The 70313-nt window shown below is 34.3% G+C and overlaps 8 protein-coding genes and 1 long non-coding RNA gene across 15 annotated transcripts in view; 4 read left to right on the top strand and 5 right to left on the bottom strand.

Annotated features, from left to right (window-relative positions):
- LOC106110166 overlaps window positions 1-4542 on the top strand; it is a 7501-nt gene extending 2959 nt beyond the window's left edge. Inside the window, exons 2-3 of the long non-coding RNA XR_001226058.1 lie at window positions 3860-4064; window positions 4166-4542. This is a non-coding gene — a long non-coding RNA (uncharacterized LOC106110166). The remainder of the gene's footprint in view (window positions 1-3859; window positions 4065-4165) is intronic.
- Window positions 1-9065, bottom strand: part of LOC106110165 (fibroblast growth factor 3) — a 182001-nt gene extending 172936 nt beyond the window's left edge. Inside the window, exons 1-2 of one of the 6 annotated variants that reach the window (XM_013291889.1) lie at window positions 9021-9065; window positions 8169-8366 (exon numbers count right to left, since the gene is read on the bottom strand). The gene's annotated coding sequence lies outside the window, so the exon portion shown is untranslated. The other 5 variants (XM_013291890.1, XM_013291886.1, XM_013291887.1 and 2 more) reach the window with 5 other exon arrangements.
- Window positions 9066-13719: 4654 nt separating this feature from the next.
- LOC106110136 (UPF0160 protein) lies at window positions 13720-15982 on the top strand. Its single transcript, XM_013291849.1, has 4 exons — window positions 13720-13923; window positions 14082-14332; window positions 14843-15409; window positions 15795-15982. Exons 1-4 carry the CDS (start codon window positions 13822-13824, stop codon window positions 15952-15954), a joined length of 1080 nt encoding a protein of 359 aa, XP_013147303.1. The 5' UTR covers window positions 13720-13821; the 3' UTR covers window positions 15955-15982.
- A 1208-nt stretch (window positions 15983-17190) lies between these two features.
- On the bottom strand, window positions 17191-22330 carry LOC106110175 (tRNA pseudouridine synthase A, mitochondrial). 2 transcript variants are annotated; one of them, XM_013291904.1, is made up of 8 exons: window positions 22148-22330; window positions 21823-21888; window positions 21203-21431; window positions 20494-20660; window positions 19817-20090; window positions 19495-19594; window positions 18564-18719; window positions 17191-17903 (listed from the first exon to the last, which is right to left on the bottom strand). In XM_013291904.1, exons 1-8 carry the CDS (start codon window positions 22221-22223, stop codon window positions 17556-17558), a joined length of 1416 nt encoding a protein of 471 aa, XP_013147358.1. In that variant the 5' UTR covers window positions 22224-22330; the 3' UTR covers window positions 17191-17555. The 2 variants fall into 2 exon arrangements, with proteins under 2 accessions (XP_013147358.1, XP_013147359.1); XM_013291905.1 differs by having other exon boundaries at window positions 22226-22328.
- Window positions 22331-22515: 185 nt separating this feature from the next.
- Window positions 22516-23368, top strand: LOC106110145 (protein tipE). Its single transcript, XM_013291860.1, has one exon. It carries the CDS (start codon window positions 22624-22626, stop codon window positions 23302-23304), a length of 681 nt encoding a protein of 226 aa, XP_013147314.1. The 5' UTR covers window positions 22516-22623; the 3' UTR covers window positions 23305-23368.
- A 1623-nt stretch (window positions 23369-24991) lies between these two features.
- LOC106110164 lies at window positions 24992-33026 on the bottom strand. The gene is made up of 6 exons (XM_013291884.1): window positions 32617-33026; window positions 32231-32344; window positions 29793-29964; window positions 28860-29141; window positions 28358-28514; window positions 24992-28008 (listed from the first exon to the last, which is right to left on the bottom strand). Exons 1-6 carry the CDS (start codon window positions 32722-32724, stop codon window positions 27531-27533), a joined length of 1311 nt encoding a protein of 436 aa, XP_013147338.1. The 5' UTR covers window positions 32725-33026; the 3' UTR covers window positions 24992-27530.
- Window positions 33027-34573: 1547 nt separating this feature from the next.
- On the top strand, window positions 34574-49666 carry LOC106110171 (actin-interacting protein 1). The gene is made up of 13 exons (XM_013291900.1): window positions 34574-34730; window positions 34841-35053; window positions 39785-39932; window positions 40266-40446; window positions 40824-40943; window positions 41540-41698; window positions 42244-42451; window positions 43059-43187; window positions 44440-44546; window positions 45529-45631; window positions 46894-47066; window positions 47956-48106; window positions 48334-49666. The coding sequence occupies exons 1-13, from the start codon at window positions 34715-34717 to the stop codon at window positions 48441-48443; spliced, it is 1818 nt and encodes a 605-aa protein (XP_013147354.1). The 5' UTR covers window positions 34574-34714; the 3' UTR covers window positions 48444-49666.
- A 470-nt stretch (window positions 49667-50136) lies between these two features.
- Window positions 50137-55047, bottom strand: LOC106110125 (protein bric-a-brac 1-like). Its single transcript, XM_013291837.1, has 5 exons — window positions 54997-55047; window positions 54127-54267; window positions 52971-53147; window positions 51935-52235; window positions 50137-51113 (listed from the first exon to the last, which is right to left on the bottom strand). The coding sequence occupies exons 1-5, from the start codon at window positions 55045-55047 to the stop codon at window positions 50857-50859; spliced, it is 927 nt and encodes a 308-aa protein (XP_013147291.1). The 3' UTR covers window positions 50137-50856.
- Window positions 55048-57454: 2407 nt separating this feature from the next.
- LOC106110141 (UDP-glucuronosyltransferase 3A1-like) lies at window positions 57455-62557 on the bottom strand. The gene is made up of 9 exons (XM_013291856.1): window positions 62462-62557; window positions 62155-62380; window positions 61541-61628; window positions 60994-61183; window positions 60320-60517; window positions 59424-59643; window positions 58852-59071; window positions 58173-58392; window positions 57455-57747 (listed from the first exon to the last, which is right to left on the bottom strand). The coding sequence occupies exons 2-9, from the start codon at window positions 62314-62316 to the stop codon at window positions 57480-57482; spliced, it is 1566 nt and encodes a 521-aa protein (XP_013147310.1). The 5' UTR covers window positions 62317-62380; window positions 62462-62557; the 3' UTR covers window positions 57455-57479.
- Window positions 62558-70313: the final 7756 nt, after the last annotated feature.

Raw genomic sequence — 70313 nt, 5'->3', positions numbered from 1 at the left:
CCCCCCCCCCCCCCGTGGATGCGGCGTTGTCAAGTAAGTGTATCAACTGGTATAATTTTAATGGTAACTTACTACGTATTTCGGCGATACATTTCTTACAATAAATGACTAAGATATAAATATTTAACAGTTAAACTTGTGTCATATGAATTAAAGTATAATTTAATATTGTCCGTCCATTTAGTTTCAAACATAATAGAAACAACGTCCCATTTTCCTTGAAACTTAGATTTATGTCCAATACAAGTCCCCTTTTAGTACTTCGCAATACACGTGTGTCTTAACATCGCTACTATGTGTTTCATTTATACAAAACAATATTTTTTTTTTGTAAAAAATATTAGTAGTTTTTGTTAATTTACTAACATTTTCTTTTAACCATTCTAACTAAGCTCTCGGATTGTGCTAAGATATGGTTCACGACAGTTGAATGGCGGGATTCGAACCATCGACCGCAAGATCTGTAGTCCGTACCAATAGGCTATTGTCGCTTAATAGTTTATATATCTATTTTTTCAAACAGAATGAGCGGGACAACATTACAAGAATAACAAGCGTAAAGTTTTGTAATAAAGTCTAGTACAAAGGTAATAAAATGTTAATTTGATTTATTCATTGTATCGAAATTGTGTACCAACAGTTTTTAACAATTAGGCGCCATACATTTGTCGCATGATTTCGCAAGAGATGTGAACGACCGTAGGCTGTTTTTAGAGCGTAGTTTGAAGCGTCATTTTAGGTCTCCGCTCCCTAAATTAAGGTTAATTGACTTTTCGTCTAACGCTATTGATTTTTGTTTGTTTGTCGACGGCGAGATTTAATAGAGACTGTGAGTGTTCTCGCACTTCGAATAAACTTTCTTAAATTATTCTATGGCCCTTTTTTAACATAGATAATGGTTAACATAAATATATTTATTAATTTAAATTTATTAGCGGATTGAATTAACGCATAACTAAATGCGTTTTAGTGTATTTAAATAACGTAATGATTTTTGTTAAAAAAATTACAGAATATAAGTAACTTAGTCGAAACTTCCAGAATTTTTTTTCATTTTACGCAAACGCTACATTACATATCATTTTAACTTTATTTATTTGCTTGAAATATTTAAATATTTTTATACATTAAAGTCTCATTACGCGAACACACAATCGTATGCTAATAAAAAACTCATTTGTCCTTACAAAACCAATTATGGTGAGATTTTTTCTAAGCACTGACAACATAGCCACTAACAAGAAACGCAGATTGTAATCCATCTGGTTTGAACGCTTAAAATTCTCTCTTTGATTAAAGAAAATTCAAGCGATGACGTTTATATTATTGTAAAGGGTTCTGTACAAAGTAACTTCAAGCAATCGGCAACAGCAGGTTGAAGTAATAGGTGTACTTAATAGCATTGTCAACACAAAAAAATTAAAAACAGCCAGTGTATGGCGGCCTTAAATGGTCGTATATAGATCGTTTCAATTAGTTTGTCAGCTCAAGGTCACAGAGAATTTCGCATCACCCGCATACTATTTCTCACTCCTACAAAGAATTATGTTCTACGCAGCGATGGAGCCACCAAGATGATTGAATCAATTTATACACCAATCGTAATCACAGAGTATTATCGGACGCACAAGTGTTGTGTGATTGTAGATTATTTCGTTGCCCATTCAACTGTTTAGTTGCACAACTAAAAATAGTGTGCGCACCTCCATATTGTGCGATAGTTTAGTCAAAGCTGTGCTCGCGCATATCGTAGACACATTGAAAATATTTGAACCCTTTTAAATAAGAAATGTTATCAGTAGCACAGATTTGTCGTATAACTGTAGGAAGTATACAATGAACGATAGCGCACCGATACCTTCTGTTATCTGTTCCCGCGCCTTATCTATTCCGAAAACATAGCGGAAATATGTCTCCAACATTCTCACCTCTTAAATCTCATATCAAAACTAGTATGTGTAAACGCCATATTTCGACGTCATAACTTACTATTATCAGTAATTATTGAAACCCATTGAAGCGAAGCGTAGGTCGAAGAAGAACGTCCTGGCTCAAAAACCTACGCCAGTGGTATGGAAAGAGCACCCGTTCACTTTTCAGAGCCGCGGTGTCAAGAACGAAAGTCGCCCTAATGATCGCCGAACTTCGGAAGAAGATGGCACTTTAAGAAGAAGAAGATTGAAACCCACAGGAACCGTAATTCCGGGATAAAAAGTAGCCTATGTGTTCTTCCAGACTATGCTCTACATCTACGCCATTTCAGCGAGATCCGTTCAGTAGTTTTAGCTACAAACTCTAACATCCATCCATATAAACTTTCGCATTTATAATCTTAGTAAAATTATTGTAAACTGTATTTCGAACAAAAGTAATTTGTCTTATAATAATTATCCACATTATTTGCAGTTATTTTACGACAATTTACCGAGCAAATACGTAATAGGGTCAAGAAACAAACGCGGTATATTTCATGACGTTTTTTATCTTTACAGCATGGCACCGCTCGTGCGTTCACTCACACATAGAACTGTGTGTGTGACAATGCGTGTGCGTAGAAACGTTAATTTATGATTTTCTCAAACACCCTGTACAGATAAGAACGTACCCATTCACCGCATTATAAAGTTTGCGCAAAGAGGTCATCGGAAGGTCACACCTGTATGACCTTGGGCACTTTGTTACTTACAAACATTTTGAATCGAATAACTGATAACTGTTACTTGAATCGTAAATTTAACACCGGTTTATAAAACGATCAAACCTCTTACGACCGTAATTACATTTGTCAACCGATTGCACTGGCGAAGCATTCTTAATATACAAAACAGGGTCATCCCCAGACGATAATCTACGGGGAAAGCCGACCAAGAGGTGGGGCAGAACGATGATCAACGATGATCAAGATGGCCTGCTTGTAAAAATTTTCCAAGTCGTTTTTGTCATTTATGTAGGCCTCTAAGAAGGGAGTGAATTCCGATATGACAGCTGATAGAGACGTATGGAAGAGTAGCATATACTGTGCTGACTCTCCATAGCATGTTGACATGTGGGTCTCTATTTTCGAATCTCTTCAAGTCGGTTTTACAACAATGATGAGATATTCTAGTCAGTAAAACCCTTATATTCTTCTAAATGCTTTGGCAGTCCGGCATTTATTTTACAACTCTTGAGTCATTCAGCCTTCAATACTATACTGTCTTATTTACAGATGGAACAGCTATAAACGATTTTTACGACAAACTTTGAAAGCCAGTAAATATTCCATTCTTTATTTTAGATTACGCAAATCACAATTTTAACCGAATGTTGTTTCAATCCATATTTTCAACATAACTTGCAAATTTATAAGTAATCAAAACTTAGAATAATCGACACATTTTATGTATTCCGATCTTATTTTACTAATATTTTAAATGCGAACATTTAGTTGGATGGATGTTTGTTAGGGTTTCTAGCCTAAACATATAAATGTAAGGCATTATTTGGAGGAATACATAGGCTACTTGCTTTTATTTTTTTTAATTCCACGCAGACGGTATCTTGGGCGATATCCAGTATTTAATGTGTAAAGCAAAATTTGTAGTCAAAAAAATGGCACAGTTTATTTGCACATTTGTACCGCCTACAGATTTTCTATTGTCAAAACATTTCTCGCTTTCCTGTAGCGTGTGTTATATTTTTAGTCGCAAGATTTTCCCGCGAGGTCACGAGTGAACCGAGCCAGTGTTACGTAACGGTCATGAGATGCGGAGATGCGTACACGCAGAGCAATATCGCTTTACTTCTTCATTTGTGAATGCAAATGAAGTTGAAATCGTTTAATATGGTATCGACTAACACCAAAATCTTTTTTCTTTAGTTTTATCCATCAGTTAATTCGCCGGGAAGCGAGTAAGTGGATGTATATCCACTTCCGAGAAGAGTATTCTGTGTACTTGCAACGCATCTACAAATGCGGATGTCTATAGTGATACTTCCTATTTTGGCGAATTCCGATGGCTGCTCGCTCATTTGTCATTTGACGTATTCAATCGTCACTCATCTCTTCAATGTCGTCATATCCGGTTTGGATTTTACAAAATATTCTAAAGAACATATCTACAATTTTACTTCAATTTTTCCTGTTAATTTAAAAAATAACAACAAAAAAATATTTTTATTACAGTTAGAGAGAATTATGAAAAAATCTACACAAACATATCTATTAAAACTGTAGACGGCAAAGATTAAGAATTTACAAAGTAGAAGCGACATCTAGTATTGGAAAAAAGAAACAAGAAATCATTAACAATACGAACCGGATACTATTACTACCGAGTCTTCAGTATGTCGCGTGTCATTCAGGGTTAAACGGAAGCTCAATAAAGAAGAAAGACGTACAAAGGCATTCAAAGGAAGCTGGCGTGTGCCATTCATAGAGTATAATTGAAAAAGAAATTGCTTTAGAAAGACCCTGACCTGTGGAGGATTGCAACAATGACCTTTATTTATATAAAAAAAGTCTACTTTTGTTTTTTTTTTGTATTGTCAAGTATTTTTTTAAACGAAATATAGAATAACGTCTGTAATTTTTTTCTTTTTTATTTTTATATTAAGACTTTTTCGTTAGAACTTGACTCTAAATATAAACTCTATTTTCAACAAATATAAAAAGGAATCGACCAACAGGATGTCCGAAATCATTGCAGAATAAATATCCCTATTTTATAAATTTATGTTTTATGTTCCTGACTTTTCTTGTTAAAAAAATATGTTGGTTGAAACGTAATCTCAAAAGTTGCTTTTTTGACCGCTAGAAGAATGCAAAATGTATGAAAAAAACATCGTGGCATGAGACGTAATCTCAAAAGTTGCTTTTTTTGGCCGCTAGCGGGATGCAAAATGAATGAATATATATATTACATAGTATATACAAATGTAAAAAAAGGTATATTTAAAATAACTGTTTAATAGATTTTTAATTTACGATTAGCACATATGACCCATGTTTACAGACATTCCAGTTATCATTTGATTATACACAAACTTTGTATGCTTACGTTATTGTATTGAATTGCGATAGCCTTGTGAACGAAACGACCCGGCAACAGAATGGTATTACGTTAACCTCATCATTAGATTAAAATGTAATACAAAAATATACATTTAAATTCTTTTTTCTGTCTTTCCATTCTCGTTCAATAGAATTTGGTCTGAAATTCAATACAATTTCGTCAATAGAATATACATATAGCCCTGCAAAAACCATGTTATTTGTTTGTCCGTGCATTGTAATTTTATATAAAGTGTAAGTAAAATAACAATGTTATATAAATAAAAAAAACATAACTTGACTGTTTTCAGAATCTTTTACGTTATTTTATATCTCTAAATGTGCACAAACAAGTCTATTCTAGTTAACACGTGCGTATCTATTTCCAAAATGCAAATCCACTGAAACGAACATGTAACAAAGATATAATTTGCATATGCCGTTACTAGATGTGCCTACGTGACTTCAGTCATGAACTTACGCGATTAATTACGTGAACTAGATACGTCACTTTTAACGTTACTGGATCTAGACAACGCCAATGTTGGCTGATGTGTGTCCAACTTTGACAATGCAGTGCACCAAACTTATTAGACCCGGTGGGTGTAAGTGAAATCGCAAGCTTGTTTATATCTTCGGACAGAACTAACTATAGCTGTTAGCAGCGTGTCTCACCGGACAATATAAATAATCTAGACAACGCTAATGTTGGCTTCCAACAAAGTCAATCTTACTAATATTATAAATGCGAAAGATTAGATGGATGTTTGTTAGAGTTTACCACCCTAAACGGCTAAATAGATCTCAATGATATTTGGCATAGATGTAGAGCAAAGTGTAGAACATACAGCTTGCTTTTGTTTTTTTTAAATTCGCGGACAGTGTCGCGGACGAAAGCTAGTTAAAATACAACTGGAAGTGTCACATTAATTTGGCAAAATCGAGTACGCTACCGCTTAACGGTTATACATCAAAGAAAAAGTTAGACGTTCGAGTACGAATTATACAGTCACGAAGATCAAATAAGTAGATAACTACTTTCAGAATATTCTAATTCCTTTAAAATTTCGAAATCTTACGACAAACGACAGTGTGAAATATCTTGAATAAATATTATCAAGAATGTAAGAAACATTTAATAAGACGAGGCATTTCATTGTAAAAATGTATTTAAATGTAATCGAAATTGAAAAATAAAGTAGGGTGACCAAATATATCACATCTCTCTTACGAATGGTCGTTTATAAGCCTAAACGATTTGGCTTAATTTATCAAAATAGGGTGACCATGACAAAAAATCTACAGAAAATAGGTAACAATTTTCTTATTTCAATTTTTTTTACACATGATATTTTCTTCTTAATATTAAATTTAAAATAAATTAACCCAAAAGTGAGATCAGTGGAATAAAGTTTGAATGAGGCAATAAAATGACTAATATTTAAACAAACGTCTGATTCATATTGAGATGAGTTTTCTTTACGAGTATTTAAGCACGTATCATACGGGAACATACATATGTACAGTCAGCTTCATAAACAACTACACATTTACAAGAAAACAAGAGTAAATACCCTATGTGTTCTCCCAGAATATTCTCTACATCTGTACAAATTTCATAAAAATCCGTTTATCTGTTTAGGGTACAAACTCTAACAAACATCCATCCATCCATCGTAGTATATATGATTAACTCGCACAGTTCTCACAAAGATTAAAAAAAATCACCAAAATCCCTAATATCAAAACGGCCCAGAATTCTACATTCCAACAGTGGCGCCAAATGACGTCACAAATCAGAAGTCAATTAAGTGTAAATTATGACATCAAAACACGTGGCGCAAGGTATTCATGCATTTAGATAACTCTATACAAGATTGCTGGCCATTAGCTGCCTTACAAAGATATAAGATGAATTTATTTGCCAATTTATTTTATTCTTTTTCAAGAATGGTACGAGGCGTCTGAACAGTATTATTTTTAAACAAGACAGATAAAAACAATAGCAACACCATGATCGTATGAAAGTACATAAATAAAACATACAAACTATATGCGCCACCCATTTTATAAAAAAAACTAAGTAAATGTTTATATAGTGTTACGCCAATGCTAAATTTAGTAGAAATTGAGATTGCCGGAAACCCAAAGAATGTATTTATAAAATGGATGTAAAAGCGAGAGTGCTACAAAAGAAAATCTGTTATATCTGTCTACCTATCTAGGTTAAGGGCGTGAACTATTAAACTTATGTACAAATATGAAATTGCTGTCACAAGTAAACCAAATACCAATACATATACACCTTTAATAAAACACAGCGAAAGTTGTAAAACTAGTTTCTATATGAACGCCGATTTAACATTCTTATAACAAAAAATATAATTAAATCACCAATACTTAGATATTAACGGAAGTTTACTGAACTATACGTACTTTTTTATGTTTATTTCTTTTAAAATACCGGAAACAGTGAAATTATAAAATATCGCATATCAAGAATTAGAACAAGCATTTCCATTTTAACATAGGTTTTTACTGCTGTAATTTAAGTAAAAGAATTACGAATTTATATTTATATCAATTCTAATTTGAATTCGACACCCCGACTCTAAGTTCCAAATGGTAGAGACACTAACCACTGGGTAATCCAATTATTCCTAACCATCAACCCGCTCTATCCCAACGTGAGAATAAAAAGTTTCATCTGTCCCACCTTTTAGTCACACTATCACCAAAAAGGTGATAGATGGAATTGTTATGATATAAAATAAGTTCCAACCGTCCCCTCGTCGCTAAAGGTGGGACGAATAAAACTTTTTATTCTCATCCGTCTCTACATGGGGACATAGCGGGGTAACGGTTGGGAATAATCCGGGTAATCGTTTGAATTAGAATTAATTTAAAAAACTATGTCAATATTTATCAAATGATATCCAAAAATATATCCACGTTTAAATCTTCGTGCAATATATTTATTTAAGATATTTTCGCATAGTTCTAATATTTACTCGACGTCACGAAGCTTGTATTGTAATAGTCATAACCTCAGCAATCAGTCTTTATCGTTCAACTACCTAGCCGTGCGTAACTGCACAGATAATAAAATGTATTTATTAATGGGCCAAAAACTTACGTGTACTCTATGCACTTTCGTAACGCCGGTCGACACGATATATTTTTTTCTTTTTCGTATGTAAAACCGCGCACAGTTCACCAACACAGTTCTCACTTTCGTACCGTTTCCAGGATCGTATTCACTTGTGGTTATATTGTAACTCTAACTGAATTCTCACTCACACTTCGGTAACGGATATTAGTATTTCCAACAGACCTGAAATAATCACGCAATTTTTTAATAACACTGGCACATCACTAAAAATCACGCAAAATATCACAGTCGAAACACGGCTTGGCGTTTAATTGCTAATCTTAAATTATTACGAGAAACCCGCTTTCTTAAGCCTACGAATACTTAAATAAATAACTAAATTACACTAAACTGTAAACGAGTTTAAAGATCGCTTTATAATTATCAGATAACTGTCGTTATGGCGAAACGTAAACTTTTTCCGGCTAAAAAGTTTTTGGAAACGTTTCGTAAGAGAGCGATGGTCAAGTCGTCTGTGCACTGAAATCGGTCCAAATCCGCTACCGGCCGCACGTAACACCGCGTGGAAACGTTACACCGAAGGCAAATTTTCACTGCACTAGCACGACATTTTCCTAGCGGCCTTCGTCCGTTGCATTGTTATGCAACTGCATACCGAGCCGGCACTTTTTCGAATCGCGCGTAAAACTAGCGCGAAAAATTATAACCTCAAAAAATATATTCGCGAACGTCTAAACCGCGGCCGCCGTGTTTCCGAGTGTGATATTTTAATATATATTTTTGTTAGCACGATTCGAACACTTGATTATGTTAGCGAATGTTTTATCGGGAACGTTTTCGGGTGCGCGACTTGGTGGGGGCTCGGTGCGACATTACATGTCCGACCCGGGCGGGCTCTCGCGCGATACTGGCGTTCGCCGGCTATTCGGATATCTCGACACTCGACTCGACCACCGATACAGTGTCTTCAAAAGCTTCCACACCTCAAGTAGCGCGAACCGACTAACAAAAACCAGACGAATTACTACGGACTTCCCGAAAAATTTTTTGTGTTTACTTGCCCTTTCACTTGCTTACGCGATTGCACAAACGGACGTTTTAACGTTCAAACAAATTCGATAAGATTCATTTTGGAATTGAAAAATGTAACCCATCTGCCTTATATGTGGTTAACTTAACTAATCTAAACAATTTAATGTTCCTACTCACCCACTTTAAGTACCTTCCGTAAACACGTTCTATAACGCTCATGTATTACTTTCCTATTATAGTTCGTAATTAATTATGTAGAGCAAACTGCCTTAGATACTAACGGGTCCATTATTATCGTGATTTTTAGCAACTTTCACATCCCTTCAATGATAATAATGAGGTTTCAGACTACCCTTTCAACCATAAACAAACTCACGTAACCATTTTTTTATTCATTTTTCATCACCAGTCAAAAAATACACATGCTATGCTATTTCAGTCCCCTTCTCGTGATGTTTCATGATTTCGGTAACATTTCGTACCTCATGTAAAAGATTAACCCTAAGTAAACACCTCAAGACATAGGTAGAGCTTACTGAAGTTAGTACTTTCAAGTGAACTTTTCTGGCAGAGCTAGTCCGCTGGCCAGTGGGTTCATGCAAACCTTATGCACTGTTCACACTAGTCCAGTTGGTCAGTAGCTCTCAATGACTGGACTGTTAACGCTAGCGCTAGAGTACATACAATCTATGCCTTGTCGCAACTGGCCAAGTGTGTACCGGCAAGTTAAGAGATAAGGATTTTCTTTCGGTATTTCTGTCGCATGTAATAATATAGTTTTTTTTTTTATTTATAGCTCTTCAATTATCATTTAAATGCTGTGAACAAATCAATCGGAATTCACAAAATTGATTTTTAATCGGTTCTAAAATAAAATAATAATTTTATGCATTAATGAGGTCAAATTCCAAATAAATTCGATAACATGAGATTCGTAATATTGCGTAATAAACTATGTTACTTAAGAAAGGGCAATTATAATTACAAGTGCGCTAAACTTGACTAAACTATCGCACAACTGTTTAGTCGCGCTTTGATGCCTATGACCTTTTATGGTGCCGCACACTACTCGATTTTCATTGTGCAACTAAACAGTTGAGTTGGCTGCAAAACAATTGCAATACTGATGGTGGTGTAGTCAAAGGTGTGCGCCCGCTTTAAAAAATTCAGTGCAGGCAGTACTATAATGTAGGGTCACCATATTTACAGCACATTTAGGAATAATACTGTTTTTACACAAATTACTTGACATCGAATCTTTTATTCCAGATTCGTAAACAAAAGAGAGTAGAAATTAAAGAGAAAACATGTGTTCAAATCCGAAGGACATTTTTCTTAACTTAACACCTAACTTAAGCGGTTGAACTTAAAACGTAGCACTTCCTCTGACGTCATAAGGTCGATTATTACTTAGTCATTATAGTACAGCGAACTTTAATGGCCCGCAGATTTGTACAAAAATGTACGGTTTTTGTATACGTTCTTTATTATAATGGACATAGAGGTTTTAAGAATACATTTGTATGTTTATGCACGAATTATTATCGAAATTGTTAGAGAAAATAATCTTATTTTTATGTCATTCATTGTAATTTATGTTTCTACTTGGTAGTTAACTAGATTTTAACCGCGCTATTTTATATGAAGACGCATATAAGTCAACGATGGAATCGCGCGGTTATAAGCTCAGTGAAAACTGACACAATTTTCGCGATTATGTTATACTTAATTGCAGAAAAGAGACGTTTGGAAATTTCGGAATATAAAGAACTTCTTCCCTCTTCCCAGTTAACATCATTATTACTTCATACTTAATATTTTTCAACTTAAAGTCAACTTTGATGATGTAACATAGTGCCAACGTAACGGCAACATGTTAATAAAATGTACAAAACGGTTGAGTTTAAATAAACTCACGCGTCGCCACCGATGCCTTTCAAATCAAAGAAAATACACACGAATTCATAACCTCCTTTTAGGAAGTCATTAAAACAATTAAAAGCCAAAAACATTACAACGTGACACATTTTTATTACAAGTGTACAAGTTACTTACTATTTTGATGAAACTAGCGTTGTCTCATGATAATATTAAACATACAATGCGGTTAGGTAGAGCGTTTTCGTAGCTACTCGATATTCCAGTATGAACTTGGGGCATAGCTCGAATTTCATAAAAGCATTCGACAAAATTTGTGCAGCCTCTATCAGGCGTAAAGTACACTAACAAATCTTAATGTTATAAATGCGAAAGTTTGATGGATGTTTGTTAAAGTTTGTAGCCTAATCAACTAATGGATTATTCCCAACTGTCACCCCGCTCTGTCCCCATTGGGAACAGAGAATAAAAAGTTTTATCCGTCCCACTTTTTGCCACAACGGGACGGTTTGAACTTATTTTATTTCATAACGGTCGCATCTGTAACCTTATTGGTGATAGGACTAAAAGGTGGGACGGATGAAACTTTTTATTCTCATTGTGGACAGAGGGGGTGACGGTTGAGAATTATCCCAACAAACGGATCTCGATGAAATTTGGCATAGATGTAGAGAATAGTCTGGAAGAGCACATAGGCTGACTTTTTTTTAATTGCATGCGGATGGAGTCGTGGACGAAAGCTAGTAAGACTAAAATGTCGTTGATTTATTTTACAAATTTTCGTGCTAGGCCTCCTGTAGTGTACTAAAGATAACTTGATGAAATCTTTAGTAGTTCAATGCTATAAACAATAAAAAAGACAATGAAAATTACTCAAACTAAAATCGGTAGCGCAATTAAATGCCTGTTAATTGTTGTTCATTACTGATTTCTGCAGTAAGATGCCTTCGCCATACAGCGGCGAGCAACTCAATGATGCCCTCAGTTGCCATGCGAGGTAGGGCTGCGACACCAATGTGAGATATCGATATCGATATCGATATCGAGAAAAATTAATTTTTATTTTTGTAACCCTACTTACTGAATTAGATTTTTTAAAGTGGTAGAGTAAAGCTAACTTAAATGCCAAAAGATTTTCAATTTGACTATCGTTCTTTTATTAAACTATGAGAAAAAGTATGTTAAATACTAGCTCTACAATTCTAGCTGTAATAACAACGTAATTCGTTGCAGGATTGTAAAGTATGATATTATTGTTTAATAACTAAGACTAACAAGACTCAATATCTGTCGAACTAAAGAATTTCTGCAGTACCCTTAAATACTTTTACAATAGTAGAGAAGATGAGATTTTAAATATCTTTAGTGGATTATCGATATCGATATGTGAATTTATCGACAAACACAAACATCACTAGACATGTTTTATCGTTTTCCAAATTTGGTTTTGGAACCGAAGATGCGCCATTGGAAAACTAAGCACGTATCAATTTGTTTTTGCATCTGCAAGAAAAATATTTCGGGACTCTTGTTTTGTTAATGGTCAGTATATCTTATTAAAGGTGGGCTGTGTAGTTACATATGGATATTTTACGAGGGAACAAATGATTGCATCGATTGGAATTCTGTTCATATTAAATTACATTAATAGTGTGGAAGTACACCGGTAGAGGTAGGCGTAGAAAGAGATGGATGGATTGCGTGTAAGGTGACATAATCAAGAAGAGATTGATGACTGAGATGACGTAGTTAGAGGTCGAAAAGCTCTCCGTTTCTAGGGGAGTAGGAGAGAGAGAGGGAATAGAGAGTAGTACGGGGGGACGATATAAATACGTATACAATACAAATTGTACATTTAAATATTATAAGATCAACAAACTTATCCCTCTAGAGAGGATCGACACAGTATGTGCCCTTCCATACATCTCTATCAGTCGTCATATCTGACATCATTCCCTTTAGTATATGCTCTTTCACACAATTCGTAACGTAACGTTTCGTCAGTGAGAAATTACTGTATGTGTCGTCATAGGAATATGTTACAAAAATGTATGAAGCAATCTCGAACGATGATCGATTAACGATTTAAAAAGATATTGATAGTGGCCACATTTTTACAAGACATGTGGGTTCCCACTGACGTGAGACCTGTTTAGCAAAAATGTTCTCAATTATTTTAAAAAAATCACTGCAAGACTTATACTTTACAAAACTTAAACTCAATTAGTTATTTAAACTTTCATGCGTTATTATTATAAAATAGTTAAGGCCGGAATAAAAGTGCGAGGTATCATGTTAACGCAAACGCATGATGGATTTCTAAATACAGTTAGCTCCCTCTGTTGTAAAATTTTGGTAATTAACAGGAAAAATAATTCTCATGTTAGAGAACAATCAGCGCCATCTAGTTATATTAGTAGCACATTTCCCAGGAGGTATTTCCAAAGAGTAAATTATGCTACAGAAAAGTTAAGTTCAAAATAAAAAGTAATCAAGTACGTTAATTCAGTGCATGTTTGAAGACACAGAATTTATTATGTAATGTTGTTTGTTTTTTCATGTTTTATGAACTTCAAAAAGGCAAAGTCGTTAATTTTTTTTCTACTTTTCCGGACTTTGCATTGATACGCATTTGCTCTTAGGTTTGACATTGACATTGACACCTGACAAAATATGACAACTCAGCTCTTAACCTAATATATCCACATAGGAGTGTTTTGTCTAAAAATCGTAGTATTTACTTTCTTTTATAAAATGTTTTACCGTAATGTTTAAAAATATTGTCTATAACATTACCAGTTTTATAAATCTTTCATCAAAATCAAATAAATACCACATTATCAAACGTTTTAATTCAACAATCATGAAGGTACAGTTTAATTTAATCTAAATTATGTTTAACTGAATTAAACATCACATTTTCTTAACTTTGAATTACTCTTCACGTTATAATACTGTAATCTAACAGGTTTTTCATACTTTGAAGTCATTTTTACAATACAAATCTTTATAACTTTCTATTTGCAGATTGGCACTCACGATGGCGTGTTCCACTGCGACGAAGTCCTGGCTTGCTGCATGCTTAAACTATTACCTATCTTCAAAGACGCGGAGATAATTCGTACAAGAGATATGTCGAAGTTAGATACATGTGACATAGTGGTAGATGTTGGTGCTGTGTTTGACCACGAAAAACAACGCTATGATCATCATCAAAGAGAATTTAATGAAACATTAAGCACTGTGAGACCAGAACTAGGTGATAAGTATAAAATCAAGTAAGTTGTATCTTAGTAATATAAATGCGAAATTTTTAATGGATATTTGTTACATTTACACCAAAACGGCTCACCAAATCTTGTTTTGGCCCAGATTTAGAAAATAGTTTAAAAAGAGACTACTTATTAATTTTTAATTTCTTATTCCTATGGTTGGAGTAGCAGACAATAGCTAGTTGTAATAGAAACAATCTAAATTACGCAAACCATTGATTTTAACTTTTTTTTATAATATAAGGTGGCAAACGAGTAAGTGGCCACCTGAATCCACCGAAATGGAAAGCAACTGCTGCCCAGAAACATCTGCAATTACAGATGCGTTGCCTACCCTTAATTTACGGAGGAGGAATTAAGGGTAAGCAATGCAATTATGGTTAATGTAAGAATTAACAGAAATGTCAACAACCTGTTTGAATTACTGTTATTACATATAAATCAGCACTATTTATTATCTTGATAATCATTTTTCTCCATATTGTTGTAGTATTGTAAATAAATTTTTATTTTCAGATTAAGTTCTGCAGGTCTAGTATATGCATACTATGGAGAAAAAGTGATTCGCTCAGTCGAACCTAAAGATGCTCCTATAAGTGATGAAAACTTGAAAGTTATCTATAAAAAAGTCTATGAAAACCTTATAGAAGAAATAGACGGAATAGACAATGGTGTACCAATGACTGTAGAAGAACCGAAATATAGAATTCGTACACATTTAAGCGCTCGTGTTGGCAGATTAAATCCGGAATGGAATAGTGAACAAAAAGTTGATTTGAATGAAGTATTTAAAAAAGCAATGGACATGGTTAGAGAAGAATTTTTGTTTACAGTGAATTATTCAATATCAGTATGGTTGCCAGCTCGGAATTATGTTAAATCTTCATTAGAGAGTAGATTTGAGGTACACAAATCTGGAGCAATATTGGAATTTAAAGAAAGATTTCCATGGAAAGAACATTTGTTTGATTTGGAGACGGAAATGGGGTTGGGTCATCAAACTAAATATGTGATTTTTAATGACAAGCCCAATTCGTGGAGAGTGCAAGCGGTTTCTTTGGATCCTCTTAGCTTTTTGTTAAGGTTAGTGATGTTTGGGAACTTTGTTATTTAGCTATAGTAGTAAAATTCTTATCTACATACATGCAGGATGCATCACAATGTTTTCCTTCATCGTAACATGTAAATGTATGACATTCGAAAACGTAAACTGACTTCAAGACAAACATTTCGGACTTTACGCACACTTTTTCAACAAAAAGGCAAAAACTACTTGATAGTTTTTAATTTTGAAAAATCCGAATCGAGTAGCAGCTATTTTCTTCTCAAATGAAAAAATATAATTAAAAATTGCGGCATAATCTATGAACGTACTTGTATTGATAACCTCCTTTTTGCCATTAAAAACAGTGAAATGGTCAACACTTAGACCAAATAAAAATATAAAATATAAAATTCTTTATTCCAGAAAGCCACTACACAAAGACTGGTGGGGTGTCAGAGATGAAGTATTGAGCGATGTGTCAGGTATTGATGGCTGCATCTTCTGTCACAGTACTGGCTTCATCGGTGGCAATGTGTCAAGAGAAGGTGCTCTGAAGATGGCTATTGCCAGTTTAGAAGCTTGAATACATAATAAAATCGATTAAATACAAACTTTGTTTCTTTTCAACCATAAAATGACTATCTATACTTCTATACTATTATAATAAAGTCTAAACACACTTCTTTGTTGCCTAATATGTCAGCAACTACAGCATATTTTTGAATAACTTTTTTTTTAATAAAAAGCTCACACACCATTAAACTTAGGGGATAAATATTTTTGATAAAAACCCTAATGTGGGAAAGAGATCAAAAGTTGCTGCCAACATCAAGGAAGCAAGGTTGTCATCGTGTCGTGTCATTTTGACATTTGACAAATTTTCATAATTTCATGCGGATGAAGCCGCACGGGAACAACTAGTTTCAAATAAATGCTGAAATTATCAAATATATTTATTTGACCTAAAAGCTTTTTATGCCAGAGTTGATGCATTTTATTAATGTTTTTGTTATATTTTGAAAAACAGTAATGATTTTACAAACCGGAAACCTTTCTTCAAAATATGCAAAAGTAATTGTATAATCCTCGAATTTAAAAAATATCAAATAACAAAATCTTAACTGGAAATAAAATAAAAATTCAATATGTTTAAATATACTTTTATATTAAAATATTTATCTTATACATAAATGATAAAATAATAAAATATTCAGATTGAATATGGATGGCTACAAAGGTAGAGGAAGACCGAAGTAAGTATGGATGGAGAGAAATATGAAAGAAGCTTAAGGAAGTAAATTAAGAGAATAGAGATGTATGGAATAGTACAGTCTGCTACACAAATGTACACTTACCAAATTTTAGAAACTTGAATATTGAAGAATATGTATTAAATCTATACTAAAACAAATGTGGATATAAATTGTTAGTGGAAACTGAAATGTATTTGCCTTATGTAATTTGAAACTACACTTTTGATTACAAAAAGACACTGAAAAAATAAATTATAAACATTGCTACTGTTTTTACCCCGTAATTATGTTTATAGCTGACTGTACAACTATTATAATAAAGCGTAAACCCATACTTCTTTGTTGCCTAAGATGTCGGCAATTACAGCAAATTTTTGAATAATTCTTTCTTTAATAAAAAGCCTTACACTTACGTTAAGCTTTATATATTTTCATGCCATTAAACTTATTGGGAATATATTTTGGATAAAATCACTAATGTGGGAAAGAGACAATAAGTTGCTGCCAAGATCAAGAAAGCAAAATTGCCGTAGTAAGGTAATTGGTATTTTGACATTTGCAATTGAGAATTTGACAGATGTAAATAATAAAATAACGTTTTAAATTTTATGCGGCTGAAGCCGCGCGGGAACAGCTAGTGTAAGAATAAGATAAAACCATATACTTTAAACTGAAAGCGCATACAAGTTTCTATAGATTTGTGAACGTTTACACATTTATGTAGCTGACTGTACTTACTCTGTAGGGAAAATATTTGCTTGATGAGTTTAAACTCTCATAGTGATTGATTATTCGCTTTATCATCATTTTTCGTTTAATGAACATTTATCACCTCTTCACCTTCAGCAGTTCACCTCCTCCCGTACAACTACGCTTCGATAACTCGTGCGAAGTTCCGTTGACATATTTGAGAAATACACTTTAATCTTATCTATGTCATTGATTCATTACTTTTCTCAATTCCATTCATTTTATAATCTTTCTGTTCATCATTCATCACAACTTCATCACCATTTTCCTTATCATCTAAACCTTCATCATCTGATTCTTCATTCAATTGTCCGTTCTCTTTTTCACTGGGAACTTCTTCCGATGGCTCATAATTGTGTTTAGCAAGTTTCTCGAGCCATAATAACATTGAATTCCCTTCAATTTCACCCTTCACTATGTTAGGGTTTATTCTATCCCTTTTAAATGCTTTCACTGATTCTTCTTGTTCTTCCCAAGTGAGGCTGTCGTGGCTGTCTTTGAATTTTGCGTCATACCTTTCATAATGTACCTGAGAAGAAATCTTACTAAGTACTAATATTATAAATGCGAATTTTAGATGGATGTTAGAAGGCATCCCCGGAATGGATCAATAGATTTTGATGAAATTTGGCACAGATGTAGAACATAATCTCGAAGAAGACACTCTTTGTAAGCTAATTCTTTTTATATGAACACGTAAAAACCTTACAGGCATAAAATCCAGTAATTTCGGGGTATCATCACCAGCTTACTATAAGTCCCCACCGAGGGGCTCGGAGCCTACCCTAAGTAACGGACCATTTCGGGGTAACTGGAGAAAATTTAATAATAAAAACCTCTTTGTAATTCGGCAACATTAAAAAAGGTATTGTAATTCTTTTAAAAAATCAATCAATGGCTCCTAAGTAAACTATCATATATCTAGAAAGCTTGCAAGATAAAACATTAATATGAATTTTTACAATTTCTAACTTACATTACACACAAATTAATTTTCTTCAATATGAAAAAAAAATGATGGTGTCAATCTCAGAATTGTTACTACATAGGATTTTCGATTGTCGCTACATAGGAACCATCAAAGTCTAACAGATATATATTTGAATATCAAAACATTCTTATAAAACTATCCATCCTTTATTCTATTTGACTTGACATTAAAATGAATAAGTAAATAAAAAAGTATTACCTTATCCAGTACTAATCCGAGACCAGGTGCAGTCGGGATCATCACTTTGTCTTTGTTAAATGCTTTCTCTAACGTAGAAATATCGGTATTTCCTCGCACTATTGCTATCATCAGACCAACCATCTTCCTGATTTGATGCAGCATGAAACTTTGACCCTAAAAATTCAAATTTATTAAAAGTTGGACTGAGGTTATTAATTGTTAGGGGAAACTAACATGTATTTGCCTTATGTAATTTGAAACTACACTTTTGATTACAAAAAGACACTGAAAAAATAAATTATAAACATTGCTACTGTTTTTACCCCGTAATTATGTTTATAGCTGACTGTACATCTATACTATTATAATAAAGCGTAAACACACACTTCTTTGTTGCCTAAGTTCTCAGCAATTGCAGCATATTTTTGAATGATTCTTTTTTTAATAAAAAGCCCTACATTTACGTCAGGCTTTAGGCTATATATTTTCACACCATTAAACTTAGGGGGTAAATGTTTTGATAAAAACCCCAATGTGGGAAAGAACCATACGATACGAGCTGCCAACATCAAGAAGCAAGATTGCCATAGTAAGGTAATTAGTATTTTGAAATTTGCAAAAAAATAAGATTTTGACAAATGTAAACAATAAAAGTTTTTATAATTTTTTGTGGATGAAGCCGCGCGAGAACAGCTAGTTTATTATAACTACTACTTTCTGATTTTTTTTTTTTGAAAAAAGGTTGAGCCATAAGTCCTATTCCCTTGACCCTTGTTTTATAAGAAGGTGGGATGCATAAATGACATGCAGGGGAAAATATCCTCTTCATGTGCGCCCTTCTGTTACAGGCTATGCATCTTCAAATTCAAACATCAAGCAGCGGTTATTTCGCTATTTTGGCGAATTCCAAACTTTCGTGTTTGTCACGTTATAATACAACAAAATTTACCTTCACTAGTAACTCTGCAAACTCCCACTCGGAATCAACAAAAACTCTATCTAATGTGAACCCCATCATATATCTTGATGCGGAAGGATCTTGGTAATGTCTGAAATAAAAATTTATTAATAAATCAACAAAATAAAGGTAGAAAATTGAGGTTATCCACATTCACCCACTCCCCGCTCCACCCGAGTAAACAAAAAAAGATGTTTTGTTATTTATATCTTTATCTCACTCTAGCTTCGGGTGAAGGACGATCCTGAGTGGGCGTAAAGTGGAGCAATGCGCGATGACTTTTATTTGCACTGTTTTGTGTCTTAGAACTTACTTTTTTTCTGTAAAATTGTGATAACTTTTTGTTCCTACATAAACAGCCAGTACATCATTAACTGCTTTCAATTTGTCCTCTGTTATCCTGTATAGCTTTCTCTCTTCATCATTGACTAATTTCGGTTCCAATACAAAAGTTGGAAGAGTATAGCTATATGTTCGTGCGTTGCATTTGATTTTAGAGTTGAATTTATTTGTGACTCTTTTCACACCAAATACTTTTATGCTTTCTGGTAATCGTTTATTGATTTCCTCTATATCTATTTCTAGAGCTATAAAAAAAATTTACATTCTAATTATTATGAAACTCATACTGTTCTTATCTTACTCCTTCTAAATAAATGTGAAAGTTTGGATGGATGGATGTTCATTAGAGTTTGTAGCCTATACGGCTGAACAGATCTCTAAGAAATTTGGTGTTGGTAAAGGATACTCTGGAAGAACACATAGGCTACTTACTTTTTTTTTTTTAATTCACGCGGACGAATTAGCTAGTACTGATAAATCTAGGAAACATTTGTATATTTGTATGTTATGTAATCTCAAAAACTAATGGGCCAATTTCGAAAAATCTTTCACCATTATAAAGCTACAGATTTTATTACCATTTATTTATTCCGCACAACTACATACTGACAAACAGCTTGTACAAATATAAACTTGTTAAATACTTACGTAACTTTAGTGATACAACTTGTCGCGCTGCGGAGACTCCTTTATCAGTTCTTGAACTTCTCTGAAATTGTGCATTTTGTTGGTTATTGAAGTCTTCCTCTGTGATATACTTTGCCTCAAATAATGCCTTCAGCAGATCCTCCTCTATAGTCCTTACACCAGGATTCCTAAAAAACATTTTAATGAAAATTACTGTGTTTTCAATTTCTTTTTCTTGATAGTTGTATTTTTTTATTGTGTCACTTTGAATAAGATCTCTTGTCTTATATATACAGCTTTGGCCTGAGATTCTCTCCGCAGAATTTTAAAATAAAAAGAAGAAAGCTCATGTGTTCTTTCCAATTATAGTCTATATCTATGACAAATTTTATTGAAATCCATTGAGTCTTTTGGGTTAAACATTCTTACAAAAATCCATCCATCCATCTACACTTTGAATATTTTAATATCAATAGATTGTTCTTAGTATGTGTAACAAGGGCTTAGTTTATCATCAAGTAACAAGCAATTTTTCTAAAGATATCTTCTTATCATCTCTACTACTTTATCCCTTTTTATGGGAGTACCCATAGGGCTGGCACACCTTTCTTATATATTTTTAATGAACAGCCTCATTTAAAAAAAAAACATATAGATGAATTGAGTACCTCCTTCTTTTGGGAAGTCAGTCAAAAATAAGTTTATATTACAAACATGTTTCCATTCTTACCTTTGCATTCCATAGTAATCTACACCGCAATATCCTAACAGCATTGCCATTTTCTTCCTTTTTACTCTTTCGAAAGGAGAACTACAAGGTTTCTTTCCATCAGTCTCGCCATCTTCTTTTACATCCTTGGCATCTTCCCATTGACGCTTGTTACGATTCTTGTAACGAGTAAATTTTTTATCACTGACCAGTTTATCACTGATTTCTTTTGGTGTTGCTGTCTCCACTTCTGAAATGTGACCAATCTTAAAAATAAAACTTAAAATAATAGCCAATAGTGATTCTGAGTTAATGTGAGGTTGCTTTAGCCACTAATTAGCAAATGTTTATCAAAACATGTGTAACATTTATAATTCATTTTCAATTCATCCAAATAATATAATCTTACTAATATTATAAATGCGAAAGTTCCGATGGTTGTTTATTAATATTTCAAGATCTAAACTGCTGAATAGATTTCAATGAAATTTTGCATAGACTTAGCACATAGGGAAACACATAGACTAGTAAGTACGTTTTCTTTTAATTCTGCAAACCGAGACGCAGGTGACAACTAGTTGATGATAACAATTGGGTGCTTTAAAAATAATCTAGATCCTCCAACATTAATGATTACTTACCAATAACATTTTTAGGGTCTGCTTGAACTGCTGTCTCCATTCCTGTGACAGTCCTAATTTGTAAACCTAAAAAATGTCATGAAAATAACAAACATACAAGATGGCTTACTATGATATACACTTTATAGACTTGTTTTTGCCAACTATCCAAGATTGTGTACCGACTTTGAGGTTATGTTTTGAATGAAGCAAAAAAATAACGCGCGTAACATAAAATAACATGTTAAAATAAACTTCTTTCTACATAAATAATAATGGACAAGAATAACATACAATAAAAGAGTGAAGTTATGGACAGACACGTGTAATAATTATATTTTAATACCTGATTTTGTTATTGGATGTCGCGGCAGAGTCTGTCTTAAGGTACATACAAACGAAGTTAATAATCTGAAGGACATACCTAAAACAACATTAAAAGGCGGACACTTTATAGTTACTTTTTTCTGTACTATTTATCTTTTATTTTAATAAACTTTATTGAAAATATCTCTCCCTTGATTTACGTCAAAAAACTGTCATGTGTCAATGTGTCATTACATTATGTCAACATTAATGGGATTGCCAGTAAGTCATAATATTTTTCCTATAAAATAAAGTTAATTTCTGCAGTCCTGAAAATATGGGTATGTATTATTTACATCTTCTAAGATCGCATCTTAACATTGAAAATACTATTATTTCCCAAGTTTACTTTTTGCAAACTTCTACAATGCGCATGTGTGAATTCAGCGCATGCCTAAAGGGAAGTTAATGTAGAATGTGATATTCATTCACAATGGGTTGAGGCAGTGCATAAAAATGAGAGGTGGAAGTTCAGAAAGATTGGTGGTGCGTGCTTCTCGCAGAAGAGGAGAAACACGCGCAAAACTAACAAAGTACATAACCGTTGTGTTAGCTACTATTCTTAGTGGCGGAGGTTCCGCACTCCTGTTCTTAGTGCCATTGTACGCTGATCCAGCTTTGAGTGCCCTAGCGGCCGACTTTGACCCAGTGCCCGCGGAATGCGTGACAGAGAGGCGTGACGACCGACTTGGTCTGGATAATTGCACTTGGGCGTCTTGCAGGGAAGGTTGCACGAGCGACGCCTACAAATGTATTCAATTGCACGTGAAATATAAAGCATACAGCGAAGAATGGCGGCCCGCTGTACTCTACGTCAATATAAAGGGATGCGGGTACCCTCCGGTGGTTGATTGCGACAATTTTACTATTAATTTTGGGTATGTCGGAGCTAGATATCCTTGTTACTGGTCGCGAGCGGATAATACTGTGGTCGTACCACGCTGGTCGAGGGGAGAGCAAGTGGCCACCGTGACGAGGACCTTGGCCTTGCCGTTGTTTCTATCCGGATGCGCTGGCATCGGGCTGTGCGCCCTGCATTGCGAATGCAGGCCTCGCCGTCGCCGTCGCCCGCCGCGCCGCCCGCCCCGCCTTCCGACGCTCTCACCAGACGAAACATCGGTATATAGACTAGGTTAGTTTTGCTATAAATCTTCCAATTTTGAGTGTTTACCTACCTTACGGCACAAAGATAACTACTAGATATTCCATTGTACATTCTATAGTAAGTAAATGAGTGTAAATAATACATTGGAGTTTTATTTAGCCTTTATATACCATTACTTATGGATGCGGTAATTGAAAATAGCGTATAATTTCAATTCTACAAAATTATCATATTACTTATTAAGGTTTCCAAATACGTGTTGTCGCTGCTTATCCGAAGTCCTGTGAGGCATTTACGATCATCCGTAATTGTTCCTGTTTTTCATTCCTTCACTTCATTTTGAGTAACATGATATAATGCAAGAAAAATGAACCTCCTTTCGTTATGTTAAACTAAAATAAAAGGCAACTAAGCTTAAATACAATGAATTATGCTTGTTCGTGCTACCATGAATCACGAACAAAAAGTTCTAGCGTAAACAATTCAAACAATAGCTTTTGTTAAAATACTGGCAGGGCGGAAAACTCATCTACTTTAAAAAAATAACTTGAGATTTTTTTTATAAGCAGCCAGTGACTGATGTGAAAAGCGGTCATGGTCTTTGCTTTTAGAAAGTAAAAAAAGGTGTCATAAAATCCAACGAATAAATCGCGAAGATGTAACCTTGTAATGAAGTATCTTTAAGGCCATAAACTACTTTCATAAGAGGCTCTTAAGGTCAACATCACTTGAAAACATCGATCCGCCTCTTACAATATAGGTTAATGTTACCAGCCACTTTTCCCTTGACAAATATGTAGTTTATTGAAGATTTGCTGTTGCTTGCGACTTCGCCCGCGTGAAAAGAAAAATACAGCCTGTTGCAGATAAATTACCTTTCTAATGATTAAAGAATTTTTGAAATCGGCCCAGTAGTTTTTACGTGAATCGCACACACAAAAATCCAAAAAAATACAGATATTTTCTATTTATAATATTAGTATATATAATTAATAAAACTTCCTAAATATATCTACTATAGGACATTTTTGACCGACTTCACAAAAGATCGTACTCAGTTCGACTGTGTTCTTTTATCGCACATGGTTCGATGTAAAATTGCGATCTACTGGGATTTAAAATAAAAGAACTCCGATAAAAGTAAATAATTTTATTTCAAGGTTTATAATGCGTCTTTATAACTTTAGAGTACAAAATTATGTTTCCGTTATAGTCCAATACCATTCGTATTAGTACTTAACATTCAGTCTTCATGCGTACTTATTCACACGTCCACTTTCTATCAAGTTTAAAACAAAAATAAATACATCTGTCATTATTTAAAGTCAACTGTCAAATTTGTGTTAAAAGGCAAAGGCCATTGAAACGTAGAGCCAAAAAAATTCTGTCACATTTTTGTGATGAAGTATAAAGCTTTCGTTTTTAATTTCATTGATGGATTAAAAATGATAACTACATTGGCAGTATTTAAAATTACATAATATTACGATTACATTAATTTACCTATTCTAAGAACAATCTTTTTCGGAAGCACTGGCTAAATAGAAACAATGGATTAGTACTACATGATACTTCCTTCGAAATACATTTAAATTTAAAATACGCCTATAGATTGGATTTTTATGAAGAAAATCAGACAGTATAAATAATTTAAAAGAAAAAAAAAAACAGATTTTAATTACGGAACACTATTTAACAAATAACTAATTTATTCAAATTGCATTTAGTACGGAAATTTGATTATTATAGAAAATAAAATACATAGAAACACACTGTTTTTAAACAATAAACATTCTTGCCTACATCTCATTGTAAATGCTTTTTTAAAGGTACCAATTACTGAAGTTTCGTATATACAAATGGTTTGGTCACATACAGTCCTTTACATATTAAACCGCGATTAAAAAATCTCAAATCAGATCAATGACAAACACAAAATAAATGGTAACATTACATAAACTGAGAGTATACTTCTCATCAACATAAACGCGCATAACCTAGCCGAAATAAAAAAAAACAAGACAGTCTAATAAAAAAAAAATAAGTAAACCTGTGACACCTACACCCGTTTTTAAGTCACTAAAATAGGTGTCACAAGAAATTAATGGAATAGAATCTTTTAAGTAAAAAAAGATGAAGAAAGAAATCGGAAATTACTCGAAAAATTCCATTCCATTTTACAATTCCGCTAAAATATATACACTATGTTAAAAAAATAAATTAAAACAAACATCTTTAATCACAACCACTCCCTTATCCAAAACAGCTTGGTGGCATTAAGAAATTTTCTAAAGAAATGTCATTCCATTTGCTATTCCAGATATTATTAACTACATTGTATTAACATTAAGGTGATTGAATAAACAAAACAAAAGAAACTGGTCCAACTAAAATTCGCTGTACAATAAACAGCCCAAAAAAAAAATTACTTTGATTAAAAAGTAAAAAGATCATAGAGTAAAGATTTATAACGCATAAAATGCATGTAACCTATTGACATTATTACGATGTTGCCATCGTACAAATTTTTCCGAAACGTTGGCAGCAGAAAGTTAGGTTATAATCTTATGACATTCAATCACCAAAGAATTAAATCGCCTTAACATTGTTTTCTCAATCATCATAAATGCTAAATACAAAATTATTGTTTAGACAATAATTTCGACAATTCAACTAAGAATGAATACATAATTACTATCAAATTGAATCCTCATTATGCATATTCTTTAACATTGGATACAAAATGTACAGCACAGCCATTGCGTCATTTAAATACTTAATATTCTGGCATATTTATTTAATTCAATTTCACCATTACCCTGTTGATTCAAAGATTTTAATCTGTTAATAAAATGGCAACACTTGCAAGAAGTAGTAGGCACAGATAATAAAAAAATAAATTGTATCTACACAACATAAGATTTTCTTAAGGGATATGGTGAAAACGTAATTTATCGTTTATACCTCTATCTATTCTATGATTACATTGTCATAATCTACGCAATGTATGCAATATTTCGTTCGTATATAATACTAAAAGAAATTTCAGTCATTAAAGGCCAAGCCGTTGATATATTTTTGTTTACACCTTAATATACATGGTGTTTTTATTGCTATAATAGTAACATTACTAGAGGGAAAAATGTTGCGCGAGAAATAATTATTATTTTAATGGCAACACTGTTCCCTCTTTGTAATCCACAGATTAATTATTGCATTTACAGTGTCACACATATCATCCATAAAATATAATTATAACTCCAGTACAAATAGTGATGTGACTGTTTATGGTTTTGTGAAATAGAATCGAGTTACGATTAGAATCTGTCATCCGCAAAACTTCAACTAAACTAAAAATAACCTCTAACCGAAAATTTGTGTGTGTAGAGTATGAATTTTTATATTCAATATTAAAATTTTGTTAAAAAATGGTTCTCGATTCAAAATCGAATTAAGTCACATCACTAAAAAGAAACAATAAACACTGTGTCGTAGATTACAAACGTTTCTAAACTAAAAATAGGTGTCAACTTGTCTACGCAATAATTAATCTGTGGCAAATTATCACGTAATAACATTTTTAGCATATATTGGAATAAGGCAATGTACCCTAATACAGTTCAAAGGATTTCAATATCTTCGACGTCATTTAGTTTAGTTTTCATCGAAAAACGTCCATATTCATGAATATATCTTGAGCAATACACAAGCTCAACAATACATTTAATATTGCTTTTAACACCAATGAAACAGATTTCTTTTTTAAGATAACTCGGAATATACAGCTAAGAAAAGTTTTATTATCTGTTGAAAATCTTTTATTCTATGTCACATTAATTACTCTATGAGTAACATAACACATGAAAACTTTTTAATCTATATTCAAATTGGAATCTTTAAGAATTAGAGCCTAAAACAGTGATCGGCAAAATCGGCTTCAAGGCCACGTGTGGCTCTTAGAATCTTATTTTGCGGCTCAAACTTATTTAAACTTTTCAAGAAGATGCAAGCATAAGAAATTTAATATAATTTAGTGTAGTACTTGTTTAGTTTAACAAAATCTTACAAAACAAGCAGATTTGGCTCTCTTTATTTTTAATTGCAATGTTCATATACCTCTTTGGCTAAAAAGTTTGCCGATCACTGGCATAGTTTCAATTATTTCGGTACATAGAAATCAATTTCATTGGATACATTAACCAACTATATAGGAACATTAAATTCATGAACACGGACAAGACTATCAGTAACAAAGCGATCAAAGAACAACTTGTGACATTTGGGAGGTTAAGCGATACCGTTTCCTTTCCAACTCTATATTAGTATCTAAACCACGTTTAACAGCTACATTAGAAGGTGTCACAGTATCTAAACTGGCTTCGATCAACCTTGAAGATCTACAGAATCTATAATCTGCTGGGTTGTTTACTCTTTGACATGTCATATCTATAGCTGTCGGTAAACGATAGTAATCTTGAATATTGACATTTGGAGCTGGATTATTATCTGAAAGATCTAGAACGGAATAAGCATTATCTAACCTTCGTTCTGTGACTGGTCGTTGCCGATAGTCCATGTTGATATAACTGGATGTGCTGCAAGAACTGGTAGCCGGAGACACTTGGCAGCTCGGGGAATGACATGGTGTCAGGTTTGGCGAAGTCCTAGCGCTGCTGTAGCCCTGATCTATCTCGGAGTCACCGGTACCATCACGTGATTTCAATATTTGCATCATCCTGGAATGGAATAATTATTTTTTTAAATAAATTTTAACTATGAGATAGAATATTTTGTGGACAAAGATATCAGAATATTCGCTTCTGTGTTATAACCAATAGAAAGGATATCTACCAAAAGGGACATCAACTCTCTTATGCTTTTAGCGTCTTTTCGGCCTTTGATCATCATTAGTACTCAAGTTCAAGTTTTATTTGTTTCGTCTGGTCCTTCGAGCAGGATTTATAATAACTAATATATGAAATTAGTAAATCTTAAATAGTTAAATAACTTACAAGGTAAATCATAAATTTTTTCTGTAAAAAGTTATCTCTGTAAAAGTTATTCTTAACAAATGAATCATCTTACCTCTGCAGTAAACGTGCGATAGGAGCGACGCTGGTGGGTTTCCTGCCAGTGACGGTAGCGAGCCAGCCGGGCCATGCGCATAGTCCTAGGTCTGCGCGGGCGCACGCCACACACGCGCACCCAACGTCCACTGATTCTACCACCTTCAAACGCACATCTGGGAACAACAGTTTAAATTTAAGAGATTTTTATATCATAAGGTAAACAAGCAAGAAACATTTGCAATAGATTCATTGCTTTTAATCGACGTAAGAAGGGATATTTGTCCTTTCTATGCGTTCCAATTTCTATAAAATACAATTAGCCTTCAATACCTTTTCTTGAAACATAATGGGAGAGAAAGGCACCAGTAATTAGGGCTCTAACACGCACACTCTTTGGGCGAAACGCAAAATTCGTTGCATCGGGCGAGCCCGTTTCGTCAACAGATTGTATTTTTGCTAGCGTCACCATTGTCAAAACATTACACAGAGCAAAAAAACAACAATAAAAAACAACTCACCAGATAATGTCAAATCCAAATACGATTCAAGCAGTTTGGCACCATCGCGCTTAAAGCGCCTCACGAATTTCGGATGTCTAGTGGTCAGGTCGCTGTCTGTGATGACGTACTGCGCTAGAAGTGCTGCAAAGGTCACAGGAGTGGGTGCGAGCAGCCTCCACCGCACGTGCTGGCCAACCATCCACTCCAGTTGCCTGAACGTCTTCCCGCAGAGCTGGACCCCACTCACTTTGGATAATGTTTTCAATGTTGGCGCTCGACTTAATTTCTCTTCACTTTTAGCTGTAAACAAATACATTTAAGAATAACTGGTACTCGCGACTTCGTCCTAGTGAAATTAAAAAGTAGTTACATTGCATAGCCTATGTTACTCAGCGATAAAATAGCTTTTTAATAGTGAAAGAGTTTTTTAAATCGGCCCAGTAGTTTTTGAGTTATTTCAATACACACAAAAATTCAAATCTTTCTCTCACTATCTTTATAATATTAGTATACACTAGCATTCCCTAACTTTGTTAAGCGCAGAATTAAAATAAAAGAATGTCAATATTCAGCATTCATACATTAGCTACGAAATCGAATACCATAGAGATAGGGAAAAAACTCAATTAGTAGGCTGTATTTCCTTCCACAGTATGTACTACATTTATACCAAATCGCAGTTAACAGTTGTGGAAATACTTTTTAACATGTCTGTGTCATATTTGTTAACATTTTCTTAACTATCTTTCGCCCGCGACTTTGTCCACGCGGCATTGAAAAAATCTTAGCAAATAATCTATGTTTTCTTCCAGACTATATTTCTGCCAAATTTCATCAAGATCCATTCAATCGTTTAAGTTACAAACTCTAACAAACATCGAACATTCGCATTTATAATATTATTAAGATATAAATTTGAATTGAAAAGAGTATGTATATATGTAAACATACCTGCTAAACTGAGACAGGCTAGAGCGACATGTGTGAGTCTATCGGAGCGCAGTCTGTGCGCGTCCATGAACAAGTCCAGCTGAGCAACAGCCGAGTGCAGCGTCGCTAGCGTGAGGCTAAGCTTCTTGGTGACGTCACGCAGTTGCTGCACTAAAGCGCCACGGAATTCCAACTGAAAAATCGGAAATCGGTCAGTTTTGATGTTTATTTGTTTATAGCGGTTGCTTGCGTGAAATTAAAAATTAATAACAAGATATAATCTATGTTGCTCAGTGAAAACGTAGCTTTTTAATGGTGAAAGAATTTTCAAAATCGACCCAGAGGTTTAGTTATACAATACATACAAAAATATAAAAATACAAATAATTCCTCTTTATAGTAATAAATGTATACGGCTACATAATTACAAATCTTTCTTCTATTATTAGTACTAGCTTTCGCCCGCGAATCCATCTGTGTGGAATTACAAAAATGCCTCTTAATTATTCCACACTATCCTCTACATCTATGCCAAATTTCAAGATCTGTTCAGCAGTTCAGGTTAAAAACTCTAACAAACAAACATCCACCCATCTAAACTTTCGTATTTGTAATATTAGTGAGATTATTTTAGGTATAAGAGTTCTTTTATTGGGTAAAAGGATGAGAATGACTGCAACGGAAGCATAAACTATCTGAACTATTATCAAAATATCTTTGTAATAAGCTTAAATTATTTGCATTGCTTTATTAAAAGCATTTACATTATAGAGTAAATACTTTAAATGGGATACAAAACAATGTTGTATTTCATGCTTTGGTCTCAAATTGATTTTTCATTATTTTAACTTGTAAACAAATAAATCATGATTTTTAAAGGCCTATAGAAAATAAATTTTAACAACAAAATTATTGAGTAACTTGTAACATGCAGCATATTGCATCACATTACACAATTCACTCTCAGAGTTGCAATATGAAAGGATAATGAAATATTACATTCTGTTGCATCAATTACAATTTAAAAGTTTATTAAGATAACAGGTGCGTGGAAGGTGACAAGATCAAGAAGAGAGTGATGACTGAGATAACAGATGATAGTTATTTGGAGGATGCAAACTTGGTGCCAACCCTACAGAAGTAGGATAAGGTTCGGGGGATGATAATTTTAAGATAAAAATCTTATATAGACGAGGAAAACAGATGTAATGATAATTCATTTAAAAAAACAGCTATGAGTTTAGTTTAGCCATGTACAGTAAATCCGTAACACAAATTTCATACGCCCTCATAATGTGTAAATTACCACCAATAATAAAATCGGCCCAGTAGTTATCAAGTTGTTTCAATTCATAGGAAATACAGATATTTTCTCTTTATAATAATAGTACAGATATAGAAGGTTGACTACAATGTGATTTATGGTTCTGCAGTGTAGAAAAACTTGTTATATAGAGGATTCCTACAATTTGAACCCTCTAACTGTGTTATAGGGGGTTTACTGTACAGTTAAGGAAGATTTTCTGTTTGTTTGCTTGTTATCCCTACTGTGAGGCTCTTAGAGTGGACTAGGGCTTAGTCAACCACACTGCCTCTTAGTTTGACTAACTTATTTTCAAATTTCTTTACTAAAATGTGCAGGTTATATCACAATATTTCCCTTCTCCATAAGACATTAGATAAATGTACATATGAAAAAGATACATGGCATATTTCCAGATAGTAAAAATATAAATTTTAAAGGTGTTTATTCTATAGAAATATAATTTCTAATAGTCTCTGGCTATTAGAAATTATAGAGATGATTAGATGATCTCTGGCATGAGATTACTGGAGGCTATGTGTACCAACATTTTAGACAAATTTAACTCTTTTGATCCATTTATTATAAACTAGGTTTCGCCCGCGTCTCCGTCCGCGTGGATTTAATAAAAAAAGTGAGTAGCCTATTTGTTCTTCCAGAGTATCCTCTACATCTATGCCAAATTTCATCTAGATCTGTCCAGCTGTTTAGACTACAAACTCTAACAAACATCCATCCATCCATCTAAACTTTCGCATTTATAATATTAGTAAAATTTATATAAAAGTGTGTTTCATGGGCATCACCAGGAAATAATACAAGGGAAGAGGCAAACACCACACACTTAGAATATGGAAAAATGTAAAATAGATATAAAAACTACTTAGTATGAGACCATATTAATTGTAACTCCCTTTAGACCTACATAAATCAACTGGCGATGCCTAGGATGTGTTTACTCCTTTAAATTTTTTTTTACTTTAACAGTAGTGGCCAATATATACATTTTGTCTTGATAATGTGGCTTTATTACCATTTATATTGTACATTGTTTTTGAATTCACATTTTACTTAAAATATCTCTGTTTAGTCACTAAGAAGCTTACTTGTATTTTGATTTAATTTAATAAGTTTAAGTAATAATTATGCAACTTACCTGTGGCGACTGGAGGTGAATAATTGGCTTTTGTGCCTCTTGTTCTAGTAGATTTTTCCATATGTCGTCTCTGTACTCGCAATAAAATTCGTCGTCAGGGTCAGTGAGCAATGACTAGAATAAAAGATAATTAAGTTAATAATTGTCAAGATATTTTTATAAAAAAATTATGACAACATATGTTAGGAAAGTTACATGAAGAATATTACGGAACAAAGGACCTTTTTGGATAGAGGCGCGACTGTCACATGGTTATAAGTAAAATCCGAGAAAAGTAATGTCATAATGAAAAAAAATATTTCTGAAAGTAATACACTTAGCTTTCGTTATAAATTGTAAGAACAATGCAATATCACATATCAAAGATAAAAGTTAACACAACTTACACTTGTTTCAATCTTCACTTCTGGTTTCTCGGGTTTTATCACAGTATCATTAGAGGCTTGGCTCCTCACACTCGACAAATTAAGCTTCGACATGTTTAAGGACTCCATTGCTCAAGGAATTGCTAAGCTTTAAAAATACCCACTAAAAACTGAGCTGATATTAACACGTCGACTTTTTATATGACAGTCACCACGTGGAAACAAATGTCAAAAAACTCTCGGGATCATCTCGATTTTGGTGAATAATTAAAAAGCGTTTCTTCATGTGCTTCGATCACTTGTTTCATGCTATTCAGTCATAAAATCAGACAAGATATTGCACATGAAATTATAACGTTCGACTACATCATGATGCAATTCCCGCAGCATTTTGACATTGACACAGAGAGAATTCAATTGACTGACGGCTCTGCTGCCAAAGAGTAAAATGACGCCGTCGTTTTTCTAAAAAGGAAACACTGTAAATTAATTAGAAAGCTTGCAAATGTCTTCATAAAAAGGTAAGATTTTTTTAAAGAACTAACGTGTTCATCTTTAACACATTCAGGCGATGGATTTTAACACATTTCAAGGAAAATATTAACAGCCTTGATATTTTTATGAACAAAACGGTTATGACCATATATGGTCATTCCCGGTTTTATTCTTTGGTTGTACCAACATTTCAGCATCTGGAAGTAGTGATGTTCTCAGATTCGTTTGTTTTTAGACATAATTTGGCTTAAGAATTGAAGATACGACATGAAAGATTTGGAAACCTTTTTGCTTTCAGGAAACATCTTTGGATACGTCGTTTACCAGAGAAAAATTATGTGCGTTATAGAGTAAAAGAATAAGAATTCTAAATAATAAACATTATATAGAATTTGAAACTTAATTAATTAATACTTATTTGCTTCATTTACAAATCTACATAATGTACAGTTTTGCGTGACAATGGTTTTTATCATAAAGTTCATCATCACCAGCTTACTATACGTCCCCATTGACGGGCTCAGAACTTACCCTAATAAGAGGTTACTAGGCCATAGTTAACCTCGCTGGCCCAGAGCGGTTTGGTTGACTTCACACATGTTTTTTAATTTCTTCTCTAAAATGTGCAGGTTGCATCACGATGTTTTTCTTTTGTGAATGTGTGTGTATTCAATGTGTAAGTATATCGGGTAAATAATCGCCTAACAGTGGTAGTGCCCGCTTTAACATCTTAGCACGAATAGGCCGGCACGCCCGGTGTAATACCACGACCACACAGAAGACAGTCGTGAAATGGAAGCAATTCCGTGTTTCGTATGATGAGTGTGGTGCCGGAGGCCTAATTTAAGTCCCTTTCTCTTTACCACCCTTTTCTTATAAGGAGAGGATGGGAAGAGGAAGTGGATTTGACGGAGGAAGAGATACATAGGAAGGGAAAATATCCTCTTGATGTGCGTCTCCTCCTCTGTCGGATAAGGGTAGGCAACGCATCTGCAATTGCGGATGTCTATGGGCAGCGGTCGCTTCGCCTTTTTGGCGGATTCAGGTGGCTGCTTGCTCGTTTGCCACTTTATGGTATAAAAAAAATAATATTTATATATGAAATTCGAAAAAATCGAAAATCACATTGGTACATAGAGGGATTCGAACCCAAGGCCTGTAGATTATAAGTCAAGTGTTCAAACCCCTGAGTTCAAACCCCTCGACGCTCTCAAGTGCTCAGACCACTTGGCCATCGATGCTTACAATCCTGAAATTTCCTAAAAACAAAAATTAAATAGTTGGTTAAAAGATCATTTTTTGTCGTAAACTTGCAAAACTTAAAGTCCTCCAAAACCAAATATAGCTGAGAAAACAAATCCACCACGGCTTTAACTGAGTATCGACAATAACTATAAAATTAAAAACAAGTACTTTAAATGCGGTAGAAATAAAACAAATATCGATAGGAGCTCCAAACAGTCGCTAGAACAACACTAATTCTTATCTTTACGTCACGTCATTTTCGGTAGGCTATGGAGTAATAGCGGCTGATTTTGTTTTTCTAGTTAAATTAAAAAGTACTGATTTATACTTAGTTAAGCGTAGACAGTTTAGTGAATTTTATTTTAATAATAAAGTTATAATGTCTTATTCAAACAGTGAGTATAACTTTGTATTTTTACAAGTGTCGGTAGGAATGGTGCACGCGAATCGAGTTTTCCAATTTTGTTTGTTGTAAAAAACTGATTTGGTGTATCGGTGTTTGCAGAATATACTTTTGCGGCCCTTCCGAGGACGCAGCGAGGTACGCCGCTGGTTCTAGGAGGTGATCCGAAAGGAAAGAATTTCCTATACACCAATGGCAATTCAGTTATCATACGGGATATCGAAAATCCGGCCATCTCAGACGTGTATACGGAACATTCGTGCCAAGTTAATGTCGCTAAATATTCACCAAGCGGCTTCTACATTGCTTCCGGAGGTAATTATTACTCTTATACATAAGTTATATCCATTTTTGGTCTTAGCATGTTAAGTGACTCATTCAAGTTATTTGCATTATCATTGACCCTGGTATAATTTACCTTAATGATAGGATGTACTTCTAAATATTTGTTTTATAAATAAATAAAATTAATTTAGACTATTTTACAGTTGAATTATTATGGTAAATATGAATTCAGGCAGTTTAAGAGAATGTAGTTCCAAGATATCTTCATTTAAAAAATATCTTATTGGATAACTATGTTAAGTTAAGAATGATGTATTTATATTCTTTGGTGGACAAAGATTAAGCATTCCATGAAAGAGGTTGCATACTGTCCACTAAGAAACTTTGTTTTTTTAATGCAAATAGGTAAAAAAAGGTCACAACAAAGAGATGTAGTGAGTAGTTATAATGGAATATTGCTTGTAAATATGTTTTAGCAATGGAATTAACACATTTTGGCTGCAGTACTGCTGTTCCTAATTTATAAACATATAATGAGTCAAATGTAAAAGAAACATTTACAAATGAGTTCCTAAGAACTTTTATATTGCAATTAAATATTAAAATTACTCTCCACATTTAACCATAAGGTAAAGACATGACCAAAACAGATATATATTTGAAACCTCTGTCATATTCAACAAGCATATACTACTTTGATGCTTGTTACAAGATATGTTTATATTTATGACCAATTACAAAGAAATGTATGATAAAAAATGTTGTAATCTCATATTTGATAAAATCATTAGATAAAATTATTTAGTAAACTATTGGCCTGTAAGCTTTCAGTCTAAACTTCAAGTTTTTTTTGAACATTTTTATGAAATGCTGTTTTATATTAGGAATTAAATATAGTATAACATAAGTGTAAAACAGGGAAGGCTGGAAGGAGATGGAGGAGGCCTTTACCCAAGGAGGGATCCATATTTAAAATAAATAAATAAAAAAAATGATATAGTAGACTAACAATACCTATAACTATAATAAGGTGTGAAACTAACAATACTAACAAAATGAAATTTTTGAAACTCTATGTAAATATGGAAATCAAGAGGCTTATTATTATTATTTTTATAGAACATAAGCGTAATAAGTTACAACTTACATGTTACAATTTCGATTGCAGCAGTTTATACAATATTTGATAATAAGTGGGTGGCAAATTTAATTCTTTAACTGCTTGTCCCAACTGCTTGGGTATATATCAGAATCACATCTGTGGTTCCAGTTGTTGCAGACATCTAGGCATTTGTAAAGTCTTTTCAAATAGATCCACTTGTCCTTTGCGCCATTCATTTAAGACAGCCATATGTTTTCTTCTTATCTCAAATTTATTTGGAGGAGATATGAACAGGGATTTACCCGTTACTAATTATTTTATTTTTAATTTTATCAACGGATATTAATAGATAAGGGACACGCCTTTGATTGTTTTATACTATCATCCCCATAGTTTCCTTTTAAAATAAAGAGAACAGTTTTTGTCCATATAAACTCCGTTTATATTTGTGTCGAATTGAATCGACGTCCATTAGGTTTTTTTTGAAATACGTAACAAACATCCATCCAAACTTTAACATTTACAGTATTACTAGCTTTCGCCTGCGACTCTGTCCGCGTGTAATTAAAAAAAATTTAAATGGGTAGCCTATGCATCCTTTCAGACTACTCTACATGTATGCCGAAATTCGTGATCCGTTGAACGTTTCTGGAGATACTTACATTCTAACATCCATCTATCAAAACTTTCGCATTTATAATATTAGTAAGATTATTAAGTAATTAAATAGTTATTTATTATTTGTACGATTTCGCCTAAACACTCATTCTTTTGGTTCGTAATAAATTTACCTTGTTTGCAATTTTAAGCAATATTTCGACATCCATGTTTCAACGCCTTACTTCAAAACATGTAAAACACACCTTTTATATTTTATTCATTATTTATCAAGCTGGGGAAAAAGTTAATCCTAAACAAGTAGTTTTTACTTAATACCAAACTGTATAAAACTCTAGTTTTATTTCTGTCTTCTGTAGCGTAATTTTTTTGTTAACGCGAGGTGAATGACCTTTTGCAAGCATGGCAAATTGTGCCCGATATCAAGCTAACTGTTAAAGAATATTGATGTAACTGCATTTTTGCATTTAACTTGTGATAAATCTTTTTAGTAAGAAAAGTTTGTGACTACCTGGACCTATTGTTACTAGAAAGAGATGGATGGATTGCGTGAAAGGTGACATGATTACGAAGGGAGTGATGACTGAGATGACTGATATACTTTTTCTGTGCATCCCTTTAGTAGTTTAAAGGTACGCAAAGTATTTACAAATGCGGATGTCTAAGGGCAGATGTTGCTTTGTATTTTAGCGTAGTCCGGTGGCCGTTTGCTCGTTTATGAATTAAAAAATCAGCTAACGTTAAAATGTCATTGTCCGAGATTTGACTCGTGAACTCCAGGATCGTAGGCGGGTTGGCCATTCGACTGTCGCGACACATTTAGTTTAGGATTTGGTTATTCATTGCCTAAGAACATTCAGTATGTTGGATAGCGGCCAGATTAATTCGTACCGTTTTGAGGTTGACGATATGTGTAAATTATGTTAAATTCCGATAGCGTAATACCTGTAATTAATAATAATAGTAATAGTTAATTAAAAAACTCATAATAATCTGATTATATGATACTTAGGGGAAGATACGATTCTTCTCAAAATCGGTTGGTTAATGTTACAGCAGATTGTAGAACAATTTACATACATACAAAGTCGATAGATCAAACTAATTTGTAATATGTATATTTATGTTCGTTTATACTAACATAATAAAGAGGAAAGATTTGTATTTTTGGATTTTTGTATGTATTAGATTCACGCAAAAACTACTGGGCCGATTTTAAAAATTCTTTTACCGTTAAAAAAGGTAATTTATCTGTGAGTAACATAGGCTATATTTTTTAATTCCACGTGGGCGAAGTCGCGAGCAACAGCTAGTAATTAATACGATTTTTAATCTTGAGTAGTGTTCGACAAATTAGAAATCGTTTATTTTCTAAATGTTGGTACTATTGCCATTTATAAAAACGACAATGAACTTCAATAGCTTTGTCTGAGCCGCACGCAGAAAGGTAAAGGAGCGAGTTAGTGTAGATTTTATATGAGTTACTTCTTGCTAATATTATAAATGCGAATGTTTAGATGGATGGATAGTTGTTTGAGTTCGTAGCCAGCGTCTGAAAGAAAAAATAGTTTATACTTTTGTTTTTGCGAACGGTTTCGCAGGTGAAAGCTAGTATATACTTAGGGACTGTTTAAATAACTGCGATTTAAATGTTAATTTAATTAACATTTCCCCTTATTTCTATAGGATTTACGCTATGTAATTCTGATTTAACAATAACTGGTCATGGTTAGTGATTTGATATTAACATCCGTAAATAGTCATTCAATTTGTCCGTTTGTACCTCGTTTCCATCCAATGTCTATAGTAAACAAAGAAATGTAATTTTATGTATATGGCGGCCATTAGGTTATATCACTTTTTTCGGTTATTTTGTAAAAAAAATAGAAAACAAAATGAAGGAGTTTAAGTAATATCTTCATCGGCTTCGTAGCTCTACAGCCCTTTGTGGGCTTTGGTTTGGTCCAGCAATTTTTTCCATTTCGGCATATCTCAGGCCACGGTCCTCCAGTTCGCTATGCCAACGGTTTTCACATCTCGACTTTATGTAATATAGTTAAATGAAAAAAAAAATACCACAAAACTTGTGATCGATTTGTATTTTTGTATGTGACCAATAGAGTCAAACTACTAAACCGAGGAAAAAAAAATATTTTGCAAGAAAGCTATATCTCTAATTAGGCTATATTCCAGAATTTTTATTTTGCGCTGTCAAAGTCGCAAGCAAATGCTAGTCTATTAAGAAGAAATATTTGTATTTTTGTATTTATTGAATTAACTCAAAAAGTAGCCGATTTCAAAAATTCTTGCACAATAAAAAACCTACGTTATCACGGAGTAACATAGGCTATACTATTTAGGATTTTTTTAATTTCACGCGAAGGAATTCGCGGGCAACAACTAGTATCTTATAATTTACCAGTTTTAACCAAAAAAAAAACAAACGCCTGTTTGTCGTTAAGTGTTGATTGAAACATGTTATGCGTTTTATCTAACGCATAGTAACAAGCTGATTGTGTTTCAAAAGTTCACATAATGCCCGCATACGAACCGCTATCATAGAATCTAAGCGGTTAAAATTGGCACAGTTTCTCGCTCTAGTTGGCATTGTGCCGAGCTACACGCTGTTTTGTGTGTTTGTATGATGCTTGTCAAATTAATCCTTCAATTTATATAATTTTTGAGGCTATTTTAAAGTATTTTTAAGCGATATTGTTTGATATTGAAGCGATATTGATAGTGGGGATTATGAAAGGCTCACAATGCAGTATAATTATTTTGAAAACTAAACTAAAGTCTGTTATGCTCAAATTAAAAAAATGTATCCTATGTTACTCACTGATAACGTAGTTTTTTTAATGGTGAAATCGGTCCAGGAGTTTTTATATTATTTCATTGTATACATAAATACCAATATTTCCTCTTTATAAGCGTTTATAAGCTTTATAAGCTCAGCGCTCATAAGAAAAAAGTTCTACAATTTGCAACTTTCCCATAATGTTAGTATGTACAGTATGATGACGAGTTACTTGTAATTCCAGATGCTTCCGGCAAGGTCCGTATTTGGGACACTGTGAACAAGGAGCATATCCTCAAGAACGAGTTCCAGCCAATCGGCGGACCTATCAAGGATATCGCCTGGAGCGCTGACAGTCAACGTATGGTTGTAGTCGGGGAAGGACGTGAGAAGTAATGATATAAATACTTTTTTTTATTGTTTACATTTGTAAAAATTTAAATTCCAAATGACACAGTCCTTAGACATTGGATAACAGTTACCATGACAATCTTGCTTTCTTGACGTTGTCAGCTTGTACTTTTTGTCCTTTTCCCGCTTTATGTTTTTTCAAATTATTTACTCCCTAAGTTTAACAGTGTGAAAATATATAGCCTAAAGCATGTAACAAGTTTTTTTTAAAGAAAGAATTATTCAAGAATATAGTCTGATTGCTGACATCTTACGTCACTAAGTAGTGTGTTTCTTTATTATATTAGCATAGATTACATAGTAATATATTTTAGATTCGGCCATGTGTTTATGGCGGAGACTGGTACGTCTGTTGGCGAGATAAGTGGTCAGTCGAAGCCGATCAATTCGGTGGACTTCAGACCGGCTCGTCCTTTCCGCATCGTGACCGCTTCCGAGGATAATACTGTCGCTGTGTTTGAAGGACCTCCCTTCAAATTCAAGTGCACTAAACAGGTGAGAACAAATATTAAGTTTGCGAAAGCGTAATCTATTATTTTAGTTAGTTTAAATAGTCGATATCTCGTAAAGTGTACATGTATCGTATAATTTTAGATTTATGCATGTTATAAAAGTAACACATAATACTAAAAAATAAAGTTTACCTGTTCTTTTTTTCGTCCATTAAGGTGTGAGTACAATTTATAAAAAAAAAAAATATTTTTCTAAATCAAAATGCAAGCAACGCGGCTAAAACAGATGATAGATTTTGTGTTTATTAAATACATATGAAAATATAAATTTGTTCTCAATACTGGTACACCAAATCTTTTAAAAAGAGTTTTTTTATCAATATTATACGAGTCCTTCTATACATAGTCATATGTCGGCAGGAGCACACTCGTTTCGCGCAGGCGGTGCGCTACAGCCCCGACGGCGCGCTGTTCGCCTCCGCAGGCTTCGACGGCAAGATATATCTCTATGATGGAGCTACTTCTGAACTTAAAGGAGAGGTATTGTATCAAGTCTGCTATTTTCAAAGTTTATTGTCAAAATGTTTATCGTAAACAGTGGTAGAGCCCGCTTTAACAACTTCTGTCTTCAAAGCCAGTTCGCCTCACGCAATACCACGACATAGTGAAGTGGAAGCAATTCCGCGTTTCGTCTGAGGCCTAATTTTAGTATCTTTCCACCTTTTTCTTATATGGAATGGAAACGGAAAGTAGATTTGACTGTGGAGGAAATGCATAGAAAAAGGAAATATTATTTTATGTGCGTCTCATCTTGCGTCAATTAAGGATTGGCAACGCATCTGCGGATGTATGTGGGCAGCGGTCGCTTTTCATTTTGACTGATTTTTGTCCAAAAAGCAAACATCTGGCGAACCAATTTAAAGTATAAAAAACCTTTTAACGATTATTTTGATGTGTGGGTGTAATTCTTATTTTTTTGCTGGAATGTCTTATTGGCACAAAACACCTATAGACGTGAAAAATACAATTCCAATTCTCAATTTGAACTCGGCATTTTTCAGTCTTCTCAATTAAAAGCTTTTTGATATTTCAAATTTAGTGTAATTTTTTATACATATTTTTGTTTTGTGCCATAGATCGGTTCTCACAAGGGCGGTGTGTACGGTATCTCGTGGTCTGCGGACGGCGCGCGCCTGCTGTCCTGCTCCGGCGACAAGACGTGCGCGGTGTGGGATGTCAACACTATGCAGAGAACCATCACCTTCAATATGGGGAATGCTGTTGAAAATCAACAGGTTAGTGGAAACAGTCACTATATGGAAGATGCACGTATTTTTTCTTGTTATAGAAAATAGGAAGAAAATGACATGAAAAAAATGGCCAATTCATCGTTCGACTAAAACGCGGCCGGAGTGTTGTGACGTCGTCAAACAACAACAAAGCATTTGATTGGTTCTCAGAGTTATTAAAAGTCAAAAATTGATTAGTCACTAATTGCTTCGATCAATAGCGTTTTAGAACTTGAGGGAATTTACAAACTTTTTAATAACTAAATTTCGTTACTAAATCATATGATGTTAAAAAATTCTTTGTGGATGTTTTTATAGTAATAAAGTATACAAAAGTCTTATCACTTGAGATATCTCTTGTCTCATCATTTGAGTCTCTACATAATTAAATCTTTCAATATTTGGATGTTAATTACTTAAAAATTAACTTTATATTTAAATAGTAATAGTTTTGACTCAAGTGTTTTTAAATTTACTATATAAAATACTTTGAATATTTTGAAAGAATTAATAAACTTATTTTTTCTTTAATAAAATTCCCATTTTTCCAGGTATCCTGCCTATGGCAAGGAAATCACTTAATCTCAGTATCCCTCTCCGGAGTGATCAATTACTTAGACATGGAGAACCCGGACAAGCCTCTCCGAGTGCTGATGGGACACAACAAGCCCATCACCTGCCTCGCGCTGGAGCCTGCCACTAAGACTGTCTACACCGCTAGCCATGATGGGTGTGTTACTTCTTGGAATACTTCTACCGGTGAGTAGCATCTCAGAATTTAATTATTGTCTAGCTGTTCTTGTAAAACTGTATTTTATTTTTTACATTTTGTAAAACTGCAATTCCAAAAGTCAAGATTCAAATACTTCAACGACAACCAAAGACATTTAAAAAATGTATAGACAGGAAACAACTTTTTTCACCGGTAACTTCTTTGTATGGTAATATATCAAATATTGAAATTATGAAAATTTATTTTATTATTTACATGTGTCAAATTATCAATTGCAAATGTCAACATGACATGACATGATGACAAACCATGGCAACCTCGCTTCTTTGATATTGGCAGCAACTTATGGTCTCTTTCCCACATTAGGGTTCTTATCCAAAATATTTACCCCTTAAGTTTAATGGCGTAATAATATTTAGCCTAAAGCGCGACGTAAGTGTGGGGCATTTTATTAAAAAAAGGATTATTCCAAAATATGCTGTAATTGCTGACATCTTAGGCAACAAAGAAGTGTGTTTACGCTTTATTATAATAACATATATGATTAATCTATTTTCCAATAGCATTTAAAACACTGTTTTTCAATGTTTATTAAAAGTGTATATCTAATGTTGGTATATGTTGGTATTGCAGGCGAGGGTCGGCACATCGGCGGGCCGGGGCACGGCAACCAGGTGAACGGCATGAGCGTGGGCAAGGCGGGCGCGCTGCTCACCTGCGGCATCGACGACTGTCTGCGCACCGCGCTGCCGCTCAGCGACGGTACACACACACAAACATAAAACAGCGCGTTATTTTTCCCCCTATAAAAAAAACCACACATACTGCGCACTGCAACCCACTGCACACATTGCACACTGCACACGTTGCACACATTGCACACATTGCACACATTGCACACATTGCACACATTGCACACATTGCACACATTGCACACATTGCACACATTGCACACATTGCACATACTACACACATTGCACACATTGCACAATTTGCACACATTGCACATACTACACACAATGTAAAATTTGTCTGCACACACACTGCACATGTACAATCGGGGAACTACGCGATGTAACACTTACGTAGTATCACTTGTTCCTTACAAAGTCAATGTACCAAATATTCAAACGACTGGTTTGAGATGCAACAGGATCTGACAGGATCCTTGATAGTACATACGTAAATGTTTATGTATATAATAAATATATGCCATTACTGCACTGCTATTGATTGAATAGAGACGGAGTTTATCTCATTGCAAAGTTTAAGAGTGGCATGGCCCGCTTTAACATCTTCGCACTGTAGGGCCGTCTCGCCCGCAATACCACGGCCACACGAGACTAGCGTGAAGTGGAAGCAATTCCGCGTTTCATCTGATGAGTGTGGGGTATTGTCCATTTTCCTTTCCAACCTTTTCCTTATAGAGAGGAAAAATGAATTTGGCGAGAGGAGAGAAGCATATGTAGGGGAAATATCGTCTTTATCTGCGTGTCCTCCTCTCGATTAAGGGTCAGTAATTGCGAGTGTCTATGGGCAGCGGTCGCTTCGCCATCCGGAAACACCGCGAATTTCCGTAACTGTACTTTAAATCTTACTAATATTATAAATGTGAAAGTTTAAATAGATGGATGGATATGTTAGAGCTTGAAGTCTAAACGGCTGAACGGATTTCGATGAAATTTGGTATAGATGTAGAGGATAGTCTAGAAGAACACATAGGCTTTGGAACATTCACTTTTGTTTTTTTTTTACAACATAAGGTGGCAAACTAGCAAGCGGTTACCGGAATGTAATGTGAAGCGACCGCTGCCCAAAAACATCCTCAATTGCAGATGCGTTGCCTACCCTTCATTGACGGAGGAGACGCACATTTGGAGACACACACACAGAGAGGACATTTTCCCTTCCTATGCGTGTGCTCCACCTTCAAAGCCTTTCCTATTAAGAAGAGGGTGGAAAGGGAAAAGGGAAAGGGCTAATAATAAGTATTAACGTAGTTATTGCTGTTTAGGTGAAGCCCCCACGTACAGCGAGAGCGCGGTGCCGCTGGGCTCGCAGCCTCGCGCCATGGACCACGTCATCGAGGACGACCTCACAGTCGTCGCCACTGTCAAAGAGGTCAGCTGTTCTAATTAACCAATACTTAATATCTGTAAAATAACCGTCTTTTTAAGTATTACATATTACTAGCTTTCGCCCGCGACTCCGTCCGCGTTGAATAAAAAAAAAGCATAAGTGAGTAGCCTGTGTCTTCCAGACTATCCTCTACGTCTATACCAGATTTCATCAAAATCCCTTGAGCAGTTTAGGCTACAAACTCTATAAACATCCATCTAAACTTTCGCATTTATTATATTAGTAAGTAGTAAGTAACCTAAGTGTAGATTGTTACATTTGTGATGTACTTTGAACGGTTTGAAGATATGTAGAAACATCCATCCTATTGCATTTGTACTATTTGTGCCTATGTAGCTTTATCCCGCGATTCCGTCCGATTTTCTTTCAGACTATGCTATGTCGATGCCAAATTTATATCCGTTTAGCAGTTTAGGCGGTAAACTAACAAATATCCATCCATCCATTCACATTTATATTAGTAAGATATTTAAAATTATTATTGTTATATTGAACGTTTTTATTTACATGTTTTTATATATGAAAGTTCAATTGAGGCATAATTTTGAGGGTTTTAAAGTTTCAGTATGTAGTGAATTTTAGAGTTTGTAGTCTATACTTCTATACTATTATAATAAAGTGTAAACACACACTTCTTTGTTGCCTAAGATGTCAGCAATTACCCCATATTTTTTAATAATACTTTTTTTAATAAAAAGCTGTACACTTACGTCACGCTTTAGGCTATATATTTTCACGCCATTAAACATAGGGGTTAAATATTTTGGATAAAAACCCTAATATGGGGAAAGAGACCATAAGTTGCTGCCAACATCAAGGAAGCATTGCCAAGTTTTGTCATGTCAGTTTGACATTTGCTATGGATAATTTGACAAATGTAAACAATAAAAAAAATATTTCATGCGGATAAAGCCGCACGAGAACAGCTAGTTAATAATAATTATTGTAATATTGTTATTTACAGTTAATAGTATTGATGGGCAACAACAAGCAGTCGACATTGCCGGTCAGCTACGAACCCACTTGCGTCGCCATCGACCCCAAGTTGAAGCACATCGCTGTCGGAGGTAAGTTATACTTGAATACTTATCAACAAGTATAAATACGTTATTAAAAATAATAATTTTTTACATTCCAATAAGAAAGAGGTTATCAACCCGTCTGTATTTTTTTAAGTATATTGAAAATAGAATTTAGAGCAACTGCATATATATATGCAATGTCTAAATTTTAACAAAGGATGGGTAGGAAATAGCAAATTCCCTTGGATTATTCCCAACCGTCACCCCGCTCTGTCCCCACGTGGAGACAGATAATACATAAATCATAATAAATTATCTTTTATGTTACATTGCTCTATGATCGTGCAAGCAATAAATACCGAAACCTTTTGTTTTGAACTTTTTGGCAAACGAGCAAGCGGCCACCTGAAACCGCCAAAATGGCGAAGCGACCGCTACCCATAGACATCCGCAATTGCAGATGCTTTGCCTACAATTATACAACGGAGGAGGAGACGCACATAAAGAGGACATTTCCCCTTCCCAACCTCTCCTTACAAGAAAAGGGTAAAGAGAAAGGGACTCAAATTAGGTCTCCGGCACCACACTCATCAGACGAAACACGGAATTGCTTACATTTGACGCCTGTCTTATGTGTGGTCGTGGTATTACTGGGGGCGTGCCCTGCAGCGCTAAGATGTTAAAGCGGGCACTACCACTGTTAATTTTATGTTATAGGCATTGTGGAAATATTTATTTAAGTTACTGAGGGCCAATACAGAAATTACTTCTTTAAATTAAAGAGTATTTTAAGTTGTAGAGGTTTTGGGATCTGAAGGGAAGGGAACTTATTATTTCTTGAAGTTATAGAGGTTTTTAAGCTACCGGGGTTTGAGTTATCGAGGTTCTACTGTAGTAGAACTGTAGGTCTAATTTAAGTCCCTTTCTCTTTACCACCCTTTTCTTATGAGAGGATGGGAAGAGGAAGTTGATTTGACGATGGAGGAGATGAATAGGAAGAGGAAATATCCTCTTTATGTGTGTCTCCTCCTCCGTCGTATAAGGGTAGGCGACGCATCTGCAATTGCGGATGTCTATGTGCAGCGGTCGCTTCGCCATTTTGGCGGATTCAGGTGGCCGCTTGCTCGTTTGCCATCTTATGTTATATAAAAACAAAGTAACAAAAAATCCTATGTTAATCGGCGATAATGTGCTTTTTAACTGGGAAAGTATTTTTGAAATCCAGTCTACGTGAATCGAATAATAAAATAAACCTTTTTATAATACAAGAATATATTATAATTATTCTAATAGAGTTATTTATACAGGTGGTAATAGTAAAGTGCACATTTACTCGTTGGACAAGCGCGCGCTGCTGCCGCGCTCCGAGCTGACGCACCTCGGGCCCGTCACCGCCGTCAGCTACAGCCCAGACTCCAAATACCTCGTTGCAGCTGACGCTAACAGAAAACTCATATTATACGACGTTGAAGGATATACCGTATGTATTGTCGGCTTGAGCTAGCACGATATCTGAATACGCAATATACATATGACGCCAAATTGCACCAAGCTTTTTTTAAGTATACTTTATTACTATAAAAACATTCCTGCAAAGATTTTATTTAATATAATGTGATTTAGTGGCATAATTTAATTATTAAAAAGTGTCTTTTTTCAAATTCCCCCGCTAAGTTCTAAAACGCACACTATTGGTCGAGGCAAGTGGCTTATCTAATATGGCGTCGCTGTGTTGACAATACACAGTTCATTTATGTTAGTTTATATAGAAATACACTCTTGAAGTATTTTACTGTAAACACGATATCAATACCAACTTTTAAATAAAAAATTAATGAATAGAGTTATTAATTACCACTTATTTGTATCAGGAATAATAAAAATGAATCGATTTTTGACTTTTTGACCTTGAGAAGCTTTGTTGTTTTTTACGTCGAAGTGACATCTGAGCATATGTTAAGAATGGAATATGACGATTGACGTCAATTGTCTATTGACAACTCTGGTCGCGTTTTAGTCGCTCGAAAATGGTTGTAATTTTGTTTTATTATTTTTAAGTCAATGGTTGAATATTTTTGCGTCAAATTTTTTTCTGTTTTTTTTTTAACAAGTAGAATCGTTTGAAAAAAAAATACATGCATATTCCCTATTACTACTACTCGAGATCACATGTGGGCGGCTATGGGCTAAGTCGGATTCAAGGAACACATTCACAATACTCCTCAGTCAGGATATCATCGATCTACCAAGCTCATATCGTTCAAACAATGTTATTAAAATCGATCCAGTACTTTTTTTGGTTATTTCAAAAAGATATTAAGACAATTATTTTTTTTAAATTAGGTGATGGCTATGACTTTGTATTCCAGTTGGCACACAACAAGGAGTGGGGCTTCCACACGGCGCGTGTCAACTGCGTGGCGTGGTCGGCCGACAGCCGCCGCGTGGCCTCCGGCTCGCTCGACACTAGCGTCATCGTGTGGAGTGTGGACACGCCCGCCAAGCACACACTCATCAAAAGTACACTGCACTTTTTTTTATTAGATTTAGACATTAATATTATTGTTACATTGTGAGAGCGTTGATGGCTCAGTCGTTTAAGCACTTGACATGTAATCTACAGGTCTTGGGTTCGAATCCCGGCAAGTATGCAATACATAGAAAAATATTTTTTTTTATATTATTAGTATAGATATAGATTACATAACCCATTCGATTGTATTCTATTAGAATATTTAAACTTTCAGATGCCCATCCTCAAAGTCAGATCACTGGCTTGGCCTGGCTAGATGACGAGTCGCTGGTCTCCGTGGGACAGGACGGTAACACGCGAGTCTGGAATGTGCCTAAGGCTTAGACCTGGCAAAGGTTAGGCCTAGGCCAGGCAGAAGCAAGATCTAGAACTGGCAAAGGCGGGACCTACGTCTGGCAAAGGCGGGACCTACGTCTGGCAAAGGCCAGACCTGTGTCTGGCAAAGGCCAGGCCTATGTCTGGCAAATGCGAGACCTATGTCTGGCAAATGCGAGACCTATGTCTGGCAAAGGCGAGACCTATGTCTGGCAAAGGCGAGACCTATGTCTGGCAAGGGCCAGATCTATGTCTGGCAAGGGCCAGATCTATGTCTGGCAAAGGCGAGACCTATGGCTGGCTTAAGGCAAGGCCGACACTTTGCTGGGAACATTTGCTGTCAAAATACCTTTCTAAAAGGTTTTAACATCTCATAAAGTTATATTAAGTCAGTCATATATGTTTTTAAAATTACTATAACAATGCAATTTTTTATTTAAAATGGAATTTTACGTTAACGTGCAATAGTTTGCACTGATCTGTCAACTAGCTGTCAAACTTTTTGACATGAAATGGTGCGTGTTGACAATTGACAGTTGTCAATGTTCCCAGTACGTAAATTATTAATAAATATAATGTAACTCAGAGAATTTTATTAGCTACTATTAAGATACTAACATATTTATTTTTTTCGCTTAATTTAAGCCGTAAAGTGTTTGATGCTCAGTTTGTTAGTTAACAGTGTTGCTAACAATTAACTAAAAATTGCATTTTTTATATTTTTAATAAACTTAATTTAATTTTTTTTATACTTTAGACCGACTTGAGTTGTCTGCTATTTATTGATGCAAAGATTTTTTGTTTATTTGATGCTTTGAAATAAAAATTAGGTTTTTGTACTGAAGTTTCTCAAGTTGGTCGATTTATTGTTTTTTATTGATTAATTTTCTATATTCAATGAGATTTAACTTCAATTAATTCGAGATTGCTTATAATTGGGTTGCCAGTGTCTTTAATTTTTTTTATAATGTGAAACTGGTAACCCTGGTGTTTTTTTTAAATTGCTACATTTTGCTCGTATTAAAATGCAGTTCCTAATATTATTTGTCTTGTAGCATTGTTTTAGAATGTAACTTTTTTATACCTGGCAATGTTGGAAAGATCTTTGTCCAATTTTCTCACTAAAATAGTTATTTTTCGTCTGTTCAAGTATTCGAGAACAAATTTTAGATATGTTCTAAAACAGTATTTTTGTACTATCATATGTGATGATTTTTTTTTGTCGTTTTTTTAAATGTAATTTCTACTAAAACGAAATATGATAAATAAATTGTGTACACTTGTAGAATGTATTTTATTTTTTACAATCTTACTAATGAAAATGCGTAAGTTTGGATGGATGGATGTTACTACATGTATCCAAAACAGCTTAACGGATGTTTGTCACAGATGTAGAATATCTCGAAGAATACACAGGCTGCCAATTTTTTTTTCTTTTTTTGGTACGGACAATGTCGCGAGCGTAAGCTAGTAAATAAAATCAAGTCATTCTTAACATATCCGAGAAATAAATGAAATTCTATAAATTTCAGTAAATATATTTATTCTTAATTTAATTGTCTTTTATAATGTCTTTTTTTTTACTAAAATTAAAGTAACAGATTAAATAACGTAGAATAAAATATTTGAAAATATAACAATCACAAACATTGACTAGAAAACATTAAAAATAGTTAAAAACATTAAAAATATTAGGGGCCTTTCCCATTACTGGCTGATAGAGGCTCAGATAGCTTAAAAGTGAAGTCACTCTCAGATAACGTAACAAAATTCGATATTTCCCATCACATATTTCATACGTTGGATTGTTATCAGACAATTTACAATTTGGTGGGACAGGCCTTAAGTGTTTAATATTGTCTTTTTAATAATCAGTTTTGTTTAATTTACTTAAACATAAAAGGACAGAACAAAACATTTATTAAAGATATTTTCAAATGCATCATAAACTCATACATTAGAAGGAAAAAGTTGCATTTATTAAAAAAAAAATAAAAACTAATTACTGTCTAAACAGAACTGGTACAAAATGTAACATTGTTTTGTTTTTCATTCCATTTTTAAATAATCAGAATTTCGGTAGCAAATATACAATAGGTAAGTAAAAGTGGTAGCATTAAAAAGTAGAATAACTAAACAATAAATAACATCAGAAAAACGGTATACACGGAATTTAATGTAGAGTTGCGAAAGTTAGAAATGCCAAAATTATTTTAAACAAAAAATATATAAATAGTAGGTAATTTACTTTTTCTCTCACGACACAAGGCAACATTTTTTTGTCTACAAAATTATTTAAACGATATAATATAAACAGCTATCATTGTATTTAATGTCTTTTAAATATTTTATACTAACATAACATATTTCAAAACTTATAATTTGCAAAATACAGTCATGAATACAGACAGTCAATTGACTGTTACCCGTCCAGTCGACTCGTGGACGTCGTACCGCGATGAGCTCTCGAAGGCATGTTGGGAGCGTGTCTGTACGCGACGTGTTTCCTCAGCGCGTCCCGCGAGCGGGACACGTGGCTGCAGGCGCGGCACGCGTGCCGTCTGCCGGCGTGCGTCTCCATATGCACACGCAAATTGTACTGATTGCTAAGACGTTTATTGCAAACTCCGCATACTGATGCGTTGGACCGCCATTTACGTTCAAATGGTTCAAGTGATTCTGAAGTAATAAAATTTGGTAATCTAAGAAATGCATAATAAAGATTTCTTAGGGCCTGTCCCACCAAATCGTAAATTACTAACAATGTAACGTGTAAAATATGTCCATCACATATTTTTCAATATCGGATTTTGTTATATATGACAGTGACGTTACATTAAGCTATCCGAGTCTATCAGCCTATGGTGGGATAGGCCCTAAATATCGCATTTAAAATTGTTTAAGCAGGCTGAGCCTATAATACTTAAGCCCGGTGAAGCTGTAAATGTCTCTTCAAGGCAAAATTAAAACAGTGGCAACTCAATCATAAAAAAAGTCCCTTAATAGATATCTTCATACTAAATCTATGCTATAGGCTATAACGCCTTTAGTAACCATATAATAACTCTGAGTAACAAACTATCTTAACGGAAATAATCAGTGACACAAACTATTTGCAACTTATATTTAAGGAATCATTTTAAATTTATTTAACTTTTATATTTCGTTGCATCTGTGTATTTTGCTTGTACTGTAACAATTTTTAGCATACAGAAATGGCCGCATTGCCGCCGTACAGTTTCATACTAGTACGGAGGGTAGCTGAACAATTTGGTAATAAGAAATCTAGCCTACATCTTCGTTTTCATACTTACATACTTTACTGTTTGTGTTAATTTTAGATTGTGTTTATTGTGAAAAAAAATGTAAATTATGTTAAGTTTGTGGAGTTTTTTCTAAAAACAAATGTTTTTTTTTTATTTTTCATTAATTCAAATTTATTATATCACTTACATTGTTCATAGACTAAATAATACACAGAGTGTTCTAATTTCACTCACCTGCTAAACTGGGTAATAATGGCGGAGTCATAGCCGTTATGGGATTCGTAATTTTGTGTGTACTGTACAGATTCTGTACTATCTGATCCAATTTACTCAATCTGTCTTTTTCAGTACGACTGTATTCTCCAATATATTCTGCTAATTTCCCATCGTTCTGTGAATTTTCGTAATGATTTGGGGAATTGCTTGCAGAGATGTTAGTAGTATCCTGAATGTCCTGTTTAACTGTTTCTAGATTGGCGTATGTACTACTTTGTTCTGTGACCAGTTCTGTTTCATTAGAAGTTAAGGTTGAGTTCTGGAAGAGAGGATTGAAACTAACTTATTAACCAGCTTAAGTTGGACCCCGAAAGGTCCGAAACTAGTCTTTTACGCTGGAAAAATAGTGCCAGCCTTTAAACAATTAGTTATAATAAAGTCTCACGAAGTTTAAACAATTTATCCATAGATTTTTTTTCCTTCTTAAACTAAAAGTAATCTAGCTAAGATATTACTCTTAAACTAAAAATGCAATTCTAAATAATAATGTGACAATTTTAAAACAAAACCAAATTGATTTCTACCGGTAACATTTTAGAAATTACGAACGTTATCGAAGTGCAGTAAACTTCGATTGTAAAAGCGCGCACACCTTTGACTAAACTCTCGCACAACTGTTTAGTCTTGCTCTGATTCCTATGAGATTATATGAAGGTACACTACTCGATTTTTAGTTGTGCTAAACAGTTGAATTGTTTGCGAAACAATCGACAATCGCACAACAGTTGTGAAATAGTTTAGTCAAAGGTGTGCGCCCGCTATAATAATATTAAAAAACTAGCTTTCGCCCGCGACTCCGTTCGCGTGGAATTAAAAAAAAATCTAAGTAGCCTATGTGTTCTACCTGTCTATCCTCTACGTCTATGCTAAATTCCATCGAAATCCGTTCAGCCGTTTAGGCTACAAACTCTAACAAACATCCATCCATCCATCCATCTAAACTTTCGCATAATATTAGTATGATTATAACCTTAAAAGATATTTTAAAACTCACCGTATTAGCGTCAGTTAGTCCGGACACCTTTAGAGTTTGTGCCAATCGGAGCAACGATGGTAGATTCCTCTTAGAAGCTGTCACCTCACCTGTATACATGAAAGTGAGTAGTAACCTCAATTCTATCGCTTCACAACCAAGTACTACAACCAATGCGTTATTTTCAGTTTCGATATCCTGAAACAAAAGAACAATGAAGCACTGACAAATAATGTACAGTACACATTTAGCCAGGACAGTTAACTTGACTGACAGTCCAGTTATTGAGCGTCACTGACGTAGTGAACTGGCGAAGTGTGAACTGCGCTTAAATGAACGGGTTATAAACTGTGGTTTGAATCCAGATATGACGGCTGAAAGAGATGAACGAAAAGCATACACTGCCTAACTTCCGTAATGACAAGGGCTAGTTTATGATAAAAATTATGGTATTTTGTGTCTATTCGATTTCCACCATTTTGGCACTGACGGTTATAGTTAATAGTGAAGAGTTTTCGAACTAATAATAGATTTAATTGTCATTGATAAAAGGTTGCATTAAAGTCGGAATAATAGCTTTTGCTATTATTCCGAAACAATCGCATGAAGTAACATAAATAAAAAATAACCTCCTTTTTGAAGTCAGTTCAAAATTGGAATGCATAATAAAAGACGCTCCCGGTATGGTAGTTTTTTTTTTAAAAACCTCGCGGAATCAACAGCTTTTGGATGAATCAGCCAAGAGGCACAATGATTTCGTGGAATACGAAATATTTTTTATTCGAAAACATCTTTAACTTCTGACTAATGAGGTGAGGTCCAATTTCTTTTCGTTTATCCTCATTACACTGCCTTTTTTTTTTTAAAAGTCAACCATTAATTGATGACACAAATGTTGAATTTGTAACCTGTCTATAATTGCTTTAACAAACTCTATTTAAACCTGAATACATTTTTTAGTTCGTAATTTCGAAAACAGAAATATGATAATTTAATAGCTTTTGTGGGCGACTCTGGCGGCGTGGAATAAAAAAAAGTAAGTATGCCTACGTGTTCTTTCAGACTAACCTCTACAATTATGCCAAATTTCATCAAGATCCATTCAGCAGTTTAGGCTTACTCTAAGATCCATGCATCTAGACATTCACATTTATAATATTAGTTTGATAAGAGGTACCTTGAACAACTGATCGAAGTATTGACTACATGACGCCAATATAAGACGGTGGGCTCTCACTGAAGTACCGTTGGCGCTTAGCGTCACATCACTGAAGGCGCCACTGCTCAGCACACGACCGAGGGCTCCGATTATACTGCTCTGTATAATAAAGTAGTTTTAAAACATGTTATAATTATAATATCTGTTACCTAGGGCCTTTTTTATCCGGCGTTAAAGCGCCAAGGCCCCAGCTCAAAGCCCTCAAGGGACTATTAGAGACCTACATGATTATTACGACCCTGTTGTTAATAAATTATTAAGTATTTAAAGTGTTGCTATCTTATGCTTTGATGTTTTGTTTTTTTATCTACATTAATGTGTTAAATTATTTATGCTATAAGTTATTTTGCGGTGCGTTAGATAATTATTTTTTTAACTAATAAAATTATTTATTAATATCCTAACGATCTTAGTATACGCAACTCGATTAAAAATAAGAACAGCTTATATATATCATTTTGTAGGTTTTTTTAATAAATGACTGATTACTGTGTTTTCTTTTCTACTTTATGTTGTACAGTATTGTGAGTTATTTACAAACGTTATGTGAATAATTGTTATCGATTTAGTTATTGCATTGGTAGTTATATTGTTTATTTAATACATGTAAAACATTTTTAAAACTGAAATGAAATTGATTCGTGGTGTATTTAATTTGAAAATTAATAAAGCTACTAAAATACACGTTAAGATATTTTATTATGTATTTTATACAGATGTATTAATTGCATAGTTTGTATAAAGCGTTGTTAATGAAAATTATGTCCGTAAAATAGTAAAAGTGTACCTTTGCGTTGTAGTGTATAAAAAAAACAATTACTTACCTACCTGATGGTTGTGCCAGCGTAAAGAGAACTGTTGACTTTCACCGTCATCCATATTTAAAAAAAAAAACAATCGTAAAATCTCCCGCTCTAGTTGATAACACTCACTGCGGATCCGGATCGACGCCCGCGCCGTTAGCTAAGACAATAATATTGTTAACAGAATCCAGGCTGTTTTATTTCGGTCGGTACGCCTGGAAAACCTGTAGCCACCTATTTCTGGAGCTGATCTTATTTATAAATCCAATGACATTCAGTGACGCGCCACACATACCAAAAGTCATCCAAAAACAGATTTAGTTCGCTCGCCGCCGATGATTGGCATCATTGTTTAACTGTTTGCACCAGTTATCGATTGTTAAACCAATTGACGTTCGATTCGGTACTGTCCCGAGCGAAATGTTCCAGTCTGCGTGCGCCACGTGACCTACATTTTACTTAAAAAAAAAAACAACCGCCGTTCCAATTACGCGGGAAATTCAATTTTAATATAACCTATTTATAAACTGTCAAAATTAAATCCTATAACAATTTTAACATGTTGCAATATATGTAAAAGTAAAATACTTTTTATTTTTCAATCAACATGAAAGTGAAATACAAATAAAAAGATTTAAAAACAATGAATCAGACAATTTGGCTCCACACATCATGACCCGTGTCACAAAAACAGATGAAAAAAAAAACAAAATTGGCGCCAAACGATTTGAGTTCTGTGATCAGAGACATTTCAAAAATGGAAAAGTTAAATAAATTCTCGGCTTTTCAAAATAATCCGGATTTCTTTGATATTGTCATTTCATCAATTGAAAAGGAGTTATTCAATATGAAGAAACTGGTAAACAATATAACACAATTGAGAGGTAATTCAAATAAAAATACTTTTAAAAAACAATTCAATTTACTTTTATTTTACGCGCGCTCAGTACTTTAGATAACCTAAATTTTTTTTTTGAAGCATTGTTTATTTTGTCAACATTTGCTAATTAACAGTAAAATAACTTAAATGTTAGAATCTTACTGAGTATATTTTTTTATTTCGCAGTGGAGTTGGCTTACATGGAATGCGATCTCATGACAAAAATCGACGTTCAAACATGGGAGAATATCACCGAGTTCATAGGCGTAGCGCCGTTGAAGAAAGAAAATTAGTTCACCTATTTTGTAATGTTTCAAAGTTATTAATTATTCACAGATAATAAAGTTATTTACAAATATAACTGACAAGATTCCTCTCCTTTTTGACCGACTTCCCAAAAGAAGGAGGTACTCAATTCGTCGGTATGTTTTTTTTATGTGTTGTTACGGCATAACTCCGCCGCTAGTGGACCGATTTTGATAATTCTTTTTTTATCCGAAAGGTAATGCTTGCAGGTGGGTCCCATTTTTTTGTTTAATTTTTGGTGTCTAAGACTACGACGTAGTTAAATAGTTTTGTCTATGGAGGTTCAGCTAATACTGTTCCAGACATCTCTATCAGCCGTTTCGCTTATTTTAGGTTAGCATAAAATACAAGAATCTTAAGTCATACTAGTTAATATTATAAATGCGAAAGTTTAGATTAGATGGATGTTTGTTAGACTTTGTAGCCTTAACGGTTGAACGGATTTAGATAAAATTTGATATCGATGTAGAGGTTAGTTTGAAAGAACACATAGGATACTCACTTTTTTAATTCCACGCAGACGGACGAAGGCGAAAGCTAGTTTTAAAATATAATCCATTTTAATAGTGTAACCATCTATAATGTTGGCCGTGACTTATCTACACTTGTCGGTAATTGACCCTACACGCTCCGCCGCTTTAATGAGGCTTAACTGGGATTAGCTTGATTAATAAATGGACTGTAGATGAAGCATGCAAAGCCGATAATTCTTTACTTATGGTTACTTAACTTTTGCAATATGATAGTTCAGATAAAAATATTCATATAGAAATCTTACTAATATTATGAATGCGGAATAGATGGATGGATGTTATAGTTTGACTTTTTTTATAACATAACGTGGCTAACCAGCAAGCGCCACCTAAATCCGCCAAAATGGCGAAGCGATCGCTGCCCATAGACACCCGCAATTGCACATGCGTGCCTACCCTTATACGACGAAGGAGCAGACACGCATAAAGAAGATATTTCCCCTTCCTTTGCATCTCCTCCACCGTCAAATCGACTTCCACTTCCCACTCTCTCTTTATAATAAAAAGGTGGTAAAGGGGCTTAAATTAGGGCTCGGGCACCACACTCATAACGAAGCACGGAATTGCTTCCATTTCGCGCCTGTCTTCTGTGTGGCCTAAGCGGTTGGGACAGTGGTAGAGCCCGCTTTAACATCTTCGCACGAATGGGTCGGTTCACCCGGTGCAATACCACGACTACACAGTTTTAAATTCTATTCACCAATTTTCAAATACACAATAAGTTAGAATCTTCATCTTACGACAATTAAAAAGAAAGTCCTCAATTTCTTTTACAATAATTTATTTAAATCATAGCATTTTAGCTTTTACTTTATACTGCATTTTTATATAATACAATCTACGTAAAATCCATAACGTCAGTATTATTCCTAGAACTAACAATAAAACTAGATCTAAGTATATCTTCTGGTACCAGGGCATCAGGAGAGCTGGTGAACGAAGGTGTAGAGCCCCTTTGGTGGCTATCACGTGCTCTACCCAGTGGACCAGGACTTTACCTGGTGGTGCCAAACGGTGGTGGTAGATGAAGGATGCTTCCTTCATACGTTCTCGGTACCTAATGATGGGATTCGAAATAAATGGTGGGTGCAGAAAGATTTCTTACACAAGTTGAAGTAGAGACATTTTAAAACGAGAGGCGGAATAAAATATAATACAACGCAGCTTATAAATGTAAATGTATAACTGATAAATTAGTAAGTGAAACACGGCTAGTTTCTTTTTCATATTATCCCTTAATTTGCACTTACTGCTATCTAATTTGTAGGTAGAGGTGGAATTTGTCTTGTTGCAATGAACACACAATATTTCCTGAAGAGGAACATCACGGATTTCTGCGATTGTGCAAAAAGGGGTTGCAGAAATTATAAATTAAAACATTTCCTGTCTCTGGCGCATTTCTTTCATCTCTACCACATTCATACATCTACGTAAGCGAACAAAATACCTTCTTTCTTACGTATATCTCTTTGGGATACTTACATAGAATTATTTAGCATTTCATGTATAGCTTCCTTCAGATCTTCAGCTAAGTTATCAGTAAGATCAACCTTGACTCCAATTCCTCTGCTCACGGATTTATCAGCATTATACAGGTGGTCGTAGAACACTGGTATAGATATGTGTGGTACTCCGAAATGAATTGCTTCGTTCATTGATAGTAGACCGCCGTGGCTGATCAGTAGGATGCAGTTAGGATGAGCTGGAATGATATAAAAGTTTGAAATGCATCACCCTGGAGAAGGTTATGTGTTCTTCTAGACAATTCCCTGCATTTTTGCCAAATTACATCGACATCTGTATATCCGTTTAGGCGGCAAACTCTACTAAACATCCATCCATTTAAATTATTATTAGTAAGATATTATTATAATATTAGTAAGATAAGACAGCCTTGGAGTAGTTTCAAAGTTTTTTCCGCACAGACACAAGAAAAAACTTTTGTTCAGAATTGAGTAAGCGCGCGCGCAGACCTTTAAATCCAATCGTACAACTGTTTGGTCACTCTTTGATTATTATGAGCTTATATGAAGGTCCGCACATTACTTGATTTTTGATGCAACTACACAATTGAATTGGCTACGAAACAATCTATAATCGAAAATCACACAACTGTTGTGCGATAGTTTATTCAAAGAAAATAGAATAGAAAAATAATTACATAATATGCTTAACTGTGGTGCCCACTGTAGGATATGGACATTCTTAGGTAGATTAGGTACAGGTTCCTCGAACTTCCATAAAACAGTTTGATTCAATCCACTGAAGATTTTTATGAGTCCTTGTTTAATGGAATCGGGTAGATCTTTGCTTTTCAAATTTGATCCCATACTAAAGTAGATAACGCCGTTTGTTGCTTCATCCATGATATTTTTCAATTCCTACATTGACAAAGTATTGAGTGATTTATTAGAGCGGACGCACACCTTTGATTAAAGTATCGCACGACTGTTTAGTCGCATTGATTCCTATGAGCTTATATGGAGGTGCTACACTACTCGATTTCTAGTTGTGCAACTAAACAGTTGAATTGGCTGCGAAACAATCGACAATCGCACAACTGTTGTGCGATAGTTTAGTCAAAGGTGTGCGCCCACTTTTAGAATCAAATGCTTGTTAGTAGAACTGCTACTAACAATATTAGTGGTCTGATCAATCAAGAATTTGTGGTTTTTTAGTCAAAAGAAGTCTTTAAACTGATAAATAATACAATCAGGGTTGTGACAAACTTACTTTAGGCAATACCGGTACAACTTCATCGATATGTTGGCCACCGATAGGAATATAGTTTTGTGGCAACCTTATTGCCTGTCCCATAGACACGTGGTAGTTTCCAAAGATTAGAGAAGCGTTTAGACGCAACACTTCATAATCTGGTAATGTTCTATTCTTCTTTGTTAATATTGGTTTGAAAGCATTATCAAACACTTCATTTTCGATGTATCGTTGATAGCTAAAATATAAAATAAAGAATTAAATTAGTTTTCAAGAGCTGCACTATGAATGGAACTCTCGACCCGCGACTCCGTACATCATCATCACCATCATCACCAGCTCACTATATGTCCCCACCGAGGGGCTCGGAGCCTACCCTAAATTAGGGTGACTAGGCCATAGTCAACCACGCTGGCCCAGTGCAGGTTGGTCGACTTCACACATATCTTTGAATTTCGATATGTGCAGGTCGCATCACGATGTTTTCCTTCACCGTAAGAACGTCGGGTAAATTGTGTACATATGAAAATTCGAAAAATCGAAAATCACATTGGTACACGGCGGGATTCGAACCCAAGACCTGTAGATTACAAGTCAAGTGCTTAAACCACTGAGCTACTGATACGACTCCGTACGCGCGGGATTAAAAAAAAACTAAGTAGAATATGTGTTCTTCCAGACAAAGTTCTACATCTGTGCCTTCATCGGATCCTTTCAGCAATTTAATCTACAAACTAGCAAACATCCATCCATCTAAACTTACGCATTTGAAATTTTAGTAAGATTTTACTTGAGCTTCAATGTGTTTCACACAAAAAACTGTTTCTTGTTCTAATCATTGTTAGAAATTATAATTACAGCACTACGCTCGGATATTTTAAAATAACACGACGATTAAATGTACTTATACTTACAAGTAATTTCTCCATGTCTTCGTTATCTGGAATTTCAGCAGCTTAAAGCGCTGCCAAAAGGTGAAAGGAGGTATATCCCTCATTTCGATATTAGCGGTGTAAGCTGGATTGGTCGCTTCGTCGATCAAACTTAGTGCAGTAAAACTAGCTTCGTAAGGAAAGAACCAAATATATGGGCAGTTAAATGCGGCTGCAAAACTGCAAGCAAACGTTTTATGTAATTAAAATATTAAATACTATTGCTGGCGACTTTGTCCGCGTGAAATTAAAAAATATAGACTATGTTACTCGAAGTAGCTTTTTAATGGTAAAAGAATTTTTGAAATCGGCCCAGTAGTTTTTTAATTATTTTAATACATATGAAAATCCAAAAATAAAAATCTTTCCTCTTTATAATATAATTAAAGACATAGATAAGAGTTTATAGAAAATTGAGTGAGGTAAAATATCAATATTTCGCAATTATTATGATGAAAATTTTTATTTATTAATCGTCCACATCATTAATATAAAAATTCTAAACACTTTACGTTAACTAGTTTACGTAACTAGTAATTATTTACTGGTTAAACTCGGCTTATGAAAATATTCCCATCCTTGTCACTTTAAGGAAAAGGATAGAGACGAGAGTAAATTTTTATACAAACACTTTATATGGAAACATTTATATTTACCCGCTAAATACTTCATTGAACGTCCACTGAGCTAACACCAAATCGAAGTTCTCAGTCGGATCATTAAGAAGTTCCGATACGTTTTCGCTTTTTAAAGTATTTCTCGTAAGATTCATCAGCATGTTGAAGATATTGTCTTGATCCATTTCTATGTCTCTCGTCATCAGGTTTTTTAGATTTATCAACGTAACTAGAATATAAAATTATTGTTTAGTTTCGTATTGAGTTTACTATGATTATAAAGAATTTTAGATTTAAAAAAACTGAACATTCTTAGGTACAATCGCGGAATTCCGCGGCGTTCCACTTTCAGAAAATTATCTTGTAAAATCAATAGCAATTAGTTGTGCAAACGACGAAATAACACACAGTCCGACTTTTTTGCGTATAAATATATTTGAAGATGCTTCCTCTTAGTTATCGTTCCGCATCATCGCGCGTATATAACGTCTATAGTTTTTAAGGTGGACCACCGTCAGATACCCCGATAGTACCTATTATGTACTATTTAATGTTTTTAAAGTAAAATAACTAGTTATAAATATACCATTAAGATGGTTGATATTATCAATGACTGAAATATATCGGAGATTAGGAACGGTTTTGTTTTCAGGAAACGGCGTGATGTAAGTAACCTGAAATATCAATTATTTTTTAAAATACTGAAGTTAAAACTCATGTTTAAAAGGCTACATTATCACTGAGAAGACTAAATTTTTTACTAAATGTTGCTTCGCCACTTCGTCCACGTGTAACTAAAAAATAGTAAAAACATAGCCTATGTTATTCGGCGATAACGTAGCTTTTTAATGGTGAAAGAATATTTGAAATCGGCCCTGTCGTTTTTGAGTTATATGAATACATACAAAAATCCAAAAATATAAATCTTTCCTCTTTATAATATCAAACATAGATATAGATATATGTAATTTTATGTGGATGAAGTCGTCTGCAAAACATCTCTCTCTTCTATTCCTATGTCCCCAAACTGGGGCAGAGGGCGTCCACAGTACGCCGCCAGCTCGCTCTATCCGCCGTCAACAGCCTAGGGCACAGTGGGTCAATCACCTGCTTGTCCGAACTTCTTTTATGATTCAAGAATCGAACACAGTAAATCGGATCTGCAAAACATAGTAATAAATAAATGAATAAAATACATACCTCATGTCCCGCCTTAAGCAAGTGATTGACTACCCCATTCCCTAATATCCTATGACTTCCTGCAGGGATGGGAAACACGGCCAATATCTTGTACCCTCCACATTTTATACCAAAGAGTATCAAAACATAGGTTATAATACACTTGAATGAAAAATTCATCATCGATTTCAATATCGATTTAAAATTCAAATCCGAAATCGTTTGATGTAATTTATATTATTACAAACTGTAAATAAAGTTATATTTTAGCACCCGATGTTATAAAAAGAATGAACTAAATGTCAAATAGTTTTGATCCACTAAAGACCTTAAAATATTTTTAACGACACGTGTGTTTAACTAAGCCCAAGATAGACCGATATGGAGGAATTTACTAGACCAGGCCCAGGCCCACCCGCGGCTGTAGTGCCTCTGATGATCATGTGTGTTTAACTAGATACGTTTTAATAAAACAGTTGTTTAACTAACGTCAAATTATTTTTATAATTAAGACTCTTGTTCTACATTCAAGCGTTAAATATGTACATTTATAATTAAGGAAAATGTGCTATCGTGTGTTGGTTTTGCGTATGTTTTTATTTGAAAAATAAATTTTAATAAGATGTAAGTGTGGACCTTTAGTTTTATCTGTATGGATTGTACAGAGTACTTTACAATTATCAGATTTGCATATACAAGTGCAGTCTGATTGTAAATATAACTGAAGGGAACCTTTACTAATGGTAGCTTACATACTCGAAAGACAAAACAAATGAGAAGCGTCAAATCATCCTCATCTCCCCTGCCTTATCCTACTTCCGTAGGGTCGGCGCACCGGGTTTTCGTCCACCAAAGCACTCCATCATCCGTCATCTCAGTCATCACTCCCTTCTTGATCATGTCACCTTTTACGCAATCCATTCCTCTCTTTCTAGGTCTACCTCTACCGATGTACCTCTCCACATTTATAACTAACATCCTTCTTCAAATGAGAAGCGTCAAAGATTTTGTGAAAACAGATCGTTGACTTTACTAATGTTAGATTTGGTTTCATTAGCTTGTTTTGAACAAACAATATCGAAGTCTAGTCTCATAATAGTATTAAAAATGGAATTCGCTTCGGTTCCGATCCGCTTTCGCGTCGGCATGCGAAATACTTGAAGACGATTTTTTTTTTATAAATTAAATTTAATGGATCAGTGTATCGGTTTTAGATTTTCAACGTTTTTATAGCTTTTTAATAGTTTCTACAAAGAGGTCTCTTTAATAATTTTACGTATCTCTAAAATTAAAAAGTAATTAAGTTTCGTCTTATCAATTTTAAGTAATAAATATGAATTAAGGTCAATGAAATTGTAATTCTGTATCATATCAGTTTAACATTTTAATTTGTTTATTTTATTTACATTTCAATGAATATATTACAGTAAGACCTTTTTAGGTTAAATATATAATTGTAACTAGTCCTTTTTTAAATAATCTAGGAATCTTACTTTATTTGGGCTGTGTTTTGCGTAAAACTAATAATCATTTTTATAGCTGCATAAAGCCGGCTACACACCATTAGTACTAATTGCAGTTATTTGAACATTCGAAGTGGTCAGGTAAAACTTGTACAAGACGCAAGTAATTTTTACCTAAAAATATCTATACAAACATTTTAAAGAGGAAAGATGTTTATTTTTATATGTATTGAAATAACTCAAAAACTACTGGGTTAATTTTAAAAATTCTGTCACCGTCAGAAAGGTAGTTTATCCGTGAGTAAATAGGCTATTATTTTTTATTTCTACGTGGACGAAGTCGCGAGCAACAGTTAGTTACACTTTAAATACATTAAAATAGGGAATATAATTAATTTATACATGCAAGAGCGTTGGTGGCTCAGTGGTTTAAACACTTGACTTGTAATCTAGAGGTCTTGGGTTCGAATCCCGCCGTGTACCAATGTGATTTTGGATTTTTCGAATTTTCATATGTACATAATTTACCCGACGTTCTTACGGTGAAGGAAAACATCGTGATGCAACCTGCACATATCGGCGAAGAAATTCAAAGATATGTGTGAAGTCAACCAACCCGCAGTGCAGCGTGGTTGACTATGGCTTAGTCACCCTTTATTAGGGTAGGCTCCGAGCCCCTCGGTGGGGACGTATAGTGAGCTGGTGATGATGATGATGATACATGCAAGTTTTAAAGTCTCCGTACCTTATCAAGGCCTAAATCTAAAAAAGTATAGGACGATTGTAATCTGAGTTCAGCAGCCAACATTTACTGAATGCCGTCGTTCAGTACCCCAGAGAGTTACAGCATTTATATCGCATCTCTTCGGTTAGATTGTACGTAGAGAGACTACACACCGCTCTGAAGAACGTCGCACAGAAAACAAAATCTGTATCATTTCATAAACCGTAAATATCATATCTATATCAGTTTAAAAATGACTTAAAATAATATCATTTCTTTTAATTTTACTCATGGAATTTCGAAATATATCTGTAAATTTAGAAAAATATTTAAACAAAGGCTTAGATAATATTTGAATCAATTTTGTTACATTTATGTTTACCTGATTATTGCAGTGTGTTGTAAATATTATTTAGTTAATATAAATGCAAATTAAAAAGAATTGATAAAATTTTGAGCGACACACAACTTTTATCTGCTATGTCGCTTACTTTAAATTAGTTTTTTCAAGCAATATTATTAATATATGTAACCAGAGTATGAGGCCTTGTATTCAATTTGCAATTGTTTTCACACTTTCTCCCTTATTTATGTACTAAATAGTGTTTTTATTTTTTTACACTTATTGTTTTTAAATGACCCGATGTAATACATGTTGGTCAGTCTTTACGTCCGTGTGTCACTGTAAATACTCAAAGATAAGTAGAGAGAAAGAAATTGAAGTAATATCGCAGTAGTTTCTTGTTTGTGGATAAACATTAACTGCGCAACACAATTCCGAGATGAGTTGCGCACTTTATTCAAGTATTTTCGCTTCAATTATTAGAAAATTGTACAATATTTTAATACAATTGTATTTTATAATAATATTTGTACACTTTTTATCTATACTATTATAATAAAGCGTAAACATACATTTCTTTGTTGCCTTAGATGTCAGCAATTACAGCATATTTTTGATTAATTCTTTTTTTTAATAAAAAGCCCTACACTTACGTCTGGCTTTAGGCTATATATTTTCACGCAAATAAACTTAGGTGGTAAATATTTTGGATAAAAGCCCTAATGTGGGAAAGAGACCATAATTTGCTGCCAACAACAAGGAAGAAAGATTGCTAAGGTTTGTCATGTCATTTTGACATTTGCTATTGGACAAATGTAAATAATGAAATAATTTTTTTATAATTTCATGCGGATGCAGCCGCACCGGGACAGCTAGTATGCAATAGTTGTCGACATTGAAGGATGACATTATGCAAGGAGTGAGTATTAATTTATTCGGGTTGCAAGTACCTTAGTAATTAAACGTATCTGAACAATAAAATAGTTCAGTGGAGCAAAAATAAAAACGAGAGTATTTTAGTGAATAAATTACTCGGTGAATACATGTATGGAAGCGTACATATTGTGTCGACTCATTATAGAAAAGGGGAGGTCGATGACCAATTGTTTTGTTATATCGAAATTATTTGAGACCAATGACGTCACAAGACGTAATTTCAAGCACGTTTTTATTTTAAACGTATTACAGTTTAATTATAAATATTATTACCGAGTCAAACACATTACAAACATACAGAGAAGTTTAAATTTTCCTTGTGAAAGTTCATTCGGTTGTAATGTGGAATTTGTCCTGGCTCTACAATGAATAGTGCCCCGTACGTAATTGATGTCGCAAACTTCCCGGCAATTTTATGATAGTGCCTTTGTGTAATTTAATAGCGCTAACGTTACATAAACTATTGTTATTTTATATAGTTCCTGGAATGTTTTTAAAACTGGGTAATATAATCTTTAGTTATTTAAAGCGTAAGCAGATAAAGTTTACAATTTTTAATACATTTTCCTTTCCTCCATGACATACTACTAAGATATATTGATACAATATACCATTGTGTAAAAAACTAAGTAAAAAAGTCTACTAGTTTTGGGATCTATAAAAAAGTGAAACATGTAATAGTGTTTAAAATCATCACATCACCAGCTCACCATACGTCCCCACCGAGGGGCTCGGAGCCTACCCTAAATAAGGGTGACTAGGCCATAGTCAACCACGCTGGCCAAGTGCGGGTTGGTTGACTTCACACTTATCTTTGAATTTCTCTGCCGATATGTGCAGGTTGCATCACGATGTTTTCCTTCACCGTAAGAACGTCGGGTAACTTATGTGCATATGAAAATTCGAAAAATCGAAAATCACATTGGTACATGGCGGGATTCGAACCCAAGACCTGTAGATTACAAGTCAAGTGCTTAAACCATTGAGCCATCGACGCTCCTGTTTGAAATGACACGCATAAAATTCAAAAGTCTAATAAAACTTTGACTTCTTTTAGTTGTAAGCGGCGTTTACGAAGCGAACTGTTTAAGATTCGTTTCAATATTCGGCCGTAAGTTTCGAAAATTGTACAGTCGGAAGCTTTCTCTACTTTATTATATTAAAAGTATTAAGAGCTTAAACCTTTAAGCGATCAAAGATTAAGGAAGGTAAATCAAATAATAATCGGGTTTTACCGAGGAGGGAGCATGTTGGCTTTGGGAACTCAATATTTTTATTTGCTTAGGACCTCAATTTGCCAAGTTTTATCGAAGCTTCTAAGTGGGGTTAGAAATCAAATAGATGATATTGAATTCTTATAATCGTTGTATATAAATAAATACTTAACCTTTGCTCGTGTAACTTCAGTGTACTTAGAAAATGTTGACTTAATTATTTGAAACTAGCTTTCGCCCGCGAATCCATCTGCATGGAGTTAAAAAAATTAATGTGAGTAGCCTATGCGTTCTTCCAGATTATCCTCTAAATCTATACGAAATTTCATCAACATCCGTTCAGGCGTTTGGGCTATAAACTCTAAAAAAGATCCATCCATCAAAACATTGGCATTTATAATATTAGTATGATTTTTTACATTATAACAATAAATATAGGAATATTGAACTTTACCTCACATCTGCCAAAGGTCGAGAGTTATCTTAAGCAATTAAAACATAGCTTAGGTTTCTTAGCACTGTCTAGACTGGCTTTAGAGTATACATTAACTGATTCAGCTAATTGCAACTCGGAACGGAAATACTTCCGCTCGGTTAGATTAGAGCTTTTTGAGCTTAATTGATCGTAAATGTTCTATCTTACTTGTGTACAGTTGTGGAAGTCCGCGGTGTTATACTTGAAACGTTCCTACCAATGAGACAAACACCACCTCTTAAAAAAATAGCCAATTACGTCGCAGATAATTTGAAAAACAAAAGAAAGACCTTTTTCGTACAGATATTTAAATGCTGTGTTACATTAGTTTTTGTTCTACGCCTCAATGCGTACAAAATATTCAAACGAATGCTTTTGAAGTAGAACACCGTCACATTCCCTAACTGTACATACAGAGTGTTGTTTTGTTTAAATAACAAAATGTTTTCTATAAATACGCCGCATCTTTGTTCTATCCATTGCATACATATTTAATGTAAACTATTCAGTACAGACTTAGCTTAGGTAATACATTACGTACAAATGTATTCAAATCTCAACAGACTCGCTAACAAAGGGGAGCATTTTACACTAAACTTCATTGTGGTAAGGACGTGGGTGTTGTTAATAATAAACAATCTTGCTTAAGCTACATATGTTTTGTTATTACAGTTCAAACTGAACAGTTGAACTGATCAGGTAAACTTAGATTGTGTGGACTAAATATTAAAAGTGTTTGCACACATTTGACTAAACTATTCCACAACTGTTGTGCGATTGTCGATTGTGAAACCAATTCAATTGTTTAGTTGCACAACTAATAATCGAGTTATGTGTACATCTTCATATAAGCTTATAAGAATCAAAGCGACTAAACAGTTGTGCGATAGTTTAGTCAAAATATGCGCGCTCTAACTGAACAATTCAACCGATAGAATTATGCCTACACAGTTTCAACTGATCATTTCGACACTTCAATTACAGTGTCTCTAGGAGGCTTTAGTGAGATTGTAAAATTAAACTAAGGGTATTATTAATATGAAATAAGTGTTTAAAATTGAAAAAATGCACGTAACTCGTATACGTTTTCCAGCTAGGTTAACAACCACACCTAGGGGAACTAGGAATATATTTCCGGCAATTCTCTGAACGTCCGTAAATTGCATTCCCCTGTGTATCTTGGTTTCTGTCTGGTAACATTTAATTAATACAAAAGAACGAATTATCGGGATAATATTATCGTGGTTTTTATCGTGAAAACTTGAATCCCTTGAGTGTTGGCAGTAAATTGGATGCGATATATATTTTTCCGGACACATGAAATGGACTAAGGAGCCTACTGAAATAATTAGTGAAATATGTTGATAGTTAAAAAATATTTGATACTAATGAAAATTTTGAATGTTTTTTTTTATTTATTTTTAACTTAAAACTTCTATCCTTTTCACATTTTAGAGCCCGAATAAAAAGATATTTTTTTAAAATGTTTACGTCCCATTTAAGACATATCGATATAAACGGACAAGCAAATTCTTTTGTAAAAATTTTACATAGCTTGTTTCAAATATGAATACATACGTGTGCATAGACATATAAGCACTGTAACTTAAGTAACATTGAGTAACTTAAAATGTAACGCAGTCATTCCAAGACTCTACATCTCTTAACAAATCTCAGATGTCCAATTAACAAAGTTAAGTCGCACCCACGTTACAAACCAACTTCGGTAATTGTCGGTGTGGAGTGAAATTTAGGTAATTAAAAGTGTTGCCCTAATTAATATGCCCTCCTTATTGAGACAATTTATTTCTCTTTTAGCCCGCGCGCCTGAATAAACTATCGCACAACTGTTCAGTCGCGCTTAAGCTTAGGTATATGGAGGTATGTATATTACTTAATTTTTAGTCGTGCAACTAAACAGTTGAATGGGTTACGAAACAATCGACAATCGCAATCAGTGCGTGTTTAAGCGCCTACGAGTATTACAGGGTTTGTAACTCGTATACCTGTTTGGCGACTCTCGACCGACTTCCCAAAAGAACGTACTCAATTCGTCTGTATGTTTTTTTTATATGTTGGCATAACTGTTCAGTGCCCTAGTTGGTGGCGACCACCTGACTGCAACTGTCACAATGAAACATGTAGTTACTAGTTAATTTAATAAAAATAATTAAAACTGTAACGAACGTCGAAATGCCACTTTATCTGAGCATTTAACGCGATTATGCTTAAGATCAATTAATAGCGAAACTTTTATCTCAATCAACGTACCGTCTGCAGAAGTTTAATGAGCTCGACAGATCACTGGAACTTTGTTAGTGACGTTATTACAGACTAGTTATGAAAGAACAATTAATTTTAATAACCTACATTGACTACATCTTATCTTACTAATATAATAAATGCGAAAGTTTAGATGGATGGGTATTTGTTAGAGTTTGTAGCCTAAATTGCTGAACAGATCTTGATGAAATTTGGCATAGACGTAGAGGATAGCCTGGAAGAGCTCAAAGGCTGCTTACTCACTTAACAGTAGTAGTGCCCGCTTTAACATCTTAGCACGGATGGGCCGGCACGCCCGGTGTAATATCACGACCACACAGAAGACAGGCGCGAAATAGAAGCAATTCCGTGTTTCGTCTGAAGAGTGTGGTGCCGGAGGCCTAATTTAAGTCCTTTCCCTTTTACCACCCTTTTCTTATAAGGAGAGGAGGGGAACGGGAAGTGGATTAGAGGAAATGCATAGGAAGGGGAAATATCCTCTTTATGTGCGTCTCCGTCACCGTCGGATAAGGGTAGACAACGCATCTGCAATTGCGGATGTCTATGGGCAGCGGTCGCTTCGCCATTTTGGCGGTTTCAGGTGCCTGCTTGCTCGTTTGACAACTTATGTTATATAAAAAAAAACTCACTTTTGTTCTTTTTAATTCCACACGTCGCACATTGGGCTGAATCAAGTTGCTCCATAGACAACTTTATCTGATGTTTGAAATGTCTCTTTTTTTTGCTTAAATGTGCTTTGTAT

This window comes from Papilio polytes, unplaced genomic scaffold (assembly GCF_000836215.1).
Source record: "Papilio polytes unplaced genomic scaffold, Ppol_1.0 DF820844.1, whole genome shotgun sequence".
Classification (NCBI taxonomy): Eukaryota; Metazoa; Arthropoda; class Insecta; order Lepidoptera; family Papilionidae; genus Papilio; species Papilio polytes.
This window is presented reverse-complemented; position numbering and strand designations above follow the sequence as displayed.

Coding starts and splice junctions, on each gene's coding strand:
- LOC106110136 (XM_013291849.1), top strand. CDS start 13,822: ATGTTTAAAAATATTGTCTATAACATTACCAGTTTTATAAATCTTTCA. Junction 14,333..14,842: donor GGTGATAAGTATAAAATCAA/GTAAGTTGTATC, acceptor TTTTATTTTCAG/ATTAAGTTCTGCAGGTCTAG. Junction 15,410..15,794: donor CCTCTTAGCTTTTTGTTAAG/GTTAGTGATGTT, acceptor TCTTTATTCCAG/AAAGCCACTACACAAAGACT.
- LOC106110175 (XM_013291904.1), bottom strand. CDS start 22,223: ATGTCCTTCAGATTATTAACTTCGTTTGTATGTACCTTAAGACAGACT. Junction 21,889..22,147: donor ACATCCAATAACAAAATCAG/GTATTAAAATAT, acceptor GACATTTTTTAG/GTTTACAAATTAGGACTGTC. Junction 19,595..19,816: donor CACAATTTTACAGAAAAAAA/GTAAGTTCTAAG, acceptor TTTTTATTTCAG/ACATTACCAAGATCCTTCCG.
- LOC106110145 (XM_013291860.1), top strand. CDS start 22,624: ATGAGAGGTGGAAGTTCAGAAAGATTGGTGGTGCGTGCTTCTCGCAGA.
- LOC106110164 (XM_013291884.1), bottom strand. CDS start 32,724: ATGGAGTCCTTAAACATGTCGAAGCTTAATTTGTCGAGTGTGAGGAGC. Junction 32,345..32,616: donor AAGTGAAGATTGAAACAAGT/GTAAGTTGTGTT, acceptor CTTTTATTCTAG/TCATTGCTCACTGACCCTGA. Junction 29,142..29,792: donor AGCCTGTCTCAGTTTAGCAG/GTATGTTTACAT, acceptor ATTTGTTTACAG/CTAAAAGTGAAGAGAAATTA.
- LOC106110171 (XM_013291900.1), top strand. Junction 42,452..43,058: donor TTCTTGGAATACTTCTACCG/GTGAGTAGCATC, acceptor TTGGTATTGCAG/GCGAGGGTCGGCACATCGGC. Junction 45,632..46,893: donor GAAGCACATCGCTGTCGGAG/GTAAGTTATACT, acceptor TTATTTATACAG/GTGGTAATAGTAAAGTGCAC.
- LOC106110125 (XM_013291837.1), bottom strand. CDS start 55,047: ATGGATGACGGTGAAAGTCAACAGTTCTCTTTACGCTGGCACAACCAT. Junction 53,148..54,126: donor ACTTCGATCAGTTGTTCAAG/GTACCTCTTATC, acceptor CTTTTGTTTCAG/GATATCGAAACTGAAAATAA. Junction 51,114..51,934: donor ATTATTACCCAGTTTAGCAG/GTGAGTGAAATT, acceptor TTATTACTTCAG/AATCACTTGAACCATTTGAA.
- LOC106110141 (XM_013291856.1), bottom strand. CDS start 62,316: ATGATGAATTTTTCATTCAAGTGTATTATAACCTATGTTTTGATACTC. Junction 61,184..61,540: donor TAATATCAACCATCTTAATG/GTATATTTATAA, acceptor TTTATATTCTAG/TTACGTTGATAAATCTAAAA. Junction 59,644..60,319: donor AAGACATGGAGAAATTACTT/GTAAGTATAAGT, acceptor TTTATATTTTAG/CTATCAACGATACATCGAAA.